A 60,948-nucleotide genomic window follows, 5' to 3' on the forward strand; every position below is an offset into this window, starting at 1 on the left:
TGGTTATTTTATTTTAGTTCATTCCTCTGCCCTCTGGAGGCGCATCCTTCCATGATGGCAATTTGCGATTGTTGTGCTTTCATGGTCACATGGGGCGAACTCCCCAGCATGGCTTTTTATTGGCCATGGACTTGCAAGATTTTTCGGCTCATATATTTTATTGTGATACATACTGTTCATGTTTCTTTCATGTTATCCCTACGATAAAATTGAAAAAATGAGGCGCTGCAACCTGTTTTGTCTCAGTGCCAATAAAAATACATTTAAATATAAGCCATTGGACCAGAATATGAAAAACCACTATTGTTCCAATCATGCCCCCAAAACAGCTTTATGTAACCGGCTGCATTATTCTGCCAGGCCACTGCCATTAGGGAACACTATGTCCATACGTGGGTAGCTGGTTTGTGTTAGAGTGACATTTACAGGATCCAAGGTTTCCTAACAGAACATTTCCTAATCATGCGGTCACTTGTGCCGATCAGCTGTTAGGAGCCTGCACTACACAGTGAAAGCGGCCAGAAGTTATCTCTATTCACTGTATTGTGGTGGTGACCTGTAACTGCAGCTCATCCCATGGTTAGCTCATCAGCCTATATTGGCCAAAAGAAAAAAAAAAACATTTAAAACTAAGCTGATATATCCTGTTCTGTCAGTGATGATAAGTAAGAGACTGCTAGAAAGTGACCTGTACAGCATTAGGCTATGTTCACACTGCGTACGAATCCGTACGCAGGTTTTACGCTGCCGTACATGTGCGGCTGAAACTACGGGCGTGTGCGAAAAATCGACATGCGCCGGATGCGTACGCACCGCGAACATATGCCCGCAGTACAGTTATGCTTCCCTAGCTTGTTTCAAATCGATCTGAGGCAGGTTATTTACTTGGAAATCTTCGCCCAGCCCCGTAAACCACACTGAACCTTTTGGATCAAAAAATCAAGTTCAATTTGGCTGAAATAAGTACTTCGTACGGGACCGCATGAAAAACCACGGCCGTGAGTTTCAACATTTCCGTCCTCAAACAATGGTCTTGTTCATTTTTCATGGCACCGTATACGATCCGTCCGTAAGCTCATACGTAGTGTGCATTGTGCGGCTGTATATCGTATACTTTCAAGCGAACGCATCAACCTCAAAACTATGTGCGTATAATAGCGGTTCGCACTACGGACGGATTCATACGCAGTGTGAACATAGCCTTACAATGAAAGGTGACCCCAATAGAACTAGAAGAAGCTTACAGTTCAGCCTCCCCCTCTCTATAGAATTACATTTGCACAGGTCACAGTAGTTAATTTGCATGAAAAATAGGGACTGGAGATGTTCGTTTTGTCTATGACCACAAAGCTTGCTGTAAACCATGTAACTAAGTGCTGTTAAAAACAACTCAGGCAACATGGCAGCCCCCATAATAATCTGCTAAAAATAAAATTTAAATTACAATCATAAAATAAGAGACTCAGCAGGTTTATGCTACGTTTACACAAAGCGATAATTCGCCCAATCGATCGTTTACCGATTTTGAAGCAACAATTTGGTTTCTATAACGATCATCGTTTAGACAAATAAATCGTTAGAAAAAAATCATTTGAAAATTAGTAAGAAAAATTGTTATTGCGATTGTTTTTAAGATCGCTTAAGCCCATCTTTTACATAAAATCGATGTAAAGACTGTTTACAGGAAGCGATCTGCGAATTTTCAGCGAACGACGAATGACAATTTAAGTACATGTTTAAAGATCAAAATGAATGATTTCTCACTCGTCGTTTGCTGTGTTTACACGGTACGATTATCGCTCAAATGTGATAGTTTATGTGAAAATTCGAACGATAATCATTCCGTGTAAACGCAGCACTAGGCTGTCCTATCTAAGGGTAGCATAAACTAGTGATAGAGAAGCTGAACAGGATGATGTATCACTTACATTGTTCTGTGCAGCTGATTCAGAGATATCCTACTGAATAACATAGACAATGAGTAGTCCTTTCCATTATGTGCATGAGCCCAGTAGTCCGGGATATTCATGAGAAGCAGAAAACTCCGCCAATCAGCTGCTGATTGGCAGTTATCTATCCATTCTGTGCATAGGCAGGAAACTGTCAAGCGGCAGCTGGAGAATCCCATTCTCCTGCATATTAGGAGAACCGCTGAACAGAATGATGTAAGTAATACACCCATCTGTTTAGTATTTATGTCACTAGTTTATGCTGCCCTCATTTGACAGAATAAACCTATCGACAGATTCTCTTTTTAAGCAGTTGTCACGGCCGCGGCGGCATCCCGTGTTCCGGGCCGCTGCCGCGACCTCCTCCTGCCCCATGCAGCCGCCGGGGTCCTTGTGCAGGGACCCGGCGCTGCTGCTAGTTCGGCCCCTGGGGGCGCCTCAACTCTCCTCCGCTCCTGTCTCTTACTGTGCCGGCCGGCGCGTGCGTCCCCGCCTCCTAGGGCGCGCGCGCGCGCGCCGGCTGTCTCAGATTTAAAGGGACAGTGCGCTCCTATTGGTCCACATGTCAATCACTCCCCTATAAGTTCCAGCCCTGCCCCACTACAGGTGTTGGAGCCTCTACATGCTTCCCATAGCGTTTGGCCCAGCCCCCTGTTGTTTCCTGTTTCCTATCCGCTACCTGGTCCCTAGTCCTTGTTCCTGGTTCCTGCTCCCCTGTCACTCTATTGCTCCTGTGTTCAGCCTGTCACCTGCGGTTAGGCCTACAGACCTCTGCCAGCACCATCTCCTGCCTACTGCTCCTGTCACGCCTAGCCTGCCGTCACTAGCAACCAAGCCAGGGGTAGCGACCTGGGGGTCGCCTGCCGCAGCAAGTCCATCCCGCCTTGCGGCGGGCTCTGGTGAAATCCAGCGGCCCCTTAGACTCCGCTCCCTGGTGAGGTTAGTGCCATCGCTGGTGGCGGTCCAGTGGATCCACTACTCCAGGCGTTACAGCAGTGCAGACCATAAAAAAGGGGGGTTATGTATTCTGCACTATAGATCCACCATCTCTGCTGTAAATAATGTAATTCTGCCGCCCCCTTAACCCCTTCGGCTCTCGCTCTGCTGCGTGTATACATTACCTCTCCTTTCTGCATGGGGTCCCGGCGTACTGCTCTCCCGCCCAGCCAATCAGTGTGTTGCCCAGCCGCAGCCACTGATTGGCTGGGCGGGAGAGCAGTACGCCGGGACCCCGTGCAGCAAGGAGAGGTAATGTATACACGCAGCAGACGGGAGCCGAAGGGGTTAAGGGGGCGGCAGAACTACATACTCGCAGCAGTCTTTCAGACATCTGTGTGTATGTAGTGACAGGGAACTGCAAGGACCTGCCAGACTCAAAGCAAGATTTATGCTGCAATTCTGTACGTGTGGACAGACCCTTAAAGTGATTTTTTCATTTTTCAATGAAAATAGACAATAAAAACCACACACAAACCATTGTGGTGGCCCCAGTTACAGCCTCTAATGATGCCCATAGATTCTATAGAGGCACTGCTGCACTGACACAGAATGGATGAGGCCACACTTTTTCCAAACTTTGAAGTGAAGCCCCAGGCCACATGGCAATCGACAGGTTGGTGACCCCTACAGATTTGGCTAATGTTCTTCGAACATGTATAAACATCTTAAGTCATGGCAGTCATCCTTTCTCTGCGCTTTCAAAATATTTTTCTAAATGATTGCTCAAGATTACTTTTCCTTTACTGTGGCTTTCTACTTGTTTCTACTTGTCTCCTTTACTTTCCATCATTTATCACTGTTATTGTGCACTTGTTTACTGCTAACTGTATACTTAGTGGCGGGTACGATTAGATCCATGAATGCACACATTGTTTATTCCTAAGCATCCAGAGAAACATGCTGGCGATATTGGCCTGAACTGTTGCCCTTACCTAATGATAGCTTCCAAAGAAATGTAGGATATAAAAGACAAGCTTTAAAGTCAATATAGTATTTGCTCTTAGCTTTTATAAATACAATAGACTGCACTATACATAGTACATGGTCTGAGGGGTTAGTGCAAGGAACCGGGACACAAAGAACATCAAAGAATGCCCGCCATGTCCTGCCGCCAGCCTTTGGCCCCAGTCTTGGTTTGGAGAGTTAGGCACATCTAGACACTCAGTACACATAAAGCACCATAGAAAACAAGTTCTTGATGTGTGCCAGGGTTGCTGTTCAGGGTGTGTCAATTTGTCCAGGGTGGTTTGGAGGATGCCATGGTAATATTTGGCAGTCAGATTAGGACAGGAGAGGGAAGAAATGGGAGACAGTGTTGCCTGTGAACTAAAGATTGTGTGTTGATTTCACCTTTGCAGGTAGGTTTCTTTAAGTGTGTGAGGTAGGAATATCAAGGGGAGAATGAGAGCTTGTCATGTATTACTATGAATTAACCCTATAAATGCCACCATTGAAAAAGATATGTCTATCTGTTACTACTGCTGGAAATACTACTGACTGACCATCTAGACATTAGAAGAGAAGTACTAATCTCCCCAATTCAATTCTGGTTCAATTCAGCAAATCTGATTGTTGGATTAATTTCACAATCAATGCCCTGCTTGCTCTGTGATTGCCCGTGCAAACCATTTACAGGAGTAGGGGCTTCTGTAAAGGGTCTAAAGGCAACAAATGAAGTTAGTGGGAGCTGAAATGTATAGCATTGCTCATAACCTTTAGGACTCTCTGTCCACAGGAACAGGAACCAATCTGAAACAAAACTTAAAATTGCCAAGTCTAATTTATGCCAAATGAATAGCTAGAATATTGCCCTAAGGGTCCATATGCATTTAGATATAACAGCTAACTTAGTATGTAGGTCTTACATGTGACCTCAAGTACCTTCAAAGAGCACCTATTGAATACACATTTTAATATAGGAACCAAACTTAAAGGGGAAGTCCGGGCAAAATAATTTTAAGGTATGTTATTGCCCAACAAAAGTTATTATGGGAAACGCACCTCTGCATCAACTGCAGACTCCTGCTTCTCCAGTCTGTCTCACCGCTGCAGCAGGTGTCAGCAGTTTCTGTGACGTGACGTCACCAACTTTACAGAAACCTTTCTCGCCATGCTGTAGTAAGTGCAGAGAAAATGCACTATAGGTGCGTTTCCCATAATAAGTGTCTATTAGTAATTTTTATGATTTTTGTTGGGCAATAACATATCTTAAAATTATTTTTAATTTAACATTTAATATTAACATCTATCACCCCTGCCTACGGAGTTGGCAGCATTGCTGGTTAGATATCATTCAGAACAAAGCATGGTGGTGCTAGGGCACAGAGGACCCTAGACCTTGACTATGCAATGGGACAAGCATGCAGCACACAGTGAGGTATAACTGTGCTAGGGTCTAGAACAGGGCTGGGGAACCTTTTCCATGTCGAGGGCCAGTCGGGCATTAATAAAATCATTTGAGGGCTGCATACTGTGCGCGGCAGTTAGTAGCGTGGGTTTGCAACACCCAGGGCAAGGCAAAGTATTGTTCCCCTAGTGCCCCTGCTATTGTAGTTAACCACCAGTTATGCCCCTTGTAGTCTCGTTAACCCCCCAGTGATGTCCCTGGCAGCCTAGTTAACCCCCTCCCCACTCATGTCCCTGGTAGCCTTGTTAACCCCCCCCCCCCCCCCCCCCACACACACACACAGTGATTTCCCTGGTAGCCTAGTTAGCCCCCCAGTGATGTCCCTGGTAGCCTAGTTACCCCCCCCCCCAGTGATTTCCCTGGTAGCCTAGTTACCCCCCCCCCCCCCAGTGATTTCCCTGGTAGCCTTGTTAACCCCCCCCCCACACACACACACACACACAAACAGATTTACCTGGTAGCCTAGTTAACCCCCCAGTTAACTGTCCCAAATAAAAAAAAATAAACATCCCACTCACCTTTCCTCCGCTCCCACCCTGCCCAGGTCCTCTTCTTTCCCTCTAGCCTGTGCACGTCTTCTCCTGCAGGTGGCGCACGATGAAATGACGTCATCGCGCACGGCCCGCAGAAGGGAAACGTGCGCCGCTCTGGTGGGGAAGGGACAGCACTCACAGCATCCTCCTGTATCTGGCAGCCGTCACAGACACAGGAAGATGCTGTGTATGCTGGCTCCTACCAGCATACACCAGAGCGGTGCACATCACAGGGGAGCCGGGGGTCGCATCGGGAGGTCTCAGGGGCCGGATGTTCCCCACCGCTGGTCTAGAAGATGCTAGAGGTCTTCTTTTATGAAAACATAAACACAGATACAGGCAACAATGCAACAGTGCTGTCCGCTCTGTAGGCAGTCGGGGTGACAGGTTTACTTCACTTATTCTTCACTGCAAATTACGATGATGTGGAAATGGTTTAGAAATGAGAAAATTTAATATTTCCCCAATACAGCACTTTCTGTACACACGCCCACCACCACATGAAGACCTTCATGGCCCGACACTGGCATTGCATTCAATACCCTGGTGGATGCTATTGTTTATACCAGTGGACAGGGGTCGAAAAGACAGAGAGAAGCTGAAAGCAAGAAAAAGCAACAATACATAATACAACAATATATAATATTTAATATACAATACAACAGAAAAAAATGGCAGCACCTCTATGCCTCTGTTCACACTGCAGGCTGCACACTGCATGTGGCTTAAAGAGGTACTCCAGCGCTGATAAAAAAAACAAAAAAAAAACAATCATAAACATAGTTTTTACATTTACCGTTCCTCCTGAGTCTGTCTCCGTTTCAATTTCCCGCTGTTTGCAGGTCCCTGAAGCTCAAGTTGGTGGCTTCATTTTTTCTTTACTTCCTGGTTTGGGGCTTCCCATCATGCACTTTGTCTCCTGTGATGTCTAACTAACTCTGTAAAATTGTTAAATGGCTTACATCTTGTTCAGCCAATCAGAGCTGAGCAACCGGAGTCATCTGACAAAAGGAGGCTGGCTTAACTGGGCTTAGACCCACATTCCTCTTGATGATGTCATTGTCACAAAATGGCTTCCACAGAGTAGCCTGGGGTCAACAGTCATTAGGTAATAATGAGTTTACTTCACTTCCTAGTGGGAGGTTGAGGGGGGGGGGATAGGGAAGGGGGAAGATAGGTGATTGAAGCATATTACAGAGTTATATAATTTTTTAATGTGTTTCAATTACTGGGAAAAAGCTTTTCACTGGAGTACCCTCTTAAAGGGGTTATCCAGCGCTACAAAAATATGGCCACTTTCCCCCTACTGTTGTCTCCAGTTTGGGTGGGGTTTTGAAATTCAGTTCCATTGAAGTAAATGGAGCTTAATGGCAAACCACACCTAAACTGGAGACAACAGTAGGTGGAAAAGTGGCCATGTTTTTGTAGCGCTGGATAACCCCTTAAGTACAAAAAAAAGTGCAACAGCAACCTATAGGTGCAAGCGCTTACCGTATATACTCCCCTGGGCATACACGATAGAAACCTGCTCTACAGATCTTAAAAAATGAGGATCTTAGCAAACTATGTGATCAGAGTGTACCATGTCACAACATTAAGGTGTCCTCAGAGACATGGTCCTACTCTAGCATTCTCACACTAGCAATGGCCGCTCCTTGGCTAACATTAAGCCTACAACTGGGCAGATAGGAGCCAAATCTCTATTTATAGCACCTACACTCATGTTTTGTAGGTGCTATAAATAAAGATTTGGATACTATCTGCCCAGTTGTAGGCTTATTTATCCCAGGAGAGGATATTGCAAGTGTGGGAATGCTAGAGTAGTAGTAGTAGAGACAGCACTCAAAAGGCTTCATGCCGAAACGTCGCACTGGTGTACAATAAACTTTGCTTGGATTCTTTGGAAGTGCTGTCTCTACTACTGCTTTGTGGATTCCCTGATGCCGACCTGGTCCGGTTTGGTGAGGCGTGCACCCACACCCCTTTAAACCTACTCTGTGTGCTGCTGAAAGACTTTTGTGCTGTGTGGAATGCTAGAGTAGGACCAGGTCTCTGAGGACACCTTAACTTGGTGACATGGTACACTGATCAAATAGTTTAAGATCCTCATTTTTTATTATCTATAGAGCAGGTTTCTATCGTGGGTATGCCTGGGGGAGTATATATGGTAAGCGCTTGCACCTGTGGGTTGCTGTTGCACTGTTTTTTTTTTTGTCCTGAGGACACCTTAATGTGACATGGTATACTGTTTGATCAAATAGTTTGCCAAGATGCTAATTTTTAAATACCTATAGAGCAGGTTTTTATTGTGTGTATGCTGGGAGGAGTGTATACAGTAAGCATTTGCAAGTAGTACATATCCGGTCCTCAGCAGGTTCACATTTCTTACGGCACTGATTTCTCCTTCATTACGTACTAAGGCTACATTCACTCATCCGTAGTGCAGCGCGTGACCGCAGACCCACGGCCTGCACTATGAATGTGCATCTGTAGTGCTCTGTGCTTCACAGAGCACTTCATTACCGCTCCATTAGCATAGCGATCAGTGCCGCAAAATGGAGTACGCATTACAACATGTACGGATGTGTGAACAGGGCCATTGAATACCATTGGTTCTATGTTCTGTCCGCAATTGCGGACAGAACAATCGACATGTGAATGTAGTCTATCTTACCGTGCCTGGCTCCAAGCGATGTGCATCTCCACTGACAGCTTACCAGTTGCAGGCAAAGACACAGCGTCCTCGTTTCCATAATTATCCCCCCCCCAAACCTGCCTCAGATCTTGACAGCATCACAGCTGCTTCCAGCAGTGGAGGCATGTTCCCCCTACGTCCTTGCAAGACGCTGGGTGTATTTCAAAGACTGGGGTGGGTAAAGCAGGCTGTGTTATACTACTCTGTATTAAGAGTACCTTCTATTATGTGCATGATTTAACCCCTTCACGTCAGCAATACATATATATACATTCCTACTGCACATACCCCGTGCAGTAGGAATGTATATATACACGTTCCTGCTTTTGATGAGAACAGAAGCACTGCAGTCGCTGCGCTCCCGCTCTCATCTGTGTCCGGGGGCCTGCAGGTAATGAGAGTCAGCTGTGATCCCGCAGCCAACTCTCATTAACCCCTTAAACGCCGCGATCTACCGCGATTGCGGCATTTAAGGTAGTCAGTGACAGATCAAGCATCTGTCACTGAGTGATCGGGATCCCGATCGGGGCCCCGATCGCATGTGCCGACAGGCGGGGGTAAGCACCTTGCCTCCGTCCTGTCGGATCTTTGATCTATGTATAGAGTCTGCTCTCAGGCAGGCTCTATACATAGATCGCCGATAACACTCATCTGTGCTATGCTATGGCATAGCATAGACCAGTATATGCAATCTAATGATTGCATCTTTTACAGTTATTAAAACACCCCTTATAAACCCCCTCCCAATAAAAGATTAAAAGACCCCCTTGCCCATTATAAAAATATAAATAAATAAACATATTACATATCGTAGCTTGCGGAATTGACCGATTAAATTATAACATTATTGTTCCCGCACGGTAAACGGAAACCAAAAAAAAAAACGCACCAGGATTGCTGATTTTTTTTTAATTATATATCACAAAAAAATTCATAAAAAGCAATCAAAATTTTTCTGCTACATCAATATGATATTAATAAAAACTAGAGATTATTTAAAATTACACCCCAACCAGCCCTGTAGGTAGAAAAATAAAAGCGCTATGGCTCTTAGAAGGCGGAGAGGAACATTACATTAATTTGACCCGGACTTTTGTGCATCAAAGGGCTTTGTTTTGAAGGGGTTAATGATTGGTTGGGTTTTTTGCTCTAGCCTTTTTATACTGATGTGTTTGTAATGTTGATGTATACTTCACAAAGACCTTGGTTCCTCAATAAAAGTTTGAAAAAAAAATTCTACTTAGATTTACTGTATCATGTCTCATTGCTATGGCAAAAGTCTTTTCTAACAACAGGTGCCCGTTTAGTAGTTAGTAGCCCTACAAGAATGAAGCCTAGTACACTTATGTACACTTAGTGCCTGTACACTTGGGATCAGAAAATGTGCAGCAGTAGCGAAACCCTTTGCTATGCTCGGCCGTCAGCCGGTTGCATTAGAGCTCCGCTACAGGTGTCTAGCAAATCTGGTTACAGCTCTAGGGAACTTCTCCCAGGACTGTATCCAGCTTTTCCTAACACCCGAAGTGGAGCTCAAATGCAGCCGGCTGACGGCCGAGCATAGCAAAGGGTTTCGCTACTGCTGCACATTTGCTGATCCTTAATGTACACTCATACAGGCAGCTCGTACATGCACTCTCATACAGGCAACTCGAACATGCACTCTCATACAGGCAGCTCGAACATGCACTCTCATCCAGGCAGCTCGTACATGCACTCTCATCCAGGCAGCTCGCACATGCACTCTCATACAGGCAGCTTGCACATGCACTCTCATACAGGCAGCTTGCACATGCACTCTCATACAGGCAGCTTGCACATGCACTCTCATACAGGCAGCTTGCACATGCACTCTCATACAGGCAGCACGTACATGCACTCTCATACAGGCAGCTCATTTATGCACTCTCATACAGGCAGCACTTACATGCACTCTCATACAGGCAGCTCGCACATGCACTCTCATACAGGGGATGATGGGGGTGATAGAGGAGGTGAGGGGATGATGGGGGTCTCTCCTCCCCGGTTCTCGTCCTTTGACTTCAAGAAAATGGCGCCGCCACCCGCCCCATGTACTGCACCTGTGTACTGCGCATGTCTATGGACATGCGCAGTACACAGTGACGGAGCCTCCAGTGAAGTGAACCAGACGGACTCAGTCGGTTCACTTCAATGATGTGGAGGTGCCGTATAGTGTCTGTGTGTGTGTCGTGAAATAACGTCACATACAGACACTATAAACATGGCAGCCCCCTGTGCAGCAATACATTTTAGAAAAAAATACTGAAACACTACATTAAAAAAAAAAAAAAAAAACATCCAGACTTATTTATACTTATTACTTTTCATTAACAAATTATCAAAAATGTGACACTGTCCCTTTAATGGGTTTATACATAATTTTAAAAACATGGCTGCTTGCTCCCACAAAGGTAGGACAACTCTGTGGTTTTGAGATCAGTCACCCTCACCTCGATGGAGCTGCAATGCCATACACAATTTATTTAAAGTATAATTGTGTATAAAAGCAGCCATGTTTTTCCAAGTCCTGGTTCATCCCTGAGGTTTGGGAGAATCTTGTGAAAATGGAACTAAATGCATAAAAGCCATTTGCTGTGGATGCCTATAATACCTGCATAATGTTATATAGTCCATCTAGAAAGTTCATGTTCCCTCAGCAGTCAGCTACCTTGCAGCCGTCTCCAGAAGGTGATCAGCGTTAGTAAAACAAGCGACAGCATCTGCGACGTGGTCAAGCATCATGTGATTAGGGATGGTCCGAACCCGCACGCTCTGCATCGGATTCCCGCTGTCTGCCCGCTCCGTGCAGCGGGCAGATACAGCGGGAGGACTGCCTGGAAAAATGGGATACAGCCTATGGCTATATTCCTTTTTTCCAGGCGGTCCTCCCGCTGGATCCGCCCGCTGCACGGAGCGGACAGACAGCGGGAACCATTACCGAGAGTTCAGGTTCGTACGAACCCGAACCGAACTTGGTTCAGACCATCCCTACATGTGATCATCCCACCACCTGTATAAATATCTAGGAAGCAAAAGATAGACCACTATAACAGAGGGGTATATGGGTAGGTATTATATACTAAATGTATATAATACCCTCAAATAAACCCCTCTAATATGTATAAACACACAGCGTTTTTCCTATCTGTTCAACATATGAATTTTATATTGTTACATCTAATGGACAGAAAAACATGGCCAACACAATTTTTTACGTAAAAAAAATAAAAAAAAAAAAACATCAGTTTCGATCCTTTTTTTTTTTAATAATGGAAGTCAATGGAGAAACTGACACATAGTTGCATCCATTTTTTCCATAAAACATATACGTTAAACAGAAAAATGCAGTGTGAACCTAGCCCTAGAGGAGTTTATATGAGGGTATTATATACATATTAGAGGGCCTCTAATATGTATATAAAACCCTCACTGATTCCCCTCTCATCTTGAATCAAATAAAAGGGCTTATTCCCACACTCTGCAATCCACAGAGGTTACAGAGCGTGAAGCTGCACAGCGGACTGTGTTTAAATCTTCACAAAAATGCAGCCACACGGCTGTATCAGTAAACACCCATGAACATTTAAACACTTTCAGCTCTCTCAGCACCATATGTATGAGGACGGGTGCCCTGTACATGTCTTTTTTTTTTTTTGCTATGGGGCCCCATGAATCCTAGCTACACCCCTGGCCCCTGCCTGATGGTCTCTCATCCAGCAGATCATTTTGGCTGTAGCTTCTCCTCCAGGTTCGGTTGCAGTCTCCTGTAATCTGAGCTGAACGACAATTTGTCTGTATTGCATATAGTCATGTGACAAGAAAAGGCCTCGGCTGATACTGTGTCTGTGCAATGGTGGGCTGCCCAACAATGTAATGGCAGCTAGAGAAGATCATTATTTATTGGTAGTAAGTATTTTCAAGTGGGCTTAAGGACCTCGCATGACATCATGCCCATGTGACCAGCTCCTTGCATAGCTTTCCTCAGTCTGCTGTGTACCCAGGCTTTCCTATCAGCAGACCCTTCAGTCTGTACTTGTTTTTGGTGCAGTGGAATAAAATCCACAGAAGGTAACCATACTCTGGGCGTACAATTATGCAATGTTCTGCAGGGACAAGGGGCTATAATATCATTTTTCATAATATATTATATTATACACACACACAGTGGTGCCTTGGATTACGAGCATAATTCATTCCAGCACTGTGCGTGTAATCCAAATCCACTCTTAAACCAAAGCAAATTTTCCCATAAGAAATCATTGAAATGCAAACAATTGGTTCCACACCCCAAAAATAATGATTTTATATTCTTAATAACATGTAGAACAGATGAAACAAACATTTAGAAACAGCTGAATATGTGATGATATAAGTTATTGTACAGTATAGCACCCAGCATGTGGAGTAAAATGTAAAGTAACTGCATAACCCCGATTGCATAACCCTGATAAAACAGCAGCAGTTTGTAGATACAGGATGGAACTGCAGATCCCCATAATGCAGTAGTGTAGTACAACAGGCTAGAATAGAGAAGCAGGGCTGCTGTCAGAGGTCTGTGTGGTCACATGACAGCAATGGGGAATGGGTGTGTGTTCAGAACGGACCAATCAGGACTGGCAGACTGCAGGGAGCATAAGGAATGAGCAGGGCAGATGTGGGCACATACATGCAGCACTTTGTCCGGGAAGAGAGAGAGAGGGGTTACAGCTATGTCCTGTCCCCTGATGTAAACCCCAGCCTGAAGTGGATCTGCTATGATTTGGAAGGTGAGGGAGGCTTTCTGCGTCAGAGTACAGGGCTGTAGACCCCGCTATGCAGGCCATGCCCCTCCTCCATTCGCGCTCCCATCCAATACCGGGAGCTCTTAACCAAAACACTCTTAAATCAAGGTACCACCGTATATATATAATTATTTTTTCCATGTCCTTTTGTATTAATTTTATTTTGGATACTTAACACTTGTTTACATTGTATATATGCGTCTGGTTTTGTGTAAGGTCTTTTTTGCCACCTAGTGGTATTATACTTTAGTTACATTGCTCACAAAATTTCCAGGTTGACTATTCATTTATCGCCATCTAGTGGTATTACAGCTCATTTACCCTGATCACATAAGGTTCAGGTAGATCATTAATTTGTTTGTTAAATCCGCTATGGTTGTGGCTTAGGCTTGTTCTATTGACCCTCTGTGCTTGTGCACCAGCCCTGGTCAACCATGTTGCTGACTAAACGGTGGATAGCCAGAGTATATGCACTGCGCATGCACCGAAACTACGAACTTTGAGCCACCTGGGCTTCCGTAGATAGAAACTCATGTCACATGCTATGTGAACGCAGAGGTTATAAAAGTCATAGAAGACTGATGCAATATTAGGTTGCCTATGATTTTTCCTTTTATTGACTTCTAATATGGCCTTTAGGATGTTTATACTGATGGGGTTGTCCCACAGAACATCCAAAGGATCCATTGGTGATCAGCTCATTGTTGCAACTCTGGCTGGTTAAACTACCTGTGATCTCTATCACACCAGACTGTTCAAGTCAGTGGCAAGGTAAGTAATACTTAGTTACTTTTTTACATGATTTATAAACCTCTTTCAATCATTTAAGGGGTTAGTATGAATTTATACAAGAAACAACAAGGACAATATTAAATATATTTTATTTTATGACCTTAACAATAATGTTCTTTGGCAGACAAAGTACTTGTAATAATAAAAAAAAACAACCTAAAAACCTAAATATTAAACTACAACACAACAAGTACAACAAAAAATGAATCCCCAAGAAAACATAATAATGGCTTATTCTTATCTTCCAGTATTCCATTATATTGTGCATGGCTTGCCTCATGTTATTTCACTGTAAAACATGTTAATGTATCACACATCCCAGAAACATAGAAAAGACACAGCATACACTACATAAAGTGCAAAGAAAAAACAAACAAATATTTCCCAGTAATTTAGACCAAGTAAATATTCTCAGTCATATGGGAAATCTAGAAAAATACAGATTGCTAACCATAGGCTTTATGAACACAAGGAGTTGAAGGCCTCACACCATCTTACATGTTCCCAGCTGAGCGCCTTATTTTAGCGTTATAACGGTCAGTATAGTGAGCAGCAGGTCAATGGCAGCTTAGCTATCAGATGAAAGTACTGTATGCATAGACATTAATAAATCTGAAGTAATTTAACCCCTTACAAAAATATACCCAAGTTGTAAAATAAATAAACAATTACATTGGGAAATTGCTTAAAATACAGTCTAACATTTAGTGAGCAATGTAGCTCCAAAAATACTCCTTTTTTCCCCATTCAATTGTTCACTTTGTTGGGCACAGGTATTAAGTAAAAACGACTAGCACTTCTAATATTTCTTTAGACAAGTTATGTGACATTCCCCATACACATTTTATTATAGAGGTTGTTTGGTCTAGAAAAAAAAAAAAAAAAAAACACACACTTTAAAATGCCTTTAGAATGTGCCATCACTTTGACTGGTGGAGGTCACATGACTGCTGATCCTGAGAATCAAGGAACCAAACCAATGATTTGGAGCTGCAGTCTCTTCACAGTCCAGCAGGTGGCAGACTGTCCCTGTAAAGAGAAACTGCAGAGCAGCTCCATTCAAATGAAGGGGGCTGCAGTTCTCTGTACAGCCAAGTAGCCAAAGATCTGCCATGCAAAGTGAAAACAGCCACAAGGCCCCTCACGGACAGTCTCTGCTTTATTTTACCTACACTACGAGGCATTGAAGGAGAATATTTGCTGCAGAGTTCTTCCACAGGCTACAGCTGTGAAGGTCCCAGAACCAGGACACCTTAAGATCAACTATCAGGGGACCCGTCTAACAAAAAGTACACATTTATAATGTGAAATAAATAAACATACATTGTGATGTATGAAGCTAAATGCAGTTTCGATGCTTTAATGCAGGCATGTCCAAACTTTTTTCGAAGAGTGCCAAATTTGATGAAGTGAACATGTGCGAGGGCCGACCATTTTACATGCTACATGCTATATGCTTTATAACACAGGCAGATAATAGCAAGCTGGATACCTGGGGGGCCGTAAAAGTTCGGAACACGGGCCGCAAATGGCCCTCCGGCCGGACTTTGGACATGCCTGCTTTAATGGAACCCGCCAGCTTATTTAGGTTGCTCTTTCTAAGTGCAGCCTAAATCAATGCAGCCATAGATATATCACCTATGTATGAACAGACAGTAGTCTCCTAAAACTCACAGTTTAATCAATGTAGCCCAATGCTAGTGGTGTGAGATGGAAGTCTGAAGTATTTTCGAGATGTAGGCTCCCCCAATATACCCCCCACTTACTGACAGCCTTCTTTTTCTGCATAATAGGGAGACAGCTGTCATCCAGTAGTAGCCGGGCAGAGGCTAGCCTGTGGCATTAACGGACAGGCGGACAGCTTCCCTGTAAACAAGCTACACACGGGTCATTTAGTTGTTAGATATTAATACACACTCCCCCTGCAGTTTATAAAGTGCATTCTTATGTAACATTTGGCCACTGAGTATTGTGGCCTCTTGTACCAGTAGTACCAGTTTTGTGGAGTTCATTCCCAATAACGTTGCTAGTGACTACTGTGAGCTTCTGCCAAGCGGCGGATCAGGAACATTTTGTCTCTGCTTTCCTAAAAAAACAAAAAAAACAAAGACAACAGCTACTTAGCTAAACTATATAACACTCGACACAGAAGCTAACTTATGACAAATTTATTATACTGGCAGTGTGAGAATGCATTCAGTGCTTACCATAGCCAGCTGTTCCTGCAGCTGCTCCACTACTTTCCTATGGGCTCCAGCCAGAGCAATGAAATAGAACATGACCAAACTGCAGAGGAAGAGCATGAGATTGTATTAGTACTGTCTACTATATCATCTAATAAATATCACCAGATCGCAAACACAATGATTTCTCACTGTATTTTAGGTTGCCTTTACTCTTCTGGGTACCTATAGAAGCAACACTCTAAACCTGGTGCCTACGGGTCTTCCACGGATCCCTGCTGTTGCCACTTCCGAGACAGACTTGCCCTGGCAGTGTAAGCCCACTCAGCCAATCACTGACTGAGATGGGACATAGCCACAGCCAGTGATTGGCTGATTAAGCTGTCACTTGCGAGACAAATTTCTCACGGATGTGGTGGCTGGATCGTTCAGTAGTGGATCCGGAGACACTGCAGGACAACACTGGGGGATTGTGGGGAAGTAAGAATAGCATGATTATTATTTGTACAAAAAGACGGCAATAAAGTTTTTCATTGCCGTAGTAGCCCTTTAAAAGAGTTGAAACTTTTCAAAAAGGCACACATGATAAATGTGTCTAAAAGGCCACACCTCTTTTTAAGCTTAAAAAATAAAGCATGGTAAAAAGGAAAAAAGTCAAAGACAGAAAAAATAATGCACAAGACAACTGGTACAAAATACTTGATCAATTCCCTCCCAAAAGACTTACCACGTCAGCAGGAAAAATGGAACCGCAAAAGACTCTGATGTAAGGACATAAATGGTCTTCTTCAGGCCTTCTGGAAATGTTTCCACTGTACTTGGTATAACTTGCCATGACGTATTGTAGTTAATGAAGGGGCCGCATGCTTTAGAAGCCTGTATCCTGCAGGTTAAAACAAAGACATGAGAATTCTGTGATAAGTCTTTTTGTGCAAGTGCAAAGTCTAAAGGCATGGTGCTTCTTACTGCGCTATTCCAACCCCCACAGGAATGCAGGCGAGGATGAGGCCGATCAGTAATATCACCAGGAAGAAGAAATTGGAACTGGAAGCCCGGAAAGGTCTAGTTGGTGGTCTACAGTTTTCCATCAAAGTAATCTGGAGAAGGGAATAGGGAATGATAAAAAAAACAAAACAAAAAGAACTTTATTAGTCTAATAATAATAATAATAATAATAATAATAACTTATTTATATAGCGCCAATCAGGAGGGGGTGCGAGACAAAATGGCAGAGGGGAAAAGTGCTTTATTGTTCTTATGGTCCGGTCATCTTTATAAATAAGGCAGTGCAGGTAAGGTTGGGTGAACCGGTCACCAACCAATGCCTGCGTGCACAGAAACATCAGTGATAAAGACGCTGTCTGCTTTGGACAGTTCTCTGCAGGCATCTCTACTGTGACCGCAGGCATCTCTACTGTGACCGCCACAGACTGCTGTACTCTCAGGGAATTAAGCTGCATCCCCCTACAGTATCACCAGATACTTATTAGACGGGTCCATCTAAAATTAGAAAAAAGCACAGCTAGAAAACCAACACTTCTCCCATGCCCACAATTCAGCTCCATTCACTTCAATGGAAGTGAGCTGCAAGACCACACCTAAACTCAGGACAAGAGTGGTGCTGTATCTGGAAAAAGGCAGATAAATTTTTCTAAGCCTAGATGACAAGTTTAACCCCTTAACACGTTATAAATTCCAGCTATCATAGTGGCGTCAAGGAGGTACAGAGAGGGCTTACGAGGTGAGCCCCCTCTGTACTGTGCTGCTCCCATCAGTTATCACTAGCCGGGGACCTTGGCTATTCGCCAGCACAAACCAATGTCGCTGTCAAAACTGGGTGATCCATCATACTTATCGCCCCGGGCATTAGCAATGCTCCTCTGACGATGTCCCTCGCTAGGCGATTGCTTTAGGCTCCCATCAGGAGCCTGAAGCAATCAGGCAAAGAAAACATCAAGCAATGCAGTACATAGGTACTGCATTGATCTGTATATGATTAATCATATCATGGTATTGCTCATAGGTGTTCTCTAGGGGGATCTACAAATTAGTTAAAAAAAAAAAAAAAATCCCTTCCAATATTAAAAGTTTAAAAATCACACACCTTTTCGTATATTTTATATATATATATATATATATATATATATATATATATATATATATATATATATATATATATTTATATTGTGGCATGGTGGGGCTGTAAGAGTATGCCTCTGGAGTGGGAATTGGAGTTCAGGTGGAGCTCCTGGTCCAGATACTCCACTCCAGCCTTAGAGCTAATGAGGCTCTGAAACCACCTGGTGGACCTCTATTAGAGACTCTAGAGCTTCCCAGGTGATGGCTCCCAGGTGGGAGAACACAGGCAGTGCTAGGCCTGTGGGAGCTGCAGACAAGAAGTCTGGGTGAGACCAGTGTACCTGGTCAAGTGGAGCAGTAGGCTCAGAAAGTCAGCTAGGGAAGCTGCAATGTGTAGTCAGTGGCTAGACAGCCCAGGTTTTATTTTATTGGCAGTGTTGCCTAGGTCTTGTGTTATTTGAACGGATAAATAAAGCTGACTGAGGTCAGTACAAAGCATACAGCACCGACTGGACTGCAATTTGTGATGTGCCAACCGTCTCAGGCCCAGGAGATGGCGATCCCAGCGAGTGAGTAACCCCCAGATTGTCACAATGTTATATATATATATATTATATATATATATATATATATATATATATATATATATATATATATATATATATATATATATATATATATATATACACACACATAATCGCCCATAATCTCGCACAGTAAACAATGTAAGAGCAAGGGCTAGAAAGTACAGATGATGGCAAAAAAATGACACCTTAAATAGCCCCATAGACCAAAAAACAAAAATGTTATAAGGATCATAATAGAGCAATTTTTAAAAGCAGTGATAAGTGGATAGGGAGTAGTGGCAGGGTGAGGAGGGGTGTTAACCATGGTAAATATCTATATCTGCTCCAGATTTCAGAGTCTATTGCACCGGGTTGTGGATTTAGGCAAGACTGGTTTACAGATACGTGGGTCTTAATAGCACCCTGCCACACACACACCACTAAAGAGTGGAAGTTTTCACAAAGTGTTGATTTTACCAGGGTTTTACAGCCAGTGAACAGGGTCACCTGGTTGTTATAGCCGGTGACGCATACATATACTTTACATATAATTATTTGTTAGATAACCCACTAAACTTCAGATACCATTTTATAGGTACATAAAAGTGGGCATTCTAAACCAGACTATTCCATTAATGGTACATTGTACGTAACCTCCATGTTTCCATAATATTTTGTTCATTTACCTTTTTAACATAAAATATTATGAAATATTTTAGCGTTGCTATAGCTGGAAGAAGTGGGGAATAAAAAGCACCAATCCAACAGATTGTTTGCCCGTAAACCAGCTCCAGTACATTCTGTGGAATCTCAAATTCCTGCTGACCCCACCACTGAAATGGTCTCCATGACCAGTTTGTCACCAGTAACCTTAAAAAAAAGAAAAGAAAAATGTATATATATAGCAACGGCAAGCCATCTGACTTCATAAAGCGTAAGACCTCTCTTTTGTAAACTAAATAACCCCAAGCTTGATAATCTGTCATGACCTTGGTCGCCCTCCTCTGCACGCCCCCCTCCCCCCCAGTTCAGCCATCTCCTTATATACAGGTACCCAAAACTGTACACAAATATTCCATATGTGGTCTGATCAGTGGTTTGTAAAGATGCAAAGAGGGAAACCTATGTTATCATGTTTAGCATCTATGCTCTTTTCATGGTAGGTGTTCATCCCATTGTAGTTATCGTAAAGGTAACCAAACACAATTAACAAAAGCCACAATGCTATGAGAAATCAATATCAGAATTATGCAGTATGCTGTGGTGTCTGTGGAGTTCCATGTCGGTAGCCTATGTAGGTGTCCCTTCTCTCTTTTCACAATAGTAGCTGGAGGAAAGAACGATCATGTATGCTGAATTTCTGTGCGTCTGATCCTTGGTTCCCAAAGGCTTATTCCCCTCTTACCAATGAATACACATGTATACCTGGCCATGCCCTCAGCTGACAGCTAAGTTGTATGGCCACTGAAGTGTATGACCTGCCTGAATAAATGTTTAAGTGAAGAAGCAGATCAACTGGAGGGAAAAACAGACAGACAACTTACTTTCTTGGAAACTCTACAAATATGGTCACTGCCAAGATGATTAAAAAGTCAAAGATCATCAGCTTGTACATTTCCTGCCCAACTCTGGTTTCCCAACACTGGAAAAAGACAAAAATAATAAAGTACCCTTAATAGCATATACATTTTAATGGCATCCTTCACTTTACCAAAATCCCCCCACAGAATTTGTTTAGTGGAAATATTTTTTTTTAATTCTGCAATGTTTTCCTATAGAGAGCAAAAATAAAATTTGAAAACAGGATTGCTGGGAGATACAAATCAAGCAGGTACAGACTGGTTGGAGGAGTGAGGAGGCATTAAAGACCTCAATACCTCAGAGGCTTGGAAACACCCCTTTGACACTCTATAGCAGAAATTAAAAGCATTTTTCTATGTTCTAGAAGCACAGACAGATAAATGAAAGGTATGATGAGTCTCCTGGACCTAACACCGTAAGCAGTTTAGAACATGAATTGCAGTTGACAGATTCACTTTAAAAGGGCTTCTCAGAACTATACCACCACCGTTATATACCTTCATTGTATAATTAGAGTGTATGTGACTGTGGGAACACCCACTGACCCCCTTCATAAGGTTACATGACACAGCAGCCTTCTCTTACATATAGAATGTTTGGTACTGCAGCTTGGCCCCATTTCCATTATTGGGCCGGAACTGCAATAGCAAGCAAACTATTAGTAGTTAGTTAGTAATCCTAGCTGTCGGACCTCATCACAGATGAATAGCATATGAAACCAAATACTGTAACTTTTATAACCTCTTTATCTACACTACACATTGATATAGGAAGGATAACTTACTGGATAGTCTTTATAGTTGTATTCACAAGGCTGGCAAGCCTGGTTGGAGCAGGAAGTAATTTTAGTCAACAGAGAGATGAGTAGTACAGCAATGCTGGCCAACCGGACAAACACACACCTGGAAAAGACAAGATCATGGAACAACTATTGAAGGAACAAGGAAATATTTTAGTGTTCAAACATGTAAAAAAAAAAAAAACAACAAAAAAAAAACGTGCAATTTCAATACTGTGACCAGAATATTCTGACGCCAGATACCAGACCGTTGAGCAGGGTAGTGTGTCTGCCAGGGAAAGCTGCTACTCTAAATGCTCTACCTCAGCCTACAGAGCATTTCCATAGCATTTTAATAGAACTGTCAGGAATTAGAGAGTTGTTTTTTTCCATCTAATAGGTTCCATCTGTGCATTTACCAGGGCTGTGGAGATCAGATTTGCGGGCATTAATGCGAAGGATCTAACAGAGGCAATACTTTTTCTTAAAACAAATTCATAGATGTCTTCTTATAAATTGCATAGCAGCGTTTATTACCTATTTACTTTTAAGGGTTCAGAAAAGTTAGATTTGTTGAGAACAACTGTATAGTAATCTAGTGTAAGCGCTCAGTGGTCTGATTACTTATAAGATGGTGATAAAAATCATTAATATTTTAATTCGTTGCTACTAATTGGCCATTTATGAGTCGGAGTTGGAGCCTGATACTGTGGCTAAGGATAGTATTACACGGCCCGACAATCCGGTTAACCAATTGCGAATCTGCCACTTCGAAGCTTGGTGGCTGAGCAGCTTACAAAATGCAATATTTGTGCATCAAGGGCTGTATATATATTGTTAGCATTGCCATTATGTAAAATATTATACTTTATACATACCTGTCCATGCTCCCCGCTGGTCTAGTTTCTGCATGTTCCCTGCAGCAGCTGCTGGAACCTCTGAGCCAGTCTCTGAGTTGACAGGCCTGCCCAGCCATTCACTGGCCAAGACGGGACAGTATCGCGGCCAGTGATTGGCTGAGCGACCTGTAACACTGCTCAGAAGTTCCAGCGGCAGCTGCGGAGAGAGTGGACAGGTATGGTAAACATTCATCAGCAGTTTGCTGTGCATCAGTATTAATCGTAGTGATGTGCAGCCGGGGGCAGATGATTTTTCAACTTGTTAATAAGACAACGATCAGCCAATGTTTCTTCAGCTGATATTGTCTTTATTACACAGAGCGACAATCTGCTAATTCAGCTTAATTGGGCAGATTACCAGTCCATGTAATAGTGTCTTTACAGACTCCACAGCCCAGGTTTTTACAACCATAATCCTTCTTATAATTACTGCATTAGTTCTTATAATTCCTCTCTCTGAGGTGTATTATGCTTCATTTGTTAAGACTTCTATTAGTGTTTACTGTTTCCATGCCCCTCTTCAGTATTTGAGTGTTTGTAATATTTAGAAAAAGTTTAAAAATGTTGAATTCAAAAATGAGAAGTTTAAAATTAAAAAAATAAGTGCTATCACTGTCCAATGACTAAGAATCTGACTACCAGGACCCCCCACTTATACTAAAAGGTACCCATATACCTTACCTTATACTAAGCAGTATGGTAGCACTGTGACACTTTCATTTGCCCAGCAGTCAGACTCAGATTACAAAGCACTGCACACACAAAAGGTGTGCAAATCCTAACCTCCACATAAAGAATGGTGTAAGTGAAGCAAACAAATGCTCCGATGCCTGGGGCTGCTCATTGATAAATGTAGTTGGCATGCAAAAATGCATTTCTCATGAAAACAAAATTTAGGACCATGATGCTGTTCTAACATTTTCTCTACAGTATTTGATAGTACTTTCTGTGCACATTCAGAGAAGTAGTTGTCATTTGTTAAGAAGGTAGATATGTGCGGAAGACTACATTGTAGTATAATCGGACAACAAAACACATAACTATTAAAATCAGAAATAAGAAAGCATATTACTTGTGTCACTCAAACATAATCGGAGGAGTTTTTATTCACCTTATAAGAGTAAAGCGGATCTCAAAGGCCGGAGAATAGTCTTCATATCGTACTATTATTTCAAAGATGATTGGAGTGATGAAGTTGGCGATGGTGATTACAATAGAGGGAAGATACTCCACCAGCAGGTTTAGCCGGTCATCTATCTGAGTGCTCATCTAAAATTGGGGTGAAAGTACATGTTAATGTCTTCTCATCCTGATTTCTTATAGATTCATTCTTTGCACAAAAATTCGGTGCAAATTTGCCACAGATTGATAAAGTTTATTCTCAGAACTTTAATAGTTCGGCTTTTGCCCATTTTCATACATTCATGATTTAATGATCCTGTCCAATGTAATGTAATGGTTTGCAAAAACATATTTTTACTATATTAACTAAAATAAAATAAACGGTTTTCAATTTCAAGTCATACTGGCTTACACTATACTATGATTTACATAGCTATTCTTTGCTGGAGGGCTACAATTTGCAGTGAACTTGTCATTTTGACTATAACTTGCTAGACAGCATTGTTATGAGATCGTACACCTGAATAGAATATCATGGGAACTTGTTTTTAAGATTTGTGAAAGCCATTAGGTCATATTTTCACACACATTTATTAAGACAGAAGATAGCATGAGGGTAATGGACAGTACCTAGAATTCTAAGTACAATAACTGGCAGAAGGTAGCTATACACATTAGATGGTTGGCCAGATCTGCTGAAAATCAATGGGTTCAATTAACATTTATTGGACGTGTAAGGCCAGTTTAACTCCTAAGCCCCTAGCAAGAAAGTGACTGCATGCTTCTCCCGACTCTCTACTGAGACCCTGACCAATTAATTATTATTTTTTTTTAGAAAAACAAGTAATTTGGCCAGCACATCCAACACAACTATTTTCACTACACAGTTGCAGGCCACCATTCTAACAGAATCCAGTCCCAATGCATAGCACCTTCCGGGCTCTGTGTGGTGGCACCAATAATTGCTCTCAGTCAAACATTGGCCACAGCGGTGTCCTGCCTTTGCCACGGATTGGCTAGGTGGGCACTTCCTTGAACCAACAACGACCCCAGTGTTATGCAGTTGGACCACAATGAGAATGGCAGTGATGGGAGAATAAAGAAAGTTGACAATTTTTTTTTCCTACTTTACACCAGCCCGAGTAAAAGAAAATTCTGTTTGGAATATCCCTTTTATTCAGAGTTCAATTTTTTCCCTTATCGTCTGACCTCTGCCACACCTTGAGTTTATGGATGGATACTCACAGCATTGCTATTTTCCTGTGAATAGACGGTAGCCACATAGATTGCATAGAAACAGCAACTCAAAACGGTGAGGACAATAATGTTAAGAAAAATTCTCAGGACGTAGATTTTAATGGTTTCTCTCTGCGTTCTCTTCTGCTTTCTGTTTCGAAGCCTTTCTTCTGCTAAATCAGTCTGTGAAGATAAATATACACATTTTCCTAAATACAATGCCCATTTAGCATTCTAGTTCTATGATCTATCATCATGGAAAGGAACGCATACAGATTTAAGCAAACACCTGGTATTTGCTTAGCATGGTTTAATGGGAACTCTTGCAATAAGAATTTGCAAACATATTTAACCAGCACCAGGAGAATAAATCCAGATTTTTCCAGATTAAAATAAATTATCTATATTATATATATTGCACTTTATTTTAAATCTGATGGTGGCCTATCCCCCTCCAAAAGAAATGTACATCACAAAATACTGCTGAATACCTACCTGTCAGAAAGCTGTTTTCTGTGCTTATAGTAGACACAGAATTCTTGGCCAGGGCCAGCTTCCGCTCAAGCATCAAAGGGTGCCTTCACACACACTGGATTTTCAGCAAAATCCACTGTGGATCCAGTGTCAGTTCATCCTTATGAAAATACATAATTGACATCCCGCTGCAAGTACGTAAGTTAACCCCCCTGCGGCCGGAGCATACATTACTTCCTCCCCGCTCCGGCTTGCCCCGAAGCAAGCCGGAGCTGGGAGGAGGTGATGCATGCTCTGGCCGCCAGGAAGTTAACTTACATGCTCGCAGCGGCATGTCAATGTATGTATTCTCGAAGGGATGCACTTACACTGGATCCGCAGCAGATTTCACTGTGAATCCGCAGATTAAAATCCGCTGTGGATCCGGTGTGTGTGTGAAGTACTTTCTAGGACGTAACTATCAACTGTTTTAGCCGGCAGGTGCCCAGAGTAAGCAACACAGCTTAGGTGCAATATCTCCAAGAAAGAATACTGCACCATGGAGGTCCACTGTGAGAAGTCCAGGAGATGCAGGTGCTGACCGGCAGTACTAGAATCCACATCAAATGGAGGATGGGAGTTGTAGTATACAATACACAAATACATCTTTATTGCAATAAAGACATTTTTGTTTGACCTATACCAGCATGGCACAGAAAACAAAAGAAACTATCACTACAAGTAACTTACCTGCAACTCATGTAGCAGACTGCTGTGCTTTAGTCGGGCATAGTACTGGTCTTTAATACAGAAATCCCAGCCGGCAAATATTTTATTGCAGAAGCTCTGAAATCTATCCTCATCATGCACAAGGCTGCGTTTAAAGCCTTCTACTGCTCTGAAAGGAACATGTAAAGATAAACAAGTCAATATCCAAATGTTTAAAATTAAGTAGGCTCTCTAGAAGTTGGTGTGGTAGTATGAATATAATACTTATCTAGTCAGACAAACAATGTAAATTATAATTGATTATTTAATAGCTAAATATTTAAAATAAAACACAATTGAAACATTCAAACAATAAGACAAATGTCTAAAATTGCTAAGTTCATATATTATAAGCAGTATCAGCGAATAGAACTTGTTTGTATATAGGTTCATATAATGCAACCATAACAGATGAAACTCGTATGTATATATAGCACCAAATAGCGCTGGCTGTGCCGGGCCCTTTGCACAGACAGCCGATAAAATATATGATTATCCCAAATTCTGATATTTTGCTCGTATTTGGTAGATATTGCATATATAGATCATTTACCGACATTTGTTACGACATAGTATTGTTTTTGTAAATACTGTAGACTTTGATAGTTTGTAGTAATTGTGTCTGATAGTTATTTCATAAATTGTATAATGTGACTCCACTTGATGGCTATATATATAGAATATTTCAGGCACGTTCAATGCAGCATATCTCGTATGATCTTGTAGCGCTTATTAATTGGAGACAGTATCTGTGTCTGTTGGTACAGATAGGTGGATAGATGATGGTGGCATAATCCACCTCTCACCCAGTCTCTGGCAGCTTTCAGGGTCTAGTGGAAGGATGTTATCCAAGTAGGGAGCTCATGAGAGTTTTCTGCCCACCTGCATACATCTTTCTCATAAAAAATGTACTATGTATAAAATTAAACTGCTCCTTTCGTGGAGCAGATGGTGCTTGCTAAACTTGTAAAATTGCCCTTTCATCAGCTAAGTACTAAATAGGCAGGTCTGTGCTGCTCAAGTGCTACAGTTGCCTCACTCTTCTTCACCAGCCATCCCCTCCTTGATTAATGTCCAGGGTTCTGTAAGTCTTTCAAAGAGGAGCTGAAAGGTGGGGGTGAGGGAGCAGATGTGCCTGACTGTGGCACCTATGCATTTACCTTTAAACTTAGCCTAAGGGTACTATTACACACAATTATAATCGGCCGATTATCGTTCTGTGTAATAAACACAACCATCAGCCGATGACAAAGATCATCGGCTGATTGTTCATCTAGGTTTGGATCAATATTTGTCGGGCGCCGTCCGCGCAGCGCTACGTGTAATAGTGGTGCGCGGCCAGCGACTGACGATATACATTACCTATGCACGTTCCAGGGCTGCTCCTGCAGTCCGCTTCTCCCCGGGTCCCGTGCGCTCTAGCTTCAGAGTGGCCTGTCAGCTGACAGGCCACTCAGCCAATCACAGCCCACGGCAGTCCTGGCCTGTGATTGGCTGAGCGGCCATTCTGAAGCTGGAGCGCGCGGGACCCGGGGAGAAGCGGACCGCAGGAGCAGCCCTGGAACGTGGATAGGTAATGTATGCAGTTTAAACAAGGGCTGCAAGGACATCGGTAACAATGTCCTTGCAGCCCTTGTTAAACGATTATTGGGCCGTGTAATAGGCCCAGTAAACGAGCGACGATCTAGCAGATCGCTGCGCGTTTACAGGTATTAACGGACACCCATCAGCCCATGTAATACCACCCTAAGAGATGTCTACAAGGATGTGTGTGACAGAGAGAGAAACCTTCACTGTAATGCAACAAGCATTTCATGATAACATTAACGTGAAAGAAGAATCTAACCTGCTGATATCTCCCTATAACCCATGGATGGAGGAAAGTTTCTTTTGAATCAGATATTTTTTTTATTAACATTTTTACCATAACAAAAAGTTACAGATCTTTCCCACCCCCCATGCTACCTCCACCCAACCTTCCTATCAACCCCCTTCCCCACCCCACCCAAACAATCAGAACAAGAGTTCACCTGTCAGATGGTTGGCAAGACTAATTTACACAGAAAGATTATCTGACAAAGATTTGAAGCCAAAGCCAGAAATGGATTTGAAAAGAGGAGAAATCTCAGGCTTTCCTTTATGACCTGATCTCTGTTTATAGTCTGTTTCTGGCTTTGGCTTCAAATCTTTGGCAGATAATCTTTCTGTGTAAATGGACCCTAAGAATATCACTAAATTGTTGTGTTCGGCAGACGGAGGGTACAATGAGGGATATAAAACAAACACCTACACCTCTGCTTAAACTCAATAAATAAGAAGTGAATGTCATATATAAGAATCACCTCTGTCTAGGGAGGAAAGCTTCTTACCTTAACCCTCTACGCCGTTGCCGTGCTATTAGGAGTTTTAATTCATATACTGATTAGGTGTTTTGGTGCACTAGGGGTTGTAGTCCATAATATTGTCTCTGGGTTTAGAATAGGACGTCCTAAGAGCTCCTATATGGGTAATGTGTAGCTGACCGAATCTATTCCCCTAAAGATTTTTTTCCTGAGAGGTAGCTCCATTTTTAACCACTGTGTAACTTGTATGTAACTTAAAGTGACTGCACCACCAGGCCCAGGCTGAAGCCCTTAGTGGGAAGAAACTCAAGCCCCTCCATGACGTGACTCCATTAGAATCAATGGAACCCTATCATAGACGGTCTAGGGTTTCCTCCCACTAAGGGTGGGTCAGCCCGCCTCCAGTGCTTCAGCCTGGGCCTGGTGGTACAGTCACTTTAAATAAAACCAGTTAGTGAATAAAGATTAGCATACTAAAGAGGGGATCCTGCTCCCTCATATTTTTATTTTTGAAAACACAGAAAGGCTATGTTCGCACACTGTTGAAATTTAGTGTATGGCAATCACTTAATGGAAAATAACGGCCATTATTTCAAAACAACGTCCGTTGTTTTAAAATGAGGGCAATTATTTGTCATTAAATGATGGCCATACACTAAATTTCAACAGTATGCAAAGCCTTTCTGTGTTTTCAATCCACTCCCGGTTTTGGTTGAAAAATAATGACCAAAATACTGAGGAAAAATACTGTGTGCAAATATGGCTTAAATGTGATTTTACATTTACTTTTAAACAAAACTCACAATGAGAATGTGAATGACATTACCTTTTAACAATCCAAAAAATGCTTAACAGCAGGTAGACAATGGTGACCATTACATAGGCCAGAGGTAGACTATAATTAAAATTGTAAACTGTTACGGAGTCTATAGTGTAAAATCCATAGAACAGATAAGTAATTTCAAGGAATCCCTGAAAGAAAAGAACATGGTCTGAATAAAATTATATTTTAAACTAGATGGTAAATTATCTATAAGGGCTAATGGTGCATTTACACATTTGTCTGACAGATTTTGGAAGCCAAAGCCAGGAATGGATTAGGGAAGAGAAGAAATCTCAGTTTTTCCTTTATGACCTGTTCCCTGTTTATAGTCTGTTCCTGGCTTTGGCTTCAAATCTGTCAGATAAATCTCTGTCTTAACACACTATATTTTTTTTTTTACATCATCTATTATCAACTGTATTCTATTAGGAGTCCCAATAATATAAAAACAACACAATGTCTGGATCAGTTAGGGTCCCCAATCTTAAAATGAGAAGTAAAAATAAACACACACACACACACACACACACACACACACACACACACACACAAAAAAAAACTTTTGACAGGTCATAATGTCATGTAAAAAATGTATTGATCAGCTAGGGTCTGGGTGCAGAGACCTCCTTCCACCACTAGACTGAGCAGGGAGAAGCATCGAGTTAATGGCGTCTCTACAGGAGATGGAATCTATAAAAAGCCTTTGATGCCTGTCTCCTGCAGAGAGGATACAGATAGAGAAACACTCTTAGCAGACAGCTTTTTCCTGTTCACTCTCCCTATCAGTAGGGGTCTTACCACCCAGACCCTGACGGTTCAAAACATCTGACGCAGCATGATATAACTTGAGTAGTGCTTTTTTATTGGTTCAGTAGAAAAAATTTGTCACATTGTAAATTAATATCTGTAATAATTCACAGATGGCACATACCGTTCCAGAGAGCAGATCCACTATATTACTATAGAAATATTTAAGTACTTGTCTCGGCGGTGCGTATTTTGAACATACAGTGTCTGTAAATAGGAAAAGAAACAGTATGTCAGAATTTATTGGTGACTGTGGCTTTCTGAAGTCTGAGCACTGGGTTTTGTGTTAAGTTTCTAACACCAAAAAAGTGTGAGTGGCTGGGAGGAAAACTACTAATACAATTAGAGAACATTGTACATAATTCATAATAAACTAATCCTGGATAGCTCCCTTTATTGATACCAAGTGTGTGCATTGAATAGAAAACATATTTCTTACCAACAGTGGATATTTCAGTGCTGTTGAAAACATCCAGTTTAGAAATGACAACTGGAAGCGTCGTAAAACAGAACATCAAAAGGAAAATGACAAAATTCAGTAGCACCACAAATCTCAGAAACGAGAAGTATGACCCGATGCCAGTGCCAAATTTACCTGAAAGTGAGGGTAAATCATTGTTAGCAGGAGAAAAACAGCTTTATATACATTCTTTAAAATTAGGTTGGTATGTACGAGCACAGACGAATACAGTGGGGCAGACTTATGGTGCGTTTACATAGAAAGATTTATCTGACAGATTTTGGAAGCCAAAGCCAGGAATGGATTTGAAAAGAGGATAGATCCCAGTCTTTCCTTTATGACCTGATCCCTGTTTATAGTCTGTTCCTGGTTTTGGCTTCAAAGATCTGTCAGATAAATATGTCAGTGTAAACGCACCATTAGGGTCCATTTACACAGAAAGATTATCTGACAGATTATCTACAAACAGACTATAAACAGCGAACAGGTCATAAAGGAAAGCCTAAGCTTCCTTCTCTTTTCAAATCCATTCCTGGTTTTGGCTTCAAATCTTTGGCAGATAATCTGTCAGATAATCTTTCTGTGTAAATGGGCCCTTAAAGGGAATCAGTAGTCTGTAACTCCTGTTCCAAACTGCTTGACTGACACCTGAAAGCCGAATGCCAAGGTAGTTCAGGTATGGGGGGGGGGGGCGCGTGGGCTGTGAAGAGTAAAGAGGTGTTACAGCTGGCTGCACTTCAGGAGCTCAGGAAAGACTGACTGTTTTTACTATAGCTTTCTACGTTGTAGAAACACAGACTTATACATTAAAGGGGAACTCCAGGTAGAGGTTAAAAAAAAAAAAAAACTTCTGCAGAAGCATATAGCATTACTTACTTATCTATTCCAATTTTGAAACTACCAAAACTCCATTTGCTTTGGGGGGTTTGTTCTGTTTTGTGTTTCTGCACTTACTGGTTTATCAGTTGTACACAGTACTACAGGTTCCAGAATGCATTGCTTTCCCTCAGCTGTTCATCACAGTCCTCCACCCTGCCTATTCCTCGCCCAAAGCTGTTGCAGAACATCTTGGCTGTGTTTACATATTGCAGTTTCATTGTGTTATTGAATTATTTGCAGTAATTTATGATTTCATTGTGTTCCCACCCACACAGCACCCTGTATTCTCTACCTGTAACACCACACAGCACGCTGTATTTGCACAGGGGCCATTTTTTTCACTTCCTGGATTTCTATCAGCTACCAGTGTGGCAGAACCGCACAGATACGGTAATACATTGTATAGACACATATATTTAACTTTTAATGTACTTTTAATAGAAAAGAAGTTTTTCTTATCCAGAGTTCCCCTTTAAAAGGTACCATGTTTCTCGCTTAGGGTATGTTCACACTGAGGAATAGGCGAAGAATTTCAAACAATCCACATTTAATTTTTACCGCTGGAAATTCCGCCTGTAAAATGTGTACACAGCAATGTCCCATTGTGTTCAACAGCAGTTCCAGTCTGTTGTTTACACGGCAGAATTTACGCTCATAAAGTTCTGCCACAGATCAGTTTCCGCCCCAAAGAATGGACATGTCAATTCTTTGGGCAGATTCCACAAGAGAAGTCCCATAGAAATCATTGGGGCTTCCTGCTGTCACCATATTATAAGCAACCCCAATCTTCAAATTCAGGACAATCCCCTATAGGCCAATGAGTTCTAGAGGAAGAATGATAATATAGCATTATATGTAACAGTGAAGTTGTTTTTCCGTTCACTTGATCTTTTTACACGACCCCACCCACAGCTTTTTGTATAAGTTTGGAAATATTAACTTGCAGTTTGAATTCTTCAGAAACAACTGGTGTCTTGGTTACAAGAGGTAAACCCATATCAGTGATCAAGACCTCTGTTGAATACTTACCCTCAATATCATGAATATTGGACCGCCAGAGCCACAAATGTTTTAGGAAAGCAAAAGTATCATGTCTGAATTTAATGCCAAAATTCCTAGTGTTGTCTTTCCACAAAGTCCAGCCTTTTGTATTCTGTGAATATTTTATCTGTTCATCCCTAAGTAGGGAAAGAAAGAAAATGTACACAGTAAAAATAAATATTTAATTAAAAAAAATGCTTAATGGTAAATGTCAACTGTTAATACATGTTCTATCCAGCCTCACCAATAAAAAGGTTACAGAATAAAACACCTCGGACCTACTGAATAAGGACCAATCGGTTTGTCAATTAACAGTGGTGCTCCTATTCATTTAGTACTAAAGCCCCATGGGGGCTGGGTTCACACTATGTATATTTCAGGCAGTATTTGGTCCTCATGTCAGGTCCTCATAGCAACCAAAACCAGGAGTGGATTGAAAACACAGAAAGGATCTGTTCACACAATGTTGAAATTGAGTGGATGGCCGCCATATAACAGTAAATAACGGCCATTATTTCAATACCACAGCCGTTGTTTTAAAATAACAGCAAATATTTGCCATTAAATGACGGCCATCCACTCAATTACAACATTATGTGAACAGAGCCTTTCTGTGTTTTCAATCCACTCCTGGTTTTGGTTGCTATACAGCCTCACAAATACAGCCTCAAATATACATAGTGTGAACCCAGCCTTAAAATGCATGACGGTGTGTTGTATCTCCCAGCACTGCAGAGAGATGTGCCGCAGAGCCTTACGTAAACCTGACAGGAAGTTGTGGGACATTAAACCACCAGCATGTGTCTACACAGCTGGGGTTTAGTATCCCAAAAATGATGCTATCATGCCCACATGGCCCTGATATTCTGTTTAAACTTCCCTTGCTTAAATCGGTCAGAATCTAAACACTCAGGACAGGTACTCTTTAAAGGGGAACTATCAGCATGTTAGCTAATCTAACCTGCTGATCGTTCCAGTTTAAAATGTACCTGTAACGCTATTCTCCCACCTGTTCTTTAGAATAGACATTGAAAAACATTGTCTTGGCAACTTGCATCTTTCAACACGCATTCTAAATAATAAACGGTAGATTAGCATTATTGGTGAACTTCAACTCTGGTTCCTACATTCTAAGGGTCAGCAGGGGATCCCGTAAGTCCTAGAGATATGACATGTACTCCGGCAGGAAAACCCATAAAGTGGAGTTATAACTATTTGTTCCCTCCCTGAAGCTTTGATCATCACCTAGTTTCTCTAAACATCTAGGTAGACAGTGATACAGAGCAGACAATTCACTACAGCAGATAAATTCAGGGAACACGTCTATATTTTATTACTACATTTGAAAAGAAGAAATAGGAGTAAAAGACACAAAAGACCTGCCCACAGAGCTGCAGACATGACTCCACTGCCCACATCCATCACACAAAGAAACACTGACGCACAAAGCTCTACTTTGTGATAAAGCTGTCAGTCACAAAACCATTGGAACTAAAGGCACTCTGTATAACAGATTGTCTGTTCTGATGGAAATCACATATCATCAAACGTATAGGCACTTGCAATATAAGCCTCTGCTTAGCAAGTCACATTATTGTAACATCCCAGCTATCAGCACAGCTTTTACCATTAGGTGCCGTCACTTTTATTCTCCTCGCCTCTATTTTTGGAACACAAGCATTTGGACGGAACTAACAGATTTCTGTGGATAAAGCTAAAACCAATACAACTCATGTGCAGCTGTTCACCATCAACTCCTCTGACCTGACTGACAAATAGGCTTATGCTAAGTTTACACGAGGCGATTATTGGCCCGATAGTACGATTAACGATTTCGAAGTAACGATTTTTTTTTATAACGATCAGCGTTTAGATGGAACGATATATCGTACAGAAAATTCGTTTTGCGATCGGTTAAGCCTATCTCACACATAGGTAAAATCAGTAAACGACTGTTTACACAGAACGATCGGCGAATTTTTTGCGAACGACGATTTATGAACATGTTAAAAGATCAAAATGAACGATTTTTCGATCGTTCGCCGCGTTTACACGTACGATTATCGTTCGAATTCGATAGTTATCGCAAAAATTCGCCCGATAATCGATCCGTGTAAACGTACCATTAGGGTCCATTTACACAGAAAGATTATCTGACAGATTATCTGCCAAGGATTTGAAGCCAACGCCAGGATTGGATTTGAAAAGAGGAGAGATCTCAGGCTTTTCTTTATGACCTGATCCCTGTTTATAGTCAGTTTCTGGTTTTGGCTTCAAATCTTTGCAGATAATGTCAGATATTCTGTGTAAATGGACCCTTAGTCTGACAGACTATCTGCCACAGATTTGAAGCCAAAGCCAGAAACAGACTATAAACAGAGATCAGGTTATAAAGAAAAGCCTGAGATTTCTCCTCTTTTCAAAACCATTTCTGGCTTTGGCTTCAGATCTTTGGCAGATAATCTTTCTGTGTAAATAAACCCTAAAAGTGCAAACACACATACGTAGGCTGAGCACACCAATTTCATCTGCAATATTAGGAGGTTGTACCAACCCTTTCCGTATCGATGGGAAGGTAAATAAAAATACTGACCAAAGTACTATGTGTGAGTCCTGCCTGAAAGGATGATGTATATGCAATGTGTAACCGCCAGACATCTCAGGAACAGACCACCACTAGGGGCAGACTGGACAGGCAAAATCCATCAGGGTAGACGGCTGCTATTCCTCACTTCCCTGTGTCACCTGAGGATGAATATATTCCAAGTTCCATAGATATTCAGCTTCTACTACAGGGTATATCCTAAAGAGGATTTACTAACAGCTATAAGGTTGGCAGTGCAGACAGTGAACAAACCTCCTGTAAAAAGCAATTATAAAAGCTAACACCGATACAGAATTGCTACTGGACCCAGTTCTTGCCCACAGTAGACACAAACCCATGACGATCCCCATATGCATCCACCATAATAACCTTAGTTTCCTTTTTTCCTGCATACTGATGGCAAACTCTCGAGGGGGGGTACTGAGATCGGTGTCCACAGACTCCAGCTGACTGAGCTCCCGGGAAAGTGTCTGTTTCCGCCGGCTGCTCCTCCTCGACTCCATGGTTCCATAGTTTGATGGTTTTCTGCGCAGCAGAGACTGGTAACTCGGTAATTCATGTAAGAACTGATTAGGGATAGCCGTACTACCCTCCGGGAGGAAAACATCTGGAGTAGAGAAAATTTTTTTTTTATTTCACTACTGAAATCTTACAGGCAATTTAACCAAGTATTTCACTGCAATAAATATCAGCAACAGAGCATCAGAGTGACAGCTGTACTGATATACAGAAACAGTCTACAATATACAGTATGCCACATGGAGCTACAAAACTAGATCCAGTGTTCAACCACTAGCACATAGTGGCATATTATAACAGTTTTTTTTTTATTTTTTTTAATGGCAGTGCCTATTTAACAAAATATTTAGACATGGGAACATAATGTTGGGTGTTGGGTGAGTCAGTCACCCACCAACCACTGAGTGAAGGTAAAAAGTGCATGGAACCATCTGAGATATTTAGTTGAAGGTGAGGGGACACCAGGAGGGAAGACAAGTTTAGGGGATGTTATAAGCGTGCCTAAAGAGATAAGTTTTTAGAGCACGCTGTGAGGTTTGGATAGGAGTCCGGCGTCTTTGGGTATAGTGTTCCAGAGAACTGGTGCAGCACAAGAGAAGTCTTTGAGGCGGGAGTGGGAGGCTATGATCATGGAAGATGTTAGTGTAAGATCATTAGCAGAATGTAGAGCACAGGTAGGATGGTAGGTGGAGATGAGGGAGGAGATGTATGTAGGTGCAGAATTGTGGAGATCTTTATGGATGAGGAGTTTGAACTGAATTCTGCAATTAGTGGGTAACCAGTGCGGTGACTGGCACAGGGGGGAGACGTCAGTATAACGGCTGGAGAGGAAGATGAGCCTGGCTGCTGCATTCAGGATAGACGGGAGAGGGGAGAGCTTAGAGAAAGGAAGACCGATAAGTAGGGGAGTTAAAGTAGTCAGGAAGAAAATGGATCAGGGCGACAGTAAAGGCCCTATTCCACGGAACGATTATCGGCCATATATCGTCCTGTGGAATAGGAGGCAATATAGGGAGTAAAAGATAGATCTGATTCTAGCAACTTAATGGAAAGGAGTTATACTAGTATTACAGTATCACAGACAGAGTGAGATGTCAGGTGGAGGTTGGTTAGAGGGAAGGAATACAAGTATATCTGTTTTAGAAAGATTGAGTTTGAGAAATAGAGAGGTCATAATGTTAGAAAGAGCAGATAGACAGTCACTGGTGGGGAAAACCACAGCTCTGAGGCAAATATGATGATAGTCTCTAGCCACCCAATGGCAGAGAATACTGTACTTTACTTTCTGCCATCTACTATAGCACATCATCACTGCTGGGATGTAAACCAAGATGGAGCAGGACCACCAGAGCTCTGCTGTTGGAGAGGCAGGGTATTTACCAGGACATCCCCTTTAATTCTTATCTATATGTTAACTATACTCATCCTGTAACCAGTGATCTCAGTAATACACCTCCTCTGTTACATTTTCTTTTGCTGCATGTGAGTAGTAACGTGAATGGAGTCCTGCCCCAGCTTGTTAGAATTGCCTTGAGACAGTAACAGAATTGTGAGGCTGTGCGGAGGTCAATTATGTGTCTTATAGACAGGGATCCAGTTACATAACCAGGAGGCATCCGAACATAGAAATGCAGCAGAGCTGAGAATGGATCATTTCTTTGACGCTCAGTTATAAAATGAAACATTGAGTACGATTCATAACTGTCCCTATGGGACAAAGCCCATAGACCACCACATTCACTACTGACTACTGTTGAGCAGTATATAAAGCTGGATTTACACTATATAAAGCTGGATTTACACTAAGTTTTTGCAAAAAAAAAAAAAAAAAAAAAAAAAAAATGGATGTATGGAAAAAACGGATGCCTTTGTGTGCATCCATTTTGATCTATTTTTCCACTGACTTACATTGTAGGAAAAAAAGTGGATCAAAACGGATCCGTTTTTTTTAACGTGCAGAAAAACATAGTCAACCTCATTTTTGTGTCCGTTTTGATCAGATTTTTATTTATTTTTTTTTATAATGGAAGCCAATAGAAAAACAGATCAAAACGGATGCACACAAAAGGGATTGCATAAAATGTAATGTGAACCCAGCCTAAGGGCCCTATTCCACCGGACGATTATCGTTTGCATAATCGTTAACGATTAACAATCTCAAACGACCGCTATTGCGAAAGACCTAAAAACGTTCACTCATTTCCATGGAACGATAATCGTTACTTATGATCGTAATTGTGATCGTTTTTTCTTCGCTATTGCGTTCGTATCTATTGCGAACGACCGAACGATGTCTTATTCAATGCGAACGATTTGTGAATATTTTGCGAACGAGCGACGATAAAAATAGGTCCAGGTCTGATAAAGCGATCAACGATTTCTCGTTCGGTCGTTAATCGTTAACTGAATTTCAACCGAACAATTATCGTTTAGATTCGAACGATTTAACGATAATCTGAACGATAATCGTCCGGTGGAATAGGGCCCTTATATGTCACTCATGACGCCAATAAACTGTGACCATTTAGTGGAATCAGGTACAGTGTGTATTTTAAGTTTACACAATGTTCTTCTACCTAAAGTTGTATACGCACTTTTTCAATCCCATACCAACACTTCCCGGGGCCCCCCTCCCTTCGCTGGCTCCAGCAAGAAGGTGTAGACATGTGACTGCTGTAACTTACGACTTATGAGTGTAGTAGTTACATGTCAACATGCCATGTCATCACCAGGGCCCAGGGAGGCTGCAGAGTATAGATTACCATACTACTCCATATATCTACCCAAGACATTTGCGCTATCTGGATAGATTTGCTGTGTTACTAGCTGCTCAGACTACATATACATTATGTAGTCACACTATATGTACACCGGTGTTTCCATCATAGATCTGGGTATACAGCAACCAGGCATGAGAGAGAAGGAGCACACAATGTCATTTTTGTATTAACCATTTTTAGAGGCCTAGTAAGTCTGATCCAGAGAACAAATGCAGGTATGAACTATGTCTAACAATGACTCGAAACACAAAACTGCTTTTGTGAGCTAGAGAACACGGAAAGCCATTGCTCCAGTTACAGCGGTGACAGTAAAGTGATACACTGTGAAAAATACGACATTGTTTGTTTGCTGGCTTCACACAGAACGTGACCTTTGTACTAAGCTCTATGGTATTGTCAGTGTGAAACAATGTATCTTCAGCTCCAAGATAGTTGTATGGAACTAGGACGTCAAAAAACGAAAAAAAATCCTATACTACAAGTAATCGTGCCCTAGAGATTAGAATAGAGATGGGGCAAAAATATAAAGTCTTCCTACCTTTCTCCCATGCACCTGATATTGGCTTGTAGAGACATGGGTGGGGCAACTGCTCTGAGAGGCTCTATACATTATGTACAGGAGCTGTTCTCCTATGTATTATACAATTAGCATTTCATATGTAGACGTCTCAGATTCTACACTGTAACACACCCATGGCAGATTGTACATACCACCCCGATTCCAGCATCGGCAGCACTATCAGAATATACAACCCCAGCTAAAATTATGGAATACCCACATTTATGCCCCCCATTGTTTCTTTCATTCTGCTATAGTTGTGTTCACACATTACATTTTTCCTGTTTCTACCATCATTTTGTTGCAAATGTAGCAAAAGTACACAATCTTACCAAAAATATGCAAATCCCAATAAGGCTAAAGACCCACTTGGCGGGTTCGCAGCGAGTTCCCTTACTGCGTATTTTCAGCGAAACTCGCTGCAAATCCCAGCCCTATACTTTTAATGGCAGACAAACACGCAGCAGGAATGTACATCCCTGCTGAGAGTTTGTCTGCAGCCCACCCCATTAACCCCGCCCGCAGCCCCTTCAACACCTCCCGCAGCCCGATCGGATCCCCCCCCCCCCCGCAGCCCCGATCAATCGCACGCCCTCCCGCAGCCCCGATCGCTCGCACGCCCCCTTCAATCGCCCCCCTGCAGCCCCGGCCGCCCGATCGGGGATGCGGGGGGGGCGATCGGGCGGCGATTGAAGGGGGCGTGCGAGCGATCAGGCTGCGGGGGGTGTTAAAGGGGCTGCGGGCGGGCGGCTGGGGGGGTTAATGGGGTGGGCTGCAGACAAACTCGCAGCAGGGATGTACATCCCTGCTGCGTGTTTGTCTGCCATTAAAAGTATAGGGCCGGGATCTGCAGCGAGTCTCGCTGCAAATATGCAGCGAGGGAACTCACTGCAGACCAGCCAAGTGGGTTTGTAGCCTAAAAACGTATTTAGTATCAATATTTTTTTTAGGACGAGGTTTGTTTCAATATTTAGGAACATCATGGCAAAAACTTAGCTGTATGGTTACCACAGACCTTGTGGTAAGAGTCCTAAAATTCACTAAAATATCACACCGCATCCTCCCGCTGCCTCTGCCCGAAGGGGAGCCGCGCTTCCCCCGGGCAGTTAACCCCATAGACGCCGCGGTCAATGCGACCGCAGCGTCTATGGGGAGATAAGAACAATTGCGGCGATCGGGCGGCGGGAGGGGGCTGTGGCATGTTTCCTCCTCCCGCCGCCACTACTGATGCCCCCCTGGCCGTTCCGTGCCCCCCCCCCCCGGTACTGGCGGATCGCCGCTATTTCCGTTATAGCAGCGATCCGCCAGTACCGGCCATTACCGGCGCCGCCCAGATCAGCCCCCCCCCCCCCCCTCCTAGTGGCCGATCCCCGGGCGGCCATCACATCCAAGATGGCCGCCCCCATCGCTGCGAACAAACGATGTTTGTTCGCAGCAATGGAAATAAAAAAATGAATGAAACACCCATGCTCCCGGAGGTAGCGGAGAGCATGGGGCAGTGATCGGTGACCCCCCTGTGGGGTCCCGGAACAGGCGATCGGCGGTATATACTATATACCGCTGATCGCCTGTTACCAGTGCTGCCAGCACTTTTTATCCCGTCACCATAAATCATTGGTGACAGGGGATAAAAAGTGTCAGTAAGTCGCAGGGTGGATTTGTTTTAAATCAAACTGATTTAAATCACGATTTAAATCACGATTTAAATCACTAGTCCGGAAGGCTTGATTTAAATCAGTGATTTAAATCAAAGTTTCTACCTAAACTAGTTCTTGCTACTTTAACATGCAAGTAGATGAAGATTTTTAGAATCACTTTTTATATTACTTTTTTCTCCCCAGTTTAATGGGTTAATCATTCATATTTGGACACCACTGTTCTGTTGTACTTAGGAAGGAGAAAAATAATCCTGAACTTAATAACAATTTAAATGGATTTATTCAACTGAAACAATAACAACATTACAGCATACGTTATTTGCTTAAACAAACATCCATGTTAACTAATTTGGCTAAACAAAAAAAAAAAAAAAATAGTCCAAACAATCAGAAACATATTGTCTAACTTCTTGGACTTGGTACTGAAGGGGATGATTCTGTATTCATAGGTTTGTAGAACAATAGGATTAAGGTCTTTTTCTCAACTCTGTTCATGTTGTAACATTTGAGAACATATACAGCCTTTATTCTACTGAGTTAAACAACTCAGCTTTATCTCATGATGGAAGAACCTTTGGATGGTAAAATATTTTCCTCAAAAAGCAGTTTATTGAAAAAAATCCGATTTAAATCAAAAAAATCCGATTTAAATCAAAAAAATCCGATTTTTTTGATTTTTTAAAAAAAATCATTGATTTTTATCCACCCTGGTAAGTCGCCCCCCAAGTCGTCCCCCACCCCCCCAGTCACCCTCGTCCCCCAGTCACCCCCCCCCTTCCCCACATACGTTACCTGATCCTGGAGCTCCGTCCTCCTCGACGTCCTGACTGCTTCTGATGTGCGCATGCGCGTCAGAAGCAGTTAGCTCTGAAAATTTAAAGTGACAGAGACCAATTTGGTCTCTGTCACTAAACTATGATTACTGTGATAGAAAATATCACAGTAATACAGTAAAAATGAATGTGTAAAAAGCACAAGTGAAAAAGTGTAAATGTGAAAAAGTGAAAAACATACAAATAAAATAAAACATACATTTTATTATAGTAATAATTGCGGTTTACTCCCAGATTACCCGTATCCGCCCTAGTTTGCCCGTAACTGCCACAGGTTGCCCGTAAACACGCCAGATTACATGTAACCACCGCACGTTGCCCCTGACCACCGCACGTTGCCCCTGAACACCGCACGTTGCCCCTGAACACCGCACGTTGCCCGTAACCACCGCACGTTGCCCGTAACCACCGCACGTTGCCCGTAACCACCCCAAATTGCCAGTGACCCTCTCCAGATTGGCTGTAACCACCCCAAATTACATGTACCCACCCCACGTTGCCCGTTACCACCGCAGGTTGCCCGTTACCACCGCAGGTTGCCCGTTACCACCGCAGGTTGCCCGTTACCACCTGCAGGTTGCCCGTTACCACCTCCAGACTGTCCGTAACCACCCCACATTGCCTGTAATCTAATTTTTTATTGTATTTTAGTAACTGCGCTATTCTAATATTACTAGCTGCGGTTTTGCTCCAGCAAATTGTTGCTCCTTCCCTTCTGAGGCCTGCTGTGTGCCCATACAGTGGTTTATGCCCACATATGGGGTATCGTTCTACTCAGGAGAAGCTGCGTTACAGATTTTGGGGTACATTTTCTCTCCCATTCCTCGTGAAATTGAGAAATTTTAAACTAAACCAACGTATCATTGGAAAAATTCGAGTTTTTCATTTTTACTGTCTTATTTTGAATACTTTCCTCTAATACCTGTGGGGTCAAACCGCTCACCGCACCCCAAGATGAATTCTTTGAGGGGTGCACTTTCCTAAATGGGGTGACTTATTGGGAGATTTTACTCCACTGCCACTACAGGGGCTCTGCAAACGCACCTGGCGCTCAGAAACTTCTTCAGAAAAATCTGCACTGAAAATGCTAGTTGGCGCTCCTTCCCTTCTGAGCTCGGCTGTGTGCCCATACAGTAGATTATGCCCACATATGGGGTACCGTTGTACTCAGGAGAACCTGCGTTACAGATTTTGGCATGCAGCTTCTTACCTGTTCCTAGTCAAATTGAGAAATTTCAAACTAAACGAACATATTATTGGAAAAATTCGAGTTTTTAAATTTTACTGTCTTATTTTGAATACTTTCCTCTAATACCTGTGGGGTCAAACCGCTCACTGCACCCCAAGATGAGTTCTTTGAGGGGTGTACTTTCCTAAATGGGGTGACTTTTGGTGGGGTTCTATTCTGCTAACACTACAGGGGCGCTGCAAACACACCTGGCGCTCAGAAACTTCTTCGGAAAAATCTGCACTGAAAATGCTAATTGGCGCTCCTTCCCTTCTGAGCCCTGCTGTGTGCCCATGCAGTGGTTTATGCCCACATATGAGGTACTGTTCTACTCAGGAGAACCTGCGTTACAGATTTTGGCATGCAGCTTCTCCCCTGTTCCTAGTGAAATTCAGAAATTTCAAACTAAATGAACATATTATTGGAAAAATTCTAGTTTTTCAATTTTACTCTCTTATTTTGAATACTTTCCTCTAATACCTGTGGGGTCAAAATGGTCACCACACACCAAGATGAATTATTTGAGGGGTGTACTTTCCAAAATGGGGTGACTTTTGGGGGAGTTCTCTTCTGTGGACACTACAGGGGCGCTGCAAACACACCTGGCGCTCAGAAACTACTTCAGCAAAATCTGAACTGAAAATGCTAATTGGCGCTCCCTTCCTTCTGAGCCCTCCTGTGTGCCCATACAGTGGTTTATGCCCACATATGGGGTACCGTTGTACTCAGGAGAACCTGGGTTACAATTTTTGGGGTACTTTTTTTCTCTTTTTCCTTGTGAAATTGAGAAATTTCAAACTAAACTAACATATTATTGGAAAAATTCGTGTTATTCATTTTTACTGTCTAATTTTGAATACTTTCCTCTAATACCTGTGGGGTCAAAATGCTCATCCTACCCCAAGATGAATTCTGTGAGGGGTGTACTTTTGAAAATGGGGTGACTTTTGGGGGGGGGGGGGGGGGGTTCTCTTCTACGGACACTACAGGGGCTCTGCAAACGCACCTGGCGCTCAGAAACTTCTTCATCAAAATCTGCATTAAAAAAGCTAATTGGCGCTCCCTTCCTTCTGAGCCCTCCTGTGTGCCCATACAGTGGTTTACGCCCACATATGGGGTACCGTTGTACTCAAGAGAACCTGCATTACAAATTTTGGGGTGCGGATTCTCTCATGTTTCTTTTGAAAAGGAGAAACTTTAATCTAAACATATATATTATTGGAAAATTAAAATTTTCGATTTTTTACGGCCTAATTGTGAATACTTTCCTCCAGCCCCTGTAGGGTTAAAATGCTCATTATACCCCTAGATTAATTCTTTAAGGTGTCTAGTTTCCAAAATGGGGTCACTTATGGGGGTTTACAGCATACAAGCCTCCTAAATCAACTTAAAAAAAAGAACTGGTCCCTAAAAAAAAAAAAATCCGTTTTGGAAACTTTCATGAAAATGTGATAATTTGCTGATAAATTTCTAAGCCCCATAACAGCCTAAAAAAGTAAAATATGTTTCCCAAATTATGCCAGAATAAAGAGGACATATTGGTAATGTGATTTAGTAACTAATTTATGTGATACGACTTCCTTTTTTAGAAGCAGAAAATTTCAGAAGTTCATAAAATGCAAAATTTTAAAATTTTTCATGATATTTTGATGTTTTTCACAAAAAACACACAAAGTAGTGACCAAATTTTGCCACTAATATAAAGTGCCATATGTGACGAAAAAACAATCTCAGAATCGCTAGCATATGTTAAAGCATCACTGAACTATAAGCGCATAAAGTGAGACAGGTCAGATTTTGAAAAATGAGCCTGGTCATTAAGGCCAAAACAGGCTTTAGAGGCAAGGGGTTAATGAACTAAAGCAATTTTAGATCATAAAAGAACAAAGAAAAGTTTTATAAAAAGGTATACATGAAATGTGCAGCATTTTAACGTCCTTTTACATGCATCGATTTCTTGTCCACTGCCAACGCAAATGAGAGCCAATCAAAGAGATTGGCCCTTGTTTGCAGTGTCTGTACATGACATGAGGAATCGGGTGGCCAGGAGGCACACAGATATACATATAGCCGTGCTGTCAGTTTTCATTTCAAGCACAAGCTGCACTTACCTAGTGTGCTGCTGCGATCCGGAATCCTTTTCTCCAGCTCTATCTTCAGGCTCCGCCTCCTCATGCTGTACATCATTGTGGAAGAGGCGGGGCCTGAAGATAGCAGCTGGACAGGAGAGGCAGTAAAGAGGATGCCGGATCACATACAGCAGTACACTAGGTAAAAATGCAACTGCTGTGTGATCTGCAAACAGACAGCATGGATATATGCATCTCTGTGCTGTCAGTTTCTCTTTATTGTTCATGTCCACACATCTCGTTTACACAGTAAGATGTGTGGCAGATGCCAAGTAATTTGGAATCCCACTCTTAATGTACGATCAGCTGAGGTTTGGGCGTTTCCCCGTCCTCAGCTGATCCTTGTCACTTTTACATGGGCCAATTATCTGCCGAAGGATAATGCTCCTGGCTGATAATCGGTGGTGCTGAGAACCGCATGTAGTAAGAGAAGGGTGACAATAACACTTTAAATACATGTAGGAAGTGACTCTCTTTCTGCTATTGATTATCTGATTGGATAACCCCCTGTCAGACAATTGTCTCCTCTCAATAGCCATTAAATTGATATCTGTGGCTCTGTTGCTCCTGTTTTTTTCTCATAACCCTTGGAATTAAAGGACAAGTGCCATGAAAACCTTTTTCCCAGTAATTGAAGCACATTACAAAGTTATATAACTGTGTAATGTGCTTCAATCACCTATCTGCCTCCCTTCCCTGTCTTTTCCCCCCTCCACCCCCCACCAGGAAGTGTCCTGACTCACACAGACCTGATTACTGTCGTCACCATTACCAAGCTCTTCTCTCAGCTCCTTCTCCTGTTACACTAGCCTCCCCCCTCCCCTGCCTTGTCAGGTGACAGGCTTGCTCAGCTCCCATTGGCTGAACAACTGCAAGCCATCACTTGTCACATGTCACTTGCTTATCTTCCCTCCGACTGACTCCGGCACATAGGCAGCTCCCCCCTCCCCTCATACCCTCTCTCCTGCTGCCCTGGACTCAGTGAAGGAGTCATGTCACTAGAGAAGATAAGCTGAGCAAGCAGAGTCACCAGAGAGACAAGGAGTGGAGGGGGAGGCTGGTGTAACAGGACCTAGAGCAGCCCTCCTGCTGATGACTCATCCTCACAAGGAGGAGCTGCCTGGTGACACTACAGTCATTAGGTCTGTGTGAGTCAGGACACTTCCTGGTGGGGGGTGGAGGGGGGAAAAAAGACAGGGAAGGGAGGCAGATAGGTGATTGAAGCATATTACAGAGTTATATAACTTTGTAATGTGCTTCAATTACTGGGAAAAAGTTTTTCATGGCACTTGTCCTTTAACATGATGGCAGGAAAGGCACAAAAAGATCCTTCCTTCTGGACTGGCCAAATGTGTCTATACCCTTGGTGAAACCACTCAGACACAGGGAGTAAATTTAGTCCACCTTCCTGTTTTTACAAGGTCCACTAATGGGGTACCACAACGTTCTAGAATCCAGGAGAAGGCACACTGATCCAACTCCCAGTTTCCCTGATACAGGTGATCTGCTGTTGACTTCCTAAACCCCTGAAGTAATGGGCTGAAAGAAAGGCCAGGTAACCCTCTATAAATCTGAAGATATAATGAGAAACCCTAATCAGGATCTGTGACATTGTCCGCCCGTGATGGTTTCTCCAAGTCACTACTGTGGATTTGTTGGATCTTAGGGCCATATCACAAAGAGAGATTTATCTGACAGATTATTGAAGCAAGGAATGGATTTGAAGGGAGGAGAAATCTCAATATTTTCTTAATAACCTGTTCTCTGTTTATAGTCTGTTTCTGGCTTAGGCTTCAATAATCTGTCAGATAAATCTGTGTGTAATAGGGCATTTAGTCTTCCATTCCTTCCTTTGGTGAGGGGAAGGTCTCTCCCATCTTCTGGGTCCTAAGCTCCCTATTTCAGATACCCTGAAGAAGCAGTGTTCCTGTGAGAAACCCCTCCCCCCAACCTACTGGGCTGGCATCTGTAGTTATACGTAATTCCTTTTTCTTCTCCCAATGGATCCTTTTCTTCAAATTCTGTGGGTTCTCTCACCAGAGAATAAATATAAAAGTCTGGGTTTCTAATCTGAAAGGTTAATCTATTGAGGTGCTTGTTCTGTCCCACTGAGGTAGTATCTGCTCCTGAAGTCCCCTGGGATAATATTGGGCCAGTCTAGTGATGCACGATGCACTGAAATATCGATACTACTATCGATATTTCGGGCAGAAAAAAGGTTCGGTACCAGGATTTCCTGGTATCGATACTTTATGTTAAACTGCCTAATAACGCAGCTTAACATAAAGTATGGTGCAGAGAACACGGCCGGCGGCTACCCGAGCGCCAGCCATGTTCTCTGTGTGCCGCCCCCTGCCCCCTGGTGTCCCCTCCTCCACCTGCGCGCTCTCCGCTCCCGGCGGCGCCAAATTTAAATAGCCGGCACATAGCGATCGCTAGTGCCGGCTATTTTACAGGGTAGATGCCGCTGTCACACCTGACAGCGGCATTAACACTTCCTGAGCTGCTCCATATGCAGCAGGAGTCTGCTGCATATGGAGCGGCCCCCACCGCTAATGACTGCGGCCCACGACCTCGCGGGCGGCAGTCATTTAACTATTCCCCCACCCACTCAGGACCCACTGCTGCAGCCGGGTACCACCTTACCCACCAGTTCCCGCCGTACCCCCAGGACCTGCCGGTGCAATGCGGTCCCTCGCACCCTCCGGTGTCCATAATCCTGCCCGCCCCCCCCTTCCCTCGGGGTCCTCCGGTACAGTGGCACAGCAACTCCCAGCATACCTTCTTGTGGGGAGTTGTTGTGCACAAGGAGGTATGCTGGGAGTTGTGTCAGGAGGCTACTAATGCACTACAACTCCCAGCAGCACACCTTCTTGTGCACTACAACTCTCAGCATACCTCCTTGGGCACAAAGGTATGCTGGGGGTTGTAGTACACAAGGAGGTATGCTGCTGGGAGTTGTGGTGCATTAGCAGCCTCCTGACACAACAACTCCCAGCATACCTTCTTGTGGGGAGTTGTAGTGCACAAGGAGGTATGCTGCTGGGAGTTGTTGTGTTAGGAGGCTGCTAATGCACTACAACTCCCAGCAGCATACCTCCTTGTGCACTACAACCCCCAGCATACCTCATTGTGCACTACAACCCCCAGCATACCTCATTGTGCACTACAACCCCCAGCATACCTCATTGTGCACAATGAGGTATGCTGGGGGTTGTAGTGCACAAGAAGTTGTGCTTCTGGAAGTTGTGTCAGGAGTTTGCTGCTGCACAACTGCAACTCCCAGCATACCTCCTTGTGCACTACAACTCCCAGCACACCTTGTAGGGAGTTGCACACAAGGAGGAATTCTGGGGATTTGTAGTGCACAAGGAGGTATGCTGAGGGTTGTAGTGCACAAGGAGGTATGCTGGGAGTTGTAGTGCACAATGAGGTATGAGGTAATAATCATAATAAAGGTTCTAATAATCCGTTCCCTTTTTTTCCCCAAAAAAAAAAAAATATTATATTTGTATTTTTACATATTTTTTTTCCAAACTTTATTTAGTATCGAATTAGTATCGAGTATCGAAATAAGAAAGCTGGTATTGGTATTGAACTTAAAATTCTGGTATTCTGACATCCCTAGGCCAGTCATCTCAGGACAGACATAGCTGGTCTTAACGAAGGGCCCTAATACACCAACAGATATCTGACAGATTTTTGCAACCAAAGCCAGGAGTAGACTATAAACAGAGAATAGGTGATAAGGAAAAACTACATTTTTCCTCTTTTCAAATCCTTTCCTGGCTTTGGCTGAAAAAATCTGTTAGATATCTGTTGTGTAATAGGGCTAAAGTCAAACCCAACTCCTTTAGCTGAATTACTTTGCTGACTACCTAAAAATGTATTTGCTGCTTGAAGAAACACATCTGATTTATAGACTCTAGACCTAACCCAAGAAAAGTAGAAACTCTTTTGAATTCTTTCACATTCAATTGCCAAGCCAGACCTTCGAGGTATTTCACATCTGACATCTGCTGAAGCAAAACCTCCTTAGAGTATGCCATCATCAGAAAATAATTCAAATTGTGTACTATCACCACATGCTTCCCCCTTATGTAAGCCATGATTAGCACCACTATCCTCCATAAGCAATGCCATCCTGAGGAGCCTTTGGTGATGTCTGAACATGGATGCATGGTAGTAAGCATTGTGCAGATCCAGCAGGGGACCCAAAGACACCACAGGAAGCCACCAGCTGACCATGGTGAGGTAAGAATAAGGTTAATTATGTTGCATGTAAGGGCAGCTTTATGTAAAACATTTTTAAAGGGTTCCTCCAGGTTAGGTGTATTTTTAGTGTATGGCTGGGAAAGGGGTTGAAATAGAGGCCGCCAGTGACTTACCTCCCTGGTTCCAGTGCCAGGTCCCGGATAGCGCAAAAACCCACACACCAAGTCAAGGTTCCTGATATGTGTGGGTCCCTAACTAAAAAATGGCGCGACCACCACAGCAACAACAAGAGCACCAGAGGTAATGTTTTTCTCATTCTGTTATTGCTCTGTGTGGTGTTCCCATTGGCGGCCATTGCTGTGGCGGCATGGTGTCAGTGGGTGTTGTGGCCCAGAGCGGCTATGTCCAGCAGTATTGGAGCTGCTGGGTGACTGTCACATCCCCCTCTGGCACTGTTGTTGTTGCAGTGATGGTGCAAAGTGAGGCTGCCCTATTTTTTTTTTTGTTAGGAACCCACACGTATCAGGAACCTTGATGTGTGGATTTACGCACTTTGATCAAAATGTAACCCAACTCCTGATGTCAGTAGTATATAGTGATATGGATCAGTGATAAGAATATGGATGTGGTACCATCAAACTTGAGATGCCATCATTACAATGACTTCCTACCACTGTATACACACTGGTAAGAGAAAAGGATTTGCCAACAAGATGTAAATGATTCTGTTATAAGGGCCTGATCACACAGCAAATCAGTGTTCTGGGGCTGGTAGTCCCGCCCCCAATGCTCCAAATTGCCTGACTAGCATAAGGATCTAACTACTAACAGCACTGAAACGCAGCAGAGTAAAAAAAACAATGTTTAATAATCACATTCCATACTTGATATTACCTTATCAGTTTCCTTCCCGAATTCCCAGTCTGCTGCTGCCTTCTGCTCAAGATACAGAAAACTGTATGAGTTGTTTTCTCTGTCCCCGCTCTAGACTAGTGAATTTTGTGCTACCAGAATTTTGAGTTCGATACCAATACCAACTTTTTTTTTTTTCAATGCTCGATACCAATTCGATACTGAATAAATTATATTGAATATTAGAAATGCCCCCCTGTCCCCATCAGGTCTGTACGAACCAATTCACATTCCTTTAATTTTATTACTTTAAGGTTACAAACCCACTTGCCGGATCGGGTTTTTTCAGGGAGACTCGCTGCAGATCCCGGCCCTATACTTTCAATAGCAGAGAAACTCGCAGCAGGGATGTACATCCCTGCTGCGGTTTTGTCTGCAGCCCGCCCCATTAACCCCCCGGCCGCCGGACATTATACATTACCCGGTCCCCGTTCCTGCTTGCTTCGGGGCTCCCGGTGTCTTCACGGCCCGCCCGGCCAATCAGTGCGCTGTAATGTATATCGCCCCCAGCCCCCGGTCGCACGATCGCCCCCAGCCCCGCAGCCCCCGGCCGCATGATCGCCCCCAGCCCTCGGCCGCACGATCGCCCCCAGCCCCGCAGCCCCCGGCCGCACGATCGCCCCGCAGCCCCCGGCCGCACGATCGCCCCGCAGCCCCCGGCCGCACGATCGCCCCGCAGCCCCCGGCCGCCCCGCAGCCCCCGGCCGCACGATCGCCCCGCAGCCCCCGGTCGCACGATCGCCCCCAGCCCCGCAGCCCCCGGCCGCATGATCGCCCCCAGCCCCGCAGCCCCCGGCCGCACGATCGCCCCGCAGCCCCCGGCCGCACGATCGCCCCGCAGCCCCCGGTCGCACGATCGCCCCCAGCCCCGCAGCCCCCGGCCGCATGATCGCCCCCAGCCCCGCAGCCCCCGGCCGCACGATCGCCCCGCAGCCCCCGGCCGCACGATCGCCCCGCAGCCCCCGGCCGCACGATCGCCCCGCAGCCCCCGGCCGCCCCGCAGCCCCCGGCCGCACGATCGCCCCGCAGCCCCCGGCCGCACGATCGCCCCGCAGCCCCCGGCCGCCCCGCAGCCCCCGGCCGCACGATCGCCCCGCAGCCCCCGGCCGCACGATCGGCCGCACGATCGCCCCGCAGCCCCCGGCCGCACGATCGCCCCGCAGCCCCCGGCCGCACGATCGCCCCGCAGCCACAGCCCGCACGATCGCCCCGCAGCCCCCGGCCGCACGATCGCCCCGCAGCCCCCGGCCGCACGATCGCCCCGCAGCCCCCGGCCGCACGATCGCCCCGCAGCCACAGCCCGCACAACTCTGGGAGTCGGGTCGTGACATCACCATTTTATCCAGGAAGTAAAGCCTTGATGCAGTAGTAAGTGCAGGGAAAAAAAAGCACTTTATAAGCATTAACTGTAATAGGTGTATATGGGCGATTTGAATATCTTTTGAGGGTACAATACAATACTATAATAAAGGTTTTCACCGGACTTCTCCTTTAAGGCCCTATTACACCAAAAGATGTCTGACAGATTATCTTACAGATTTTTTTCAGCCAAAGCCAGGAATGGATTTGAAAAGAGGAGAAATCTCAGTCTTATCTTAACGACCAGTTCTCTGTTTATAGTCCGTTCCTGACTTGGCTGAAAAAATCTTTCAGACATCTTTTGGTGTAATAGGGCCCGTAGTGTACTATTTTGAATCGAAGCCCGGGCTCAGTTTTGATGCACAGAATGGAATCTCTGAAGCACTCTCTAATAGAGCCCAGCCCAACCTGGCATTACACCCTTCTTATGGTTACAAGATTACTGATAAACACCATCAACTAATCTTTTACAAAGCATATCCAGCAAAGCTGTCTAAATTATTAAATGAAAGCTGTCTGATGAAGGACTACAGAAAGCTGGTGATAAATGATAAATACGGGCTCCACCACATTATCTACTGTCTGCTTATAGCAACTGACCACTGGCAGTGGATGACTTCATAGCAGATTGAAAAGGAAAAATTGGCAGCACATCTAAGCCCCTGTTCACACTGCAAGCTGCATGTGGCTTAAGTACAGACCAAAACAAAAATAAAAACTAAAACAAAAAAAGTGCAACTGTTGAATGTGGGGCATGCAGCTACCTCCTGTTGGCCTGCTCTCCACCCATGTCCCAAGGGTGCTATAAAAAGATTATTTGGCTCCTATCTGCCCAGTTGTAGGCTTGTTCAGCCCAAGAGTAGGACCATGTCTCTGAGGACACCTTAACATGGTGACATTGTACACTCTGTTTGATGAGAGTTTGCCAAGATCCTCTTTTTTTTAAATATCTACAGAGCAGGTTTTTATCATGTGTACACAGGGTTTTTTGTTTTTCTTTTTATAGCAGATTGGGCCACTGAATGATGTAGAGAATTACACTGCAACGGTTACTGAATTTTGTCATCTCATGTAATCTGTGTAGAGGCTACAGTATTGTGGAAGGAATTTTGGGTTAAGGGACACTGGTATTTAATATCCCCTAAACCTACTGAATTTAACTTAATCCGTTGTTTGTCTGTGTGCACCGAGTCATGACATATGTTTGAACAACTCGGATTACAAATACTTCAGAAAGTAGTAAATATAAGGGATGTCCAAAAGGTCTGAGTTCATAGGTTATATGCATTCACCAGAAATCTTGCATAAAGCAGACCCCACACTGATCTGTCATCACTTTCGTGCTGTCTGAACCACCAGTCATTGGGGTAAGGGGGTCCCCCAGGCTTCTCCCCACCTTACCAGACTTCACTGATCTCACCCTGTTTTGTTATAGGGAAAGGTCTACTGATCAAGGCCAGCGAGGCAGGAACAAACCACCAGGGACTGCCCTGATGACTAGTGGTTCAGGCAGCATAAAATAGAGGACAGGTTTCCTTTAAGTTTATCAGTCACCACAAAACAAGTAGTAAGGCCCCTTTCACACACCCACTTATTCTGTCCACAATTGTGGACCCACAAGTGCAAGATTTTTTTTATTTTAAAACAGACATAGCATTATATTGTATTTGATCTAACAATGTTTTGTCACTGAATTTATTGGTTAAAAAAAGGGCACAAAAACTGGATCACTTCACTTGAGTAGTCACGCACTAGGATTAAACTCTCACCTATTCTGTGCTTCCCTTCATAGCCAATGCTGTGCTAACAAGCCGTATCTGGGACCTTGCCTGTGGTACCACGCATGTAAAGATGGTGGCACAGAAATGGGAAAGAGGAGTATTCCTTTTGGCTGTGACTTGTCACTGTACGGTTCCCGTGCTGGACAGTGGCTGATGTACATAATCCAAAGAATGAGGCTCCAGCACCGGTATCAAAACAACTTCCTTTCCTAAAGGGAAACCGACAGCATAGATATGTATATACCAGTGCTGCCAGTCTCCAGTTGCCTATTAAAGGGGAACTATCAGCAGGTTAGTGCAACCCCCCCTGAAGCTCAGTACCTGATGATTGTGCCGCTGTGCTTCTTGCCTCTGTCGGCCTCGCTGTTTTTGTTCAGTTTAATTAAGCTCAAATATGCAAATGTTATCATTAGGAGAACTGGGGGTGTTTCTCTGCACCATGGAGCACCCCCTGGCCCGCCTGCCACCTCCTACAGTGATGCCATCCATATTTATGCATGCATAATCAGGCCGGTCAAGAAGCGCGTCAAATACTGGCCTGATTATGCATACATACGTGCGGACAGGGGGTGCTCCATGGTGCCAAGAAACACCCCTAGTGCCCCTAACAAGCACATGTGCATATTTGTCTGTAATAGGTTTCTATTACATTTATTGGGCCGTTCATCTGCAGCACATCTTGACTTATACCCTGAAGATGCAGAAAATCTTCCCCTCCTGGTCCACTCTGTCTCCACTCCTCTGTCTTCCCCCTCCCTTCCCCCTCCCTTCTGAGACCAAAGTCACAGGATCTCCATCTCTTCTGATGCCAGACAAGCTGTAACACCTCATCTGTAACCCCGCCCACCACTGACATCACACCAATTAGTAATCACCTTGCCAAACAACATGAAAATAAAACAGTGACAGCCTCCTGAGCAGCATAGGGGAAAGGAGACACAGTTTCCTCTCTCTCTTTCTAATCTATCTCCGTAGACTGTAATACCCCTTTACAACTCCACAAAAAGGCGGGGCCGACAGCAACAACAAGTGCAATCAGGTATGGAGCTGCAGGGGAATATCAGCAGGTTCATTTGCATGAGCCTGCTGCTTTGGTTCCCTTTACAGGAAACCAATCACACGATTGTGCCAATATAGTTCCCAGCTACACCCAATACACCTCTGGCACGGCCCCCTTACCATATCCTCAATGTCTGAAGCGGTATCTTTAGATCCATGATGGCAACTAGTCATCTGCCTGTCAGCACGTTGGGGGGGGATGATTGACAGACAGAGAGGCTACTAAAAGGTCTCTGAGCATGTCAATCTTCCCCACAGAGCGTGCTGACTGGCAGAGAGCAGTGACTAGTCAATGACAGCTCTCCACCCAAATAACTAGTTGCCGCCCCTCTCTCGGCCTCGAGCGCAGGAATAAAACTTTGTTTTTCATGGATATAAAGATAACGCTGCAGACACTGCCGATATGGTAAGGGAGCTGTGCCGGTGGTGTACTGGATGCAGCTGGGAGCTATATCAGCACAGTCATACTGGTTGGTTCTCTTTAAGTGAGTATTACGTAGATAACTTCATCTTCAATGTCTGATCCAACACGTTTGTAAAAAGACAATCGTAATTTTGTGGCAACACTGTCACAGAGGTGGACACTGTTTATGCCTGCCCCACTCTTGGGCCACAGCCGAAAGGAGAATATAGCCTGCTACATCCGTAGCACACACATACACACACATCCTGCTGCAGCCATAGCACACTTAAGAAAAACGCACAAATCTTCTCCCAGAGAGAAAACACCACATTGAGGACAGAGGATACTGCTACACTATTTATGGCTTTTCTATATTACACAGGATATCTTCATATTACACTGCTGCTCATATATAATCATCCAGCATCCTGGAAGAGAACAGCACAGACTCCCCCAAACACACACACTGGACTCTTCTGGCTCAGAAACAAACTGCCATATAGTGACCTCCAACTTTTCATCATACACCCTTATATAATAGGGCTAGTGCTTTATTGCTGAAAAATGGAGTAAACTAAGGGTTGCGTTTACACAGAAAGATCTGACAGATTTTGAAAGCCAAAGCCAGGAATGGATTTGAAAAGAGGATAGATCCCAGTCTTTCCTTTATGACCTGATCCCTGTTTATAGTCTGTTCCTGGATTTGGCTTCAAAGATCTGTCAGATAAATCTGTCTGTGTAAACGCACCATAAGGGAGCTTTTACACAGAGAGATTTACCTGACAGATTTCTAAAGCGATAGCCAGAAATGGATTTGAAAAGAGACAAAATCCCAGTCTTTCCTTTATGACCTGTTCCCTGTTTATAGTCTGTTTCTGGCTTTGGCTTCAAAAATCTGTCAGATAAATCTCTCTGATATATGCAAGTCTATGCTGTCAGCTTCTTTTTAAACAGTCACTGACTGTCACAAATAATAACTTATGACTAGAGATGAGCGAACCGAGTCCATCCGAACCCGATCGATAGGCATTTCAGGGCTCCAGATGGCGACCAAAATGGTCGGCAATGCGACTGACATTTTGCAAATGGCGCCCAGATTTATTAATCTGGGCGCCATTTGCGACTGGCCCCGGCGGCGGCGCGCTGTCTCTTTAAGTATCCCCGGCTGATGCGCGGCTGCCGGGGGTGTCCCATCTTATCCCCGGCAGCGCGGCGCATCAGTGAGCTGCCTGGGGCCCTGACTTCCGGCACAGGAAGCGCACGTCAGAGACGCTTCCTGTGTCAGAAGTCACAGCCCCGGCGTACAGGGAGCTCACTGACGCGCCGCGCTGCCGGGGATAGGACGGGACACCCCCGGCAGCCGCACATCAGCCGGGGACAGCGCCTGAAGAAGAAGAGGATCGCCGGGGGAGTTTGTGTGTTTATTTTTTTTAAATACTGCTTAGCATAGAGGAAAGGGGGGGGGGGCATCTATAAGGGGAGGGGGCATCTATAATGGGGCGAGGGGGCATCTATAATGGGGGTAGAGGGGGTCATCTATAAGGGGAGGGGGCCATCTATAAGTGTAGGGCAAACTGGCTGCAGACACTGGGAGATAGATATATGCACAATTATTATTATCAGGGCCCCTCAGGTGTCTGTATTGTAGGGGGTCACTTGCATTAGTCACTAGGTGAGAGATATATCTATCTATATACACATCTTGTGGGGGGTCACTATGGCTGCAGTCATAAGTCTAGCTCAGTATGTATAGACTGTTGCAAGCTTTTAAAGGGAACCTGTCACCCCCGGTGACGGGGTGACAGGCTCCCAACCCCCCAATAGAACCCCCTATACTCACCTCATCGCGCCGGGTCCCGCTTCTGAAGATGGTCGGGTCACGGAGATCTCAGCCGCTGCAGCCCGGCGCGCACACTGAGAGATGAGTCCAACGCTCATAGAGAATGACGGAGCGCTGGACTCTCCCGTCATTCTCTATGAGCGTTGGACTCATCTCTCAGCGCACGCCGGGCTGCAGCGGCTGAGATCTCCGTGACCCGACCATCTTCAGAAGCGGGACCCGGCGCGATGAGGTGAGTATAGGGGGCTCTAACGGGGGGTTGGGAGCCTGTCACCCCGGCACGGGGGTCGACAGGTTCCCTTTAAGTTAAAGTTCAGAAGAGTAAGCCTCATTAAAAGGCTAGCCAAGTGAAGCTGAAGTACTGAGTCAGACTGTATGTGGTTGTCAAGTTGCAAGTTTCCAAACTAAGAAAAGAAAGAATCTAAAGGAGGAGGATGCTGCCGTGGCCTCTGCACACAGTAAGTCCCATTTAACATAACATTAATTTTACATGGTTTAAAATGTTGGCGACCAAATATTCTATTTGGCGCCTAAATTTTTCAGGTTAGGAGCCAATGGCTCCCAGGTAAATTTTTTAGTCTGGAGCCCTGCATTTGATTAGCAGTGGCTGCTGAAGTTGGATAAATCTCTAAGTTTGTCTGGAAAACATGGATACAGCCGATGACTATATCCATGTTTTCCACATACGCTTTATCCAACTTCAGCAGCCACCGCTAATCAAATGCCGAACGATCGGGTTCGGATGGACTAGAGCATGCTCGAGGTTCGCTCATCTGTACTTATGACATATTATCAGAGATGTCAAAAGTTATTGATCACAGTGGCTCTCAACGCTGAGACCCGCTGTAATCATGATAGCGATAGCTGGGGAGACAGTGGGGTATTCCGACAATGTAATCTCAGACTTTCATTGTTGAAATTGGCAGCAACTGAGATATGGCCACCGAGTGAATGGCACAGCCCAGCTATATCTCCTGATCACAGCAGGTCTCAGCAGTGAGACTTGCTGTGATCAAAAACTTCCGACATGCTTTTTTTTTTCTCCCCCAGCAGCAGAATGGCACATATACTTACCATTTATGATTAGTATACTGCAGCAAGGCTTCATTTCAGTCCTGTGGTGCCATTCGGATCCTGCTGGTAGAGACGGTTTTCTCCAGGACTTATGAAGGCCAGAAGTCAGGGTCTCCAATGCATCTCTTTGAGAGCGCTCTCAGAGAGATGCGGCGGGGACCCGGACTTCTGGCCTCCTTAGCTGCAGGCCAGTCGGCAGAGAGGCCACGTGGGCACCCGCGGGATTTGAATGGTACCGTAGGACTGGAATGAAGCCGCACCGTGGGACACCGATCATCAATGGTGAATATATGAGCCAGCCTGCTGCCGGGGGATGCGGAATGCTTCTTTAAAACCAGCACATCACAACTGCCATAATGTGAAGCTGAGATCCCGATACAAGGAGGTATATGACACAAATATATGGAGTACATAATATATATGCAGTATAAATGGGTTATCTGAGAGCTAGGTATAGGTTATATATGGAGTATAAAAGGAATATAAGGTATAAAGGAGGAGTATGTATGTGGTATGTGACCGGAATATGAGTTAGTTATGGAGTATACAAGGGATTTGTGGTATATACGGGATATGGGAAGGGTATATATGCAGTATATGAGTTAGTTATGAAGTATACAAGGAATATGTATGCAGTATAAGGGGAGTAGATATGTGGTATATACAAGATATAGGAAGGGTATATATATGTGGTATAGAGGTGTATAGGAAGAGGATATATGTGGTATATGAGCGGTATATGAGCGTTAGATATGGGGTGTATGGGGGGAATGTATGCACTAAGAAGTAGACAGAGGGTATATAAAGGGATATAAGAGGGGTATATGAGGGGAATACAAGAGCTGGATACAGGATATACAAGGGCACATTTATAGGAAGGTCCTTTAAATATTTCAAAGTCAATAGAAACAGTAACAGACATCTTTATGTAATACGAATAAACAACATAAAAACACAGAAACTCTCCAGTGTGGGTGAGTGTACAGCGGCTCCCAGGACATGATGCGTCTCTGTCACTGACGGGATAGGTGCAGGCAGGTGGCAGCACATATAATACAGCGAGTGACGTCACACACCGAGCACGTGTCAGGCGGAGTCACTTACCGTTATCAGCCTCGGTGTCCATCGTCCCGGGGCACCGCTCCGTCACTCGGACGTCTCGTCCGGTACTCAGAAACTTCTGCCAACCTACACCGCAGTACGCCAAGCCCCGCCCTAGCTCCTCTCCCTACTCCTCTCACGACAGTTACCATGACGACCAGTGAGGAGGGTCTTCATTTCCGGGAGAGGTCTGATTGGTGTAAAAAGCCAAAGGGGGCGCGTCTTATTCCAGGTGTTGTACACAGGAGGGGGAGGAGCTTGTATACCGGAGCGAGGTGTATAGAGCACGTGACTGTGCTGCAGCGCCTCAGGAGGGAACGGATGTGACACAGCGGGCTGGGAGAGGGAGAAGCGCAGCAGGGACATCCTCTGTATAACGGGGCGTCATATCAGCCTACTGCTGCCTAAAGAGTACCCAGAGAAACAGTGCCAATAAAGGGGACATACTAAAAAGCATGAACAAAAAGAATGAACATTATTTCCTATAGGGAGACATCTAAAATATGGTTTTAATTGGTTTAATTAGTTAGATAGACCCGGAATGAACAGCATTTTTCTGTAGTGCTCAGTGGACTGAGTGTATATACCATAGAAACCGATGTGTAATACCCTACCTGTGCAAGGTACACCTGGAATGAATAGGATAAGTAGTGAAATTAAGGCTTATTCCATCATAAAAAGAGGTGTAGTTCTTTCCCCGTGCAAGATAGACCCGGAATGAACAGCATATATCTGGAGTGCACAGAGCAAGGAGCGTTTGTACAATAGAAACCGATTGGTAATAACTTACCTGTCCAGAGTACACCTGGAATTAGTAGGATACATAGTCGATGCAAGGGCAGAGAGATCCATCCTTCTGGACAAATAAGAACCCTGCTCCAGCTAAAGAGGAAGACTTTCGGAAGAAGCCCTTTGCAGGTTATCCTTGAGGTACGCAGACATGGCTTCAGTTTCCGGATCAGAGGGTGGATACACTCTACCACGAGTGGGCGTAGCACTGAGAAGTAGATTTATGGGGCACTCTTATGGCCGATGAGGTGCTAACATGTCAGCCTTCTTTTCGGTGAACACATCAGCAAAGTCCTGTTACTGGTCTGGGAGATCAGGCAACGGCTTGGAAGAGTCAGAAGGTGGTGGAGGTACCCGTTTGTGAGAGGTCTGCAGACATCGTCTGAAGCAATCTGGCCCCCAACGCAAGACTTCCCTGGTCTTCCAGTCAAGGCTAGGGGCGTGCAGCTGTAGCTAAGGGAGACCCAACAGGGTGGCAGAAGAGGAACGGGACAGAATGTAGAAGGTGATCTTCTCTGTACTGGGACTTGCCAGAAGTTTGTCGAGCAGGACCACAGGGAGTAGCCACTTCTGGACCAAGGATGCTGCAACAAAGTTGTGTGCTGAGCCAGAATCCTGGAAGGTGGTGGACTGGAATCGCTGTCCACAAGAAGCAGAGATCGTAATCGCCAAGGACAAGCATGGAGAGGAAGCATTCACACCTAGGGAGGCCTCTCCTACCTGGCCTAGGTTTAAGAGTTTCCCGTCTGCTGAGGATGTTGAGCACAATTCAGGTGGAAGTGGTTGGGTCTAGCACAATAGAGGCACAGGTTTTGCTCCCGACAATAAGTTCTCTCTTCTGCCGTCAAATGACCTATGTCCACCTGCACGGGCTCATCGGAGGCTGGCGGGGACAAAGAACAACTCCTTTGTCAGGTAGTATGCGAAACTGTTCAGCACGCTGGCTCACAAACTCGACAGGGATAATGCTGCCTAGTCGCCACCTTTCCAGTTGGGCAAAGGACATGCTTTCCAGCCAGGACCTCCCTTCCTCTTTGAATGACCTTATCCACTTGGCCACTTAGATCGATGTTCGTTTCTCCGTAAGGGAAGAGGAGTTTTGTCAAGAACGTGTTGGTATGTCCTCGCCGTATACAACTGCCTTCAAAAGACCACCTACTGCTTTGTCCCCGCCAGCCTCTGATGAGCCGTGCAGCTGGACATAGGTCGTTTAACGGCAGAAGAGAGAACTTATTGTCGGGAGCAAAACCTGTGCCTCTATTGTGCTAGACCCAACCATTTCCACCTGAATTGTGCTCAAAATCCTCAGCAGACGGGAAACTCCTACACCTAGGCCAGGTAGGAGAGGCCTCCCTAGGTGTGAATGCTTCCTCTCCATGCCTGTCCTTGGCGATTACGATCTCTGCTTCTTCTGGACAGCGATTCCAGTCCACCGCCTTCCTGGATTCTGGCTCAGCACACAACTTCGTTGCAGCATCCTTGGTCCAGAAGTGGCTACTCCCTGTGGTCCTGCTCGACAAACTTCTGGCAAGTCCCAGTACAGAGAAGATCACCTTCTACATTCTGTCCCGTTCCTCTTCTGCCACCCTGTTGGGTCTCCCTTAGCTACAGCTGCACGCCCCTAGCCTTGACTGGAAGACCAGGGAGGTCTTGCGTTGGGGGCCAGATTGCTTCAGACGATGTCTGCAGACCTCTCACAACCGGGTACCTCCACCACCTTCGGACTCTTCCAAGCCGTTGCCTGATCTCCCAGACCAGTAACAGGACTTTGCTGATGTGTTCACCGAAAAGAAGGCTGACATGTTAGCACCTCATCGGCCATAAGATTGCCCCATAAATCTACTTCTCAGTGCTACGCCCACTCGTGGTAGAGTGTATCCACCCTCTGATCCGGAAACTGAAGCCATGTCTGC

The 60,948-nt window shown here is 44.0% G+C and overlaps 1 protein-coding gene across 1 annotated transcript; it reads right to left on the reverse strand.

Annotated features, from left to right (window-relative positions):
• Nucleotides 1–14,276: 14,276 nt before the first annotated feature.
• Nucleotides 14,277–58,494, reverse strand: TMC7 (transmembrane channel like 7). The gene is made up of 16 exons (XM_069983755.1): nt 58,250–58,494; nt 35,166–35,403; nt 32,180–32,328; nt 30,251–30,406; nt 29,936–30,018; nt 29,008–29,153; nt 25,822–25,969; nt 24,628–24,801; nt 23,372–23,529; nt 21,368–21,485; nt 20,547–20,644; nt 19,689–19,872; nt 17,324–17,454; nt 17,085–17,240; nt 16,382–16,460; nt 14,277–16,260 (listed from the first exon to the last, which is right to left on the reverse strand). Exons 1-16 carry the CDS (start codon nt 58,269–58,271, stop codon nt 16,201–16,203), a joined length of 2,100 nt encoding a protein of 699 aa, XP_069839856.1. The 5' UTR covers nt 58,272–58,494; the 3' UTR covers nt 14,277–16,200.
• Nucleotides 58,495–60,948: the final 2,454 nt, after the last annotated feature.

The sequence above is a fragment of the Dendropsophus ebraccatus genome, chromosome 9, assembly GCF_027789765.1.
Source record: "Dendropsophus ebraccatus isolate aDenEbr1 chromosome 9, aDenEbr1.pat, whole genome shotgun sequence".
Taxonomy (NCBI): domain Eukaryota; kingdom Metazoa; phylum Chordata; class Amphibia; order Anura; family Hylidae; genus Dendropsophus; species Dendropsophus ebraccatus.

Excerpts from the sequence above, each read along its gene's own strand:
- TMC7 (XM_069983755.1), bottom strand. The coding sequence starts at position 58,271 with ATGGACACCGAGGCTGATAACG. Across the intron at positions 30,019-30,250 it reads CACTGAAATATCCACTGTTG|ACACTGTATGTTCAAAATAC; the intron begins GTAAGAAATATG and ends TCCTATTTACAG. Across the intron at positions 25,970-29,007 it reads ATTTTTTGGATTGTTAAAAG|AGCAGTAGAAGGCTTTAAAC; the intron begins GTAATGTCATTC and ends TGTTCCTTTCAG.